Here is a 72,089-nt window from a genome sequence, read left to right on the forward strand (position 1 = left end):
ACCTAGTGGCGAGGAAGCCAGCCGTCAGATTAATATTGGTTTGTTATTGTTTTTTAACTTAGTTATCGAAATAATAATTATTTTTTTACATTCTGAACTTTCGTAAATAATGTAGAGACACGAATGATCTTGAAATAAATGTAAAAATTGTCGAATTTCAATGATTTAGCGAAGACTTATTCATGAATAAATACTTTAGAACGTGAGTATAACTGCAGCTTGTTGTTGTTGTTGTTGTTGTGGTCTTCAGTCCAGAGACTGGTTTGATGCAGCTCTCTATGCTACTCTAGCCTGTGCAAGCTTCTTCATCTCCCAGTACCTACATCCTGCTGAATCTGCTTAGTGTATTCATTTCTTGATCTCCCTCTACAAATTTTTACCCACCATGCTGCAGTCCAATACTAAATTGGTGATCCCTTCATGCCTCAGAACATGTCCTACCAATTGCTCCCTTCTTCTAGTCAAGTTGTGCCACATATTTCTCTTCTCCCCAATTCTATTCAATACCTCCTCATTAGTTATGTGATCTACCCATTTAATCTTCAGCATTTCAAAAGCTTCTATTCTCTTCTTTTCCAAACTATTTACCATCCATGTTTCACTTCCATACATAGCTACACTCCATACAAATGCTACGGTGCAGGTTCGAATCCTGCCTCGGGCATGGATGTGTATTATGTCCTTAGGTTAGTTAGGTTTAAGTTGTTCCAAGTTCTAACGGACTGATGACCTAGGGGACTGATGACCTCAGATGTTAAGTCCCATAGTGCTCAGAGCCATTTGAACCCTCCACATCCTGTTTATTTCATTTCTAAGAGACCTCTATTTCTGTATTCCTGATTTCCCTTACATTTTTTGTACTTCGTTCTTTCATCGTTCATCGGAATTAGTTCTTCTCTTACCTATGATTTCTCCGTTGTTACTTCCTTCGTACGTATTTTTTTTTCCAATTTCCAGCTTCTGTGTTAACCCTTTGTACGGATGTACATTCCTTTTCAACTGAACTGCCTACTGAGCTATTCATTTTTGCAGTATAAATAGCCTCAGCGAACTTCAAGAGTATCACTTCATCCCTTAGTAATTCCGTATCCCACATTTTTGCTCATTGTTTCTTCCTGATTAGTCTCTTAATCTTCTACCTGCTCTTCATCATTATCAAATTGTGAACTGAGTCTGTATCTGCTCCTAGATACGCTTTAAAATACAATATTTGATTCCGGGATCTCCGTCTGGACATGATGTAATCTCCCTGGAGTCTGTATCTCTCATCCCGTTCCAAGTATACCTGCTCTTCTTGTGATACTTGAACAGAGTATTCGCTGTTAATAACTAAAACTTATTGCAGAACTCTCTCATCCTATCAAGCCCATATTTTTCTGTAACCCCTTTTTCTATTCCTTCCCCTATAACAACATTCCCATTTCCCTTGAGTGTTAGAGCTTCATCTCCCTTTACGTAATTTATCCTTTCAATATCCTCATACATTTTCTCTATCTCTGTATCTTCTGCTTACGACATCGGCATGTATACCTGAACTATCGTTGTCGGTGTTGGTTTGCTGATGAGAACCATCTGCCACTGAACTGTTTACTGTAACTCACTCTTTACCTTACCTTCCCATTCATAACGAATCCTACTCCCATTATACCATTTTCTGCTGCTGTTAATGTTAACGTTCACTCATCTGTTCAGAAATACTTGTCTTCTATCCATTTCACTTCACAGACATCCACAATATCTAGACTAAGTCTTAGCATTTCTCTTTTCACATTTTCTGCCTTCTGAAATTCCATGCCCAGACTTGTAGAATGTTACACTTCCGTTGTCTTTTTCTCACGGTCATTTTCCCTTGGCACTTTCCTTCCAGAGATCTGAATGGAGGACTAGTTCGGAAAGTTTTGCCAATGGAGAGATCATCGTCACACAAGTTCAGTTTCAGGCTTCTTATGTCTTTAATTCAGTGGTTTCCGTTGCACTTAAAGATCATCACTGAATTCTTCTCGCAATGTCTCTTATACAGAAGACAGTCAGCTCTCTGATCAAACACACTGAGCTACTGTAGCGGCACTGATTAGTAGATTAGTAGCCAAAGACTTTACTCCTGGATCACAGCTGCTTATGTATGTTCATATCTCGACTTGGTACAAATGATAGGTGTGGCACCTTATATTAATTTAAATGAGCTGATAATCAAAGTATAATACTACAAAATTAGTACACAAACAAATGAAATTCGTTAGCAATTTTCTGAAAAAAGTTTTACATTTGATAGAATATTTAACAACTCCTGAACAGTGCTTTGGATAGGTAACCTTCCATTCATTCATTGGCCCACAGAATGACCTCACTGAAGGCTAGCTAACTGTACAATATGTGCTTTTGAACGCCTTCCTAGTACCTCTGTAAAAGTATAGAAGACTGGGACGATGGCGTCTACAGTAATCAGAATAGCATCATGCACAATGATGTGGAGAGGACCTGTCACATACCCAAACACATTGAGGAAAAGTTGGCCTCAGTTTAGTTATTTATTAACAAAAAGTACAGTATTATCTTCCCCAATCATCAGCAGCCAAGAACGTCAGTGGAGTGCTCGTCAGGCCAGGATTTGTGACATGGGTTCACCTCTCACTGTCGATCCAGCAGTGGCAGCTCACACAGCAGTTGCTGTGTCATGAACAGTCGTTGACCAGCAGCACTGAAAACACAGCCAGTACTGCCCGTTGGCCTGCAGGTCTGTTACCTGATGTGCAACATCTCTCATGGACATCAGTGACAATGCCCTGAAAAGGCACCCACTATCTCCGCATGATGTAGCTGTAGCCATGAAGAATTACGCACTAGTCTCTCTCTGCAAAAGACACTAGAATCTGCTCACAGTTGTCAGTCATGAGCCAGCAGTTCTCCTCCTGAACAATGGTAGTTGATTAGCTCACCAATGATCATCAGAAAGGCGTGGAGTGGTCTGGTGTTGGAAGGCACCGAAGTTTTACAATTTGCAATGAGGGAGACGAGGCAGCAGCAGCTCTCAGCATCACAGTCCACCAGACCTAGTTGGTATTTGCGTCACGATCGTAGGCATCTCTGTAGACTGTGGATGGAGTGTAACAGGTTCCACGTTGAAACTGGCTTTCTGCAACACTGAGAATCCAACTGCAGAAGACAAGGTATGACGCTGACGCTAAAAAGACGAGCCTATCCTTGACTCAAGGTGGTGTACTTTGGACAAAATTTATCATTCCTGCGGTTCCTGTAGAAGAGAGAAAGATATATTACCACTCTTGTTGATTGGTCCTAGCTGATGTAACCTGAAAAAGAGAAAGACACACTCTGGTAAGGGATTAGTAAAACTTAATCCCTCAGCCGGTCAGGCCAACGCGTGGTTGGCCTGTGATGAGGTTGTCGGCCCAGCCCACGGATGAGCCGGTTGCGGGAGCGTCCCGCTTTCTCCTAGAACTTCCTGGCGATGGCGCGAAACCTGCCTCGGAGAGGCAGGATCCCGGTGTCCTCTTGGAGTTGGCTCGTCGAGAAGCGCCTCGGAAGATGCATAGCAGTCTTCAGGGCGCAGTTCTGTATCAGCTGCAGAGTCCCAATGTGAACATCTGCGGCTTTCCTCCAGACCACGGCCGCATACTCTAACAGTGGGCGAACAAATGTTAGGTATAGCGTGATGCCGTGTTGCGGTGGCAATGACGACTGCGGGCTTAGCAACGGATACAGGGCGTGAAGGGGTCCTATTGCTCCCCCTTTCACATCACGGATGTGATGCTTCCAGGTGAGCCTGCGGTCTAGGGTGACCTGTAGGTATTTCGCCGTCCCACTTCATGGGATAGGTTCTCTTAGGATTTCTACTGGCGTAAGACCTGGCGGCAGAAGTCCTCTGATGAAGACAACTGCCTGGCTCTTCGTGGCGTTGAATTTCAGCCACCACTTTGTTGCCCATGAGCCCAAGGCGTCGCAAACGCGTTGGAGGCGGCTGTATCATCAGCGTACAACACCAGTTCGACTCCTGCCACTTTTGGAGAAGACAATGTATCTGCGCCTGTCGTACTATGCTGATGACTTTATCCTTGAGCAAGGATAATAGAATATCCCCTAGTTTTCTGAGGTCATCAGCACTCTGCACTGTACCGTGATGACACAGTTCTTCTTTACAGGCCTTCGTTTTGTTTACTTCTGCACTGTCAGTGTGCTTTAAAGTCATTATTCTGTCAGACTTAAGTGTTGTTGCTATATTGTGCATGGTCACCAAAAGTACATTATGCTCTTATCTCAGTGATGCCATTGTGCTGTCTTGGCATGTTGGTCTCCCAGCTCTGGTGGTGTGTAACAGTTGACTCGATGGTGCGCCCGAACTACATACAATATCGGCTTCCTGGGTTAGTATTCCAATTGAGGTAACGAACACTTGCCTGTATTGGCTTCTGCTTTGGCTCTGGCGCTGGACTTTTTAATTGCCGTACAGTAACAGTTACTGACCCACTACAACGTTCGAAACAATGCAGTAGTAGTTCAAAAGGAGTTGTTTTAACCCTTCGTTGTATTGCCAAAACACGTAGAAGCTCTAACAGATCTACTAAAAGAAATTGCCTACAGCACACTTCCCCATCCTCTTCCAGAGTATTTCTGTGCAGCATGGAATTCTTACCAGATAGAACTGATGGAGGACATCAAAAACTTTCAAAGAAGGGAAAACGTTTTGTACTAATATGAAAGGGGGAGAGAGAGTTGCAGATATAAAAAGGGAGTTGGGATGGCAACTTCATCCTCCGAATGCCAAAAGATGTTGTTGACGCCCCACTACACTACTGGCCATAAAAATTGCTACACCATGAAGATGAGGTTTCCAACCGATTTCTCATACACAAACAGCAGTTGACCGACGTTGCCTGGTGAAACGTTGTTGTGATAGCTCGTGTAAGGAGGAGAAATACGTAACATCACGTTTCCGACTTTGATAAAGGTCGGATTGTAGCCTATCCCGATTGCGGTTTATCGTATTGCGACATTGCTGCTCGCGTTTGTCGAGATCCAATGACTGTTAGCAGAATATAAAATCGGTGGGTTCAAGAGTGTAATACGGAACGCCGTGCTGGATGCCAACGGCCTCGTATCACTAGCAGTTGAGATGACAGGCATCTTCTCCGCATGGCTGTAACGGGTCGTGCAGCCACGTCTCAATCCCTGAGTCAACAGATGGGGACGTTTGCAAGACAACAACCATCTGCACGAACAGTTCGACGACGTTTGCAGCAGCATGGACTGTCAGCTGGGAGACCATGGCTGCGGTTACCCTTGACGCTGCATCACAGACAGGATCGCCTGCAGGATGCTGTACACAACGACGAACTTGGCTGCACGAATGGCAAAACGTCATGTTTTCGGATGAATCCAGGTTCTGTTTACAGCATCATGATGGTCCCATCCGTTTTTGCCGACATCGCGTTGAACGCACATTGGAACCGTGCATTCGTCATCGCCATAGTGCCGTATAACCCGGCGTGATGGTATGGGGTGCCATTGGTTACACGTCTCGGTCACCTCTAGTTCGCACTGACGGCACTTTGAACAGTGGGCGTTACATTTCAGATGTGTTACGACCTGTGGCTCTACCCTTCATTAGAACCCTGCGAAACCCTACATTTCAGCAGGATAATGCACGACCGCATGTTGCAGGTCTTGTACGGACCTTTCTGGATACAGAAAATGTTCGACTGCTGCCCTGGCCAGCACATTCTCCAGATCTCTCACCAACTGAAAACGTCTGGTCAATGGTGGCTCGTCACAGTACGCCAGTCACTACTCTTGATGAACTGTGGTATCGTGTTGAACCTGCATGGTCAGCTGTACCTTTACACGCCATCCAAGCTCTGCTTGACTCAATGTCCAGGCGTATCAAGGCCGTTATTACGGCCAGAGGTGGTTGTTCTGGGTACTGATTTGTCAGGATCTATGCACCCAAATTGCGTGGAAATGTAATCACATGTCAGTATAATATATTTGTTCAATGAATAGCCGTTTACGTCTGCATTTCTTCTTGGTATAGCAATTTTAATGAACAGTAGTGTATGTTGGAAAAAATGGCCATCTTGAGGAAATAAAAGAAATCAGAGCTCATACTGAAAGATTTAAGCGTTCGTCTTTCTCATGTGCTATTACAGAACGGAATAGTAGGAAAATAGTCCGAATGTGGTTTTATAGACTCTCTGCCAAACAGTTTAGTGTGAACAGCATAGTAATCATGTAGATGTAAACCTATATTAATAGGAAAAATGTGGGCTTTCACAAGATAAGAAACTTCTAACGATACTGTGAAAGCATGATTTAGCCCCCACAAATATTTTCTGCCCGGTAGTAGTTTCGCGGTGGTGCCTCCCGCCTGCCCATATGTAACAGTATAACTCATGTTTCGTGAGAAAGGTGCGAGAAGAGGAGCTCCAGAAACCGCAGCCGGCGCCGTCGGTAAAGGCTCCGCCCGCGTCCGATCGCCAGCTAACAACGCTGATAGGATTTGCGGTGGCGGCCGGCGCGTAAGAGGCTTTGCTCCTGCGAGGCAGCGCGCGCCCGCGCAATAGCGGCACGAGAGGCGGTCAGCTCACGCACACGCGAGACCGAAGACGGCTGCATCGGAGCAGAAAGGGGGGGGGGGTGAAGGAAGGCGACTAGCACGCAGCAGGTGCACCCGTCCTGTCCACAACGAATCACGATCACATTAGTTCTCAACGGAGCTGCGCTGCGCTACGTAATATCAATAAAAGGCGAGAAGTAAAGAGGAGTAGCAGAAATAATGTAAATTTCCTCCTTCTTGTGTAAATTCGGATTACGTGCCAACATGTATCCTGAAAAGGCGCCCTGGACAAATGCTCTCTTCAGCACAAAGCTTAGAACCCAGAAATAACATTATAAGGCTAACTGACTACATTTTTTCAAATGAATAAAACAAGAGAAGGATAGGAACAGATTGATCAACATCATAATAATGGAGATAAGTGGACATTTTTCTTAACACTTACAGCTCGGTGCCCGTACGCCTCACGGGCGACGGCGCCCGTATACCGTAAAGGGCGAGCCTTTATTTGGCTCCGTACGCGCGTTTAGCGGGTCTCCGAAGCAGTTTCGTCAACTAATGTGGAGGTAGTTCATTCTTCTTCCGGAAGAGGCCAAAACTTATCGGCTATCTTATTCTGGAGGCGGTTGTGAGCACTGCAAAGACGAAGTTACCTGCAGTTCATTCACAGGTGTTTACGATCGTAAAAATATCGCGCAGCGAGTTGACAGAGGCAGAGATCATAGATATTCTTTATGGAGATGCAGGATCTGAAATTGACGATTCTGACAGAGGACTCGTACTCTCCAGACCAAAGTACAAGTGATGGTTCAGGTATGTATGTGTCTCAATTGTTTATAAAGTGAAGAGCTCATTACCGCATTTTGTATTGTGAGTAATGTTCATTACTTCACTTGCATTCAGTACCTCTTGGTACCAATCTTAGCATTATTTTTTTCTATGCAGACAGTGGTACAGACCATCAGTCACCATCTGTGGTACCTGGTCGTGCGTGCCTCACTGAGCACAAAGAGCAAGATTGGTCGGAACCAGACGACCAGCCAGTACTGCCGGATTTCCAGGAAGTAGTCGGCGTAGCATCGCATTTTTCAGATGCCACTGAGGAGCTTCGATATTTTAGTTATTTCTTTGATGACGACCTTATTCGGCTCATCAAAAGTGAAACGAATCTGTACGCTGGTAACGTTATTACGGCAATGAAACGCAAAGGTAGCCTGAAAATAAACTCTGTTTGGCATAAGTGGTCTGCAGCAAAATTGCAAGAGATTTACTGGTCTCTCAGTATTATTTTGCATATGAGTGTCGTCAAATTGCCGAAAATCAGTGATTATTGGTCAACAGACCCGTTTCCGCACACAGGATTTGCGAGAAAATTGTTGAGTCGCGATCGATTTTGCGATACATTGTCGATGTTACACTTGAATCACAATGTTACGTTCATTAGCAGAGGCCAAAAAAAAGCACGACCCACTTCACAAAGTGAGGCCTTTGTTTGATTTCTTTGTGAATAAAAGCAAAAGTAGTTTTCGTCCAGGCATGAATCTGACAACAGATGAGACAATGTGTCCCTTTCGTTGTAGAAGTAGATTCAGAGTATACATGAGAAACAAAACACAATAAATATTGAATAAAATTGTATGCTCCCTGTGATTCATCAACTGGTTATATGCTAAACTGTGCGGTGTATACAGGTTCTGCAGGCAGTGTTGACAATAGTATCCAGAGCCTTGTAAAAAGGTCGTGTTCACAGTACTTTGGCAAATGACATTGGATTTATATGGATAGGTACTAAACCAATCCATCTCTTCTGGACATGTTGTGGGAAAATAAAGCTCTTGGAGTGGGAATTGTAATAAAAAACGGGAAAGGTTTGCGACGACTATTCAGAACACTAAAACTAAAGAGGAAGAAACACCATCTCTTGGCAGTGAAATGGAAGTCAAAACGAGATGTTTTTTGTTTTTCCACAAAGCATAATTCTACCGGCACTAGTTTTCTAGTGAGGGCCAAAGGCGGAATAGCAGAAATTGTAAAGCCAGACGTTATTATTGATTACAATAAGAATAAAGCTGGGGTTGGCAGAGCAGATCAGCTCTCCAGCTATTATCCGTTTGCCTGAAAAACTTTGAAGTGGTGGTAAAAGCCGTTTTTCCACTTGTTTATCGTGTCAACTGTCAACAGTTTTATTTTACATAAAGAGAACACTAGGAAGAATGTATCCCAAGTAGACTTTATTCACAAAATGGGGAAGAAATTGGCTAAGAAGGGCGGCAATATTTTTCAGCAACAAGCCACGTCATCCTCACAAATTGAGAGGACATTTGCAGGGCACCTTCCAGAGAAGGTCCCACCCACTGTAAACAAGGTGAATACTACTAGGTATTGCAAAATATGTTCAGACTGGGGGAAGAAAAACACGGGTAAGCGCACCAGGAAGGAATGTAGGTGGTGGTGCAAGGACTGTGGCGTTGGCCTTTGTGTCTCACAGTGTTTCCAGGATTTTCACACAAAGGCTAACTACATCTGAAATATTAAAATACTCTAGTTTACAGGTACCTGCAGTTAGACAGTCCAGTGATATTCTGTTTTAAATTTAGATACAGAAATAATGGCACTACTCAAGAGAGAGATCATGTAAAACTTTTTTATCTACGATATTTTTGTGTCTTCTTTTTTTAATTATAACGCCCATTTGTATTTTACAATATAACATTCATGTAACGCTCTTACTTTTTCCTTTTAAATGATGCAAGAACCATATTCCTATCATTTTTCTGTTCTTTGCAATCTAATTTCAAACATCAATTAAATATGCCAGTTCACAGCCAAGTGCCGGGTGTAAAGAGGGAAGTGTTGAAAGTGTTAATTCTACTGTAATCGTACTTACTAGTGACAAGCTCACGGTCTGGTTTCAAAAACATGTAAACAACACAGCTTGCAGCGAAGTTACTTGCAATGAGAATGCCTGGCTCAAGCTTGTTAACTTATCATATTTATAAACCTCAAATATAAGGACACAAAATCATGAACCGAGACCTTCCTCCCCATCTTAGCTGATAATTTATTGTAATTGTGGCTCTCTGCCGAAATCAGAAAATCTACAATAATGCATACCATAGAGCGATGCAAATTTCATAGTGCATATTCACGTAATGATATTATAACTGCTATACATGAACAATGAATGGAGAATAAACAACTTCAGATTCGATTTGAGAGAGTACTTTTTTATTGGAGTCATCAGTCTTCTTCCTGATTTTATGCGGCCCGCCACGAATTCCTCTCTGTACCAACCTCTTCATCACAGAGTAGCACGTGCAGCCTACGTCCTCAATTATTTGCTGGATGTATTCCAAGCTCAGTCTTCCTCTACAGTTTTTGCCCTCTACAGCTCCCTCTAGTACCACGGAAGATATTTCCTCATGTCTTAACAGATGTCCTATCGTCCTGTCTCTTCTCCTTGTCAGTGTTTTCCACAAATTCTTTTCCTCTCTGATTTTGCGCAGAACTTCCTGATTCCATGCCTTAGCAGTCCACCTAATTTTCAACATTCGGCTGTAGCACCACATCTCAAATGCTTCGATACTCTTCTGTTCCGGTTTTTCCACATTCCATGTTTCACTACCATACAATGCTATACTCCAGACGAACGATCTCAGAAAATGTCTCCCTCAAATTAAGGCGTGTGTTTGATTCTAGTAGACTTCTCTTAACCAGAAATGCCCTTTTTGCCAGTGCTAGTCTGCTATTTTCCTCCTTGCACTGCCCGTCATTGTTTATTTTGCTACATACGTAGTAGAATTCCTTAACTTTATCTACTTCGTAACCCTCAATCCTGATGTTAAGTTTCTCGCTGTTTTCATTTCTACTACTTCTCATTACCTTCGTCTTTCTTCGATTTACTCGCAGCCGAGCGGTCTAGGGCACTGCCGTCATGGACTGTGCGGCTGGTCCCGGGGGAGGTTCGAGTCCTCCCTCGGGCATGGGTGTGTGTGTTTGTCCTTAGGATAATTTAGGTTCAGTAACGTGTAAGCTTAAGGACTGATGACCTTCGCGGTTAAGTCCCATAAGATTTCACACACATTTGAACATTTTTTTGTACTTCCTCTCAATCCATACTCTGTACTCATTAGAGTGTTCATTTCATTCAGCAGATCATGTAATTCCTCTTCACTTTCACTCAGGATAGCAATGTCATCGCCGACCGGAGTGGCCGAGCGGTTCTAGGCGCTACAGTCTGGAACCGCGCGACAGCTGTGGTCGCAGGTTCGAATCCTTCCTTGGGCATGGATGTGTGTGATGCCCTTAGATTAGTTAGGTTTCAGTAGTTCTCTAAGTTCTAGAGGACTGATGACCTCAGAAATTAAGTCCCATAGTGCTCAGAGCCATTTGAACCATTTTTTGAGCAATGTCATCAGCGAATCGTATCATTGATATCCTTTAACCTTAAATCTTAATTCCACTCCTGAATCTTCCTTTTATTTCCATCATTGCTTCCTCGATGAACAGATTGAACAGTAGGGGGGGGGGGGGGGGGAAAGACTACATACCTTTTTAATCCGATCAACTCGTTCTTGGTAGTGAACTTTTATTATTCCCTCTTGCCTCTTTTACATGTCGTATATTACCTGTCTCTCCCTGTAGCCTACCCCTATTTTTCTTAGAATTTCGAACATTTTGTACTATTTTATATTGTCGCGGGCTTTTTCCAGGTCGACAAATCCTATATACATGTCTTGATTTTTCTTTAGTCTTCCATTATCAACCGTAACGTCACAAATGCCTCTCTCGTGCCTTTACCTTTTCTAAAGCTAAACTTTTCGTCATCTAGCACATCCTCAGTTTTCTTTGCCATTCTTCTGTATATTCTTCGGAATTGTGTGGATGACATTTTTCCGAAAATCAGATGATATGTCGCCAGACTCATACACTCTACACACCAACGCGAATAGTCTTTTTATTGCCATTTCCCCCAATGAGTTTAGAAATTCTGATGGAAGGTTATCTACCCCTTCTACCTTATTTGATATTAAGTCCTCCAAAGTTCTTTTAAATTCTGATTCTAATATTGGATCCCCTACCTCTTCTAAATCGAATCCTGTTTCTTCTTCTATCACATCATACAAATCTTCTCCCTCATAGAGGCTTTCAGTGCATTCTTTCCACCTATCCGCTCTCTCCTCTGCATTTAGCAGTGGAATTCCCGTTTGCACTCTTAATGTTACCACCCTTGTTTTTAATGTCACCAAAGATTGTTTTGACTTTCCTGTATGCTGAGTCTGTCTTTCTGAGAATCGTTTCGTTTTCAATCTCTTCACATTTTTCGTAGAGCCATTCCATCTTAGCTTCCTTGCACTTTATTTCGTTGCCGCGCGGAGGGGCCTCGCGGTTTGAAGCACCATGTCACGGATTGCGTGGCCACTCCCGCCGGATGTTCCAGTCCTCTCACGGGCATGGGTGTGTCTGTTCTTCTCGTCATAAGCTAGTTTAAGTAGTGTGTAAGTCTACGGACCGATGACCTCAGCAATTTGGTCTGTTAGAAATTCACACACATTTGAACATTTCTACTTATGTCGTTCCTCAGCGACTTGTATTTCTGTATTCCTGAGTTTCCTGGAAAGTTTTCGTACTTCCTTCTTTCATCGATCAATTGAATTATTTTTCCTGTTACCCATGGTTTCTTCCCAGTTACCTTCTTTGTACCTATGTTTTTCTTTCCAAATTCTGTGATGGCCCTTTTTGCCTATGTCCATTCCCCTTCAACCGTACTGCCTACTGAGATATTCCTTATTGCTGTACCTATAGCCTTAGAGAACTTCAAGCGTATCCCGTCATTCCTTAGTACTTCTGTATCCCACTTCTTTGCGTGTTCACTCTTCCTGCCTAATATCTTAAATTTCAGCCTACTCATCGCCACTAGTAGTTGTGATCTGAGTTTGCTTCTGGGTACGCCTTACAGTCCAGTATCTTATTTCGGAGTCTCTGTCTGACCATTATGTAATCTAACTGAAATCTTCCCCTTATCACCAGGCCTTTTCCAAGTATACCTCCTCCTCTTCTGATTCTTGAATAGAGTATTCGCTATTACTAGCTGCAACTTGTTACAGAACTCAGTCTTTCTCCTCTCTCTCATTCTTTGTCCCAAGCCCATATTCCCCTGTATCCTTTTCTTCTTCTCCTTCCCCTACAACTGCATTCCAGTCTCCCATGACTATTAGATTTTCGTCTAGCGACATCGGCATGTATACCTAAAGTAGCCTTGTCGAGCAGGCCGCGGTGGCCAAGCGGTTCTAGGCTCTTCAGTCCATAACCGCGCGACTGCTGCGGTCGCAGGTTCGAACCGTACCTCAGGAATGGGTGTGTGTGATGTCCTTAGGCTAGTTAGGTTTAAGTAGTTCTAAGTTATAGGGGACTGATGACCTCAGATGTTAAGACCCATAGTGCTCAGAGCCATTTGAACAATTTGAACCATTTGCTCAGAGCAATTTGAACCTTTTTTTGTCGCTGTCGGTGTTGGTTTGCTGTCGTTTCTGAAAAGAACAACCCTATCACTGAACTGTTCACCGTAATACACACTCTGCCTTACCTTCCTATTCATAACGAATCCTTCTCCCATAGGATTCTACTGCTGTTGATATTACCCTACACTCATATGACCAGAAATCCTTGGTCTTCCTTCCATTTCGCTTCACTGATCCTTACTACATCTAGGCTGAGCCTTTGTATTTCCCTTTTCATATTTTCTATTTTCTATAACACTTTCAAGCTTCTGACATTCCGCCTCCCCCAGCCGATTCATAGAACATTATCCTTTCATTGATTATTCAATCCGAATGGGGACTATTCCGTAGTCTTTTGCCAGAGGATAGATCATCAGGAAACTTCTTCAAATACAGGCCACATGTCCTGTGGGGACACGTTACATGTCTTTAATGCGGTGGTTTCCATAACCTTCTGCATCCTCGTGACGTTATTCACTGCTCATTCTTCCGCCAAAGGGCAGTTTCCCACCCCTAGGAGAAAAGAGTGCCCACCCTTAACCTCTACCACTCCTCCGCCCTCTTTGACTAGGCTGTTGGTAGGATGAGGGTGACTTCTTACGTCGGATGTCTTCGACCGCCTGTGCTAATTTATAATCAAAATTTAAGCAGTGGTGGGATTCGAATCCGTGACTGACGATGTTCTGATTACTGTTCAAACACGCTACTCCTAGACGACGGGTGAGTATATATTAAATTAATATAGAGCTTAATCATGACCACAATGAAGCGCACAATTGTTCGTACGTGAAACACTTGTTACAATAGTTTAGCACAATGGAAACATTTATACAAGAAGAATTCCGTATACATCATAAATTGTTGAAAACAGCATACTAAAAGAGAATGTGATGAATTCAATGGCTTTATTACTCGGATGGATTTATCTAAGCTCGATTTCGATACGTTACCATCTCACCAAACAAACGTATCCTTCGAGCGTCATTAAAGAGCTGGAAATGTTGCAAGTAATACCCGATGCACGCAAGAACCTCGACAAACTTTTATTGCATGAGACCTGAGAATGAAAAGCGGTAAGTGACTTCAGTTCTACTTAATACGTTAGTTATTAATAGCTGCATCTCCCCATACCGTAACTAGAACTCGCTTTGTTCCGTTTGAAGAGCCAGTTCCCATTGGGTGCTATTACAGCTCGCCATTGTTTCATCTCATACATTCCTAGAGAATTCGTCAGAGAGAATGATACTATCATAAATAAATTACACAATACAAAATCATGTTTGCAGAGTGTCTGTGATTTAGCGAACGTGGAAGAAAAATCGGTTTTGAAAGCTACAATGATGACAAACAAATTTCCATGAGAATGGCGTTAAACTTATCAACAAACGTGTGGATCACGATGCACACGAAATGAAGTAGTTTCGCTGCCTTGGAACCAAAATAACTAAGCAAGGAGAATATAAGAAGCAGATTAGCAAAGCCAACTGAAAGAAGGCTGCCAATACCAAACAATGTTCAGAGAATGTTCTGTACAGGACGCCGAATGAGCTGTGGAAAGGATTTAAAGGCGATTGGAAGTCAAAATACTTTTTGTAGGTAACAGTTTGTGCAGGGTCCCTACAGACAAGATATACTATAATTCTATTCGCAAGGACTGCAAGAGAGGGGGAGGAGGGAAGGTTAAAAGTACATCGATGTTAGAAAAAGAACAGTGATATTTCAGGGTCTAATGCTGAATAATTAGTAGAGAGAAAGGAAGATGACAATTACGGGATAGCCTAAGCCATCTGCCCTGGCGTAGGGCTAAAACACAAGAGAGCCACAGGCAGACGGCTTACAGCACAAGAGAGCGTCTCTCTGCAGGTAACACGGAAAGCAGTCACATGACAGCCCCAATTAATGCTGGGCTATGATACTTCTTAATGTGGTTCACTACTGCCCTTGAACTCTGATCCATCAGTTTAGTATTCGTGTAGCTGCACGTGTACTGGCCAGAACAACTGAGTGTTGAAAGTGAGATATTAGGGTGAAAGGGAAATTTGTAAATTTGTGGCAAGTTCCTATGGGACCAAAGTGCTGAGGTCATCGGTCCCTAGGCTTTAACATTAGTTATTCTAACTCAAACTAACTTACGCCACGGACAACACAGACACCCATGCCCGAGGGAGGACTCGAACCTCCGACGGGGGGAACCTCGCGAACCGTGTCAGGGCGCCTAAGACCACGCGGCTACCCCGCGTGAAACGAGAAGGTAATAAAATACTTTAAGTTGGATGGGGTGTAAAGTATCTTGCACAAAAAGCACTGTAGAGAACTGAATCAGAGAGTGTAAGAAAACTAGAAAAAAAGAACTGAGTGTTTGAAATATGGTGTTTAGAAAGATTTTTGAAAATTTGGACTGCGTTACTATAATTGCTGTGGTAGTGATTCTAGTGTGGTTGTGACTGCGGGTTCCAGGAGCTGCAGAAACCAGTCCACCGTGTCCTGTTTAGTAGTGCTGAAATACAGTTGACCGCTATCTCTACCTCACAAAGGAAGTCGTGGCCTCAACTAACAAGTAGTTACCGATACTGGAGCAGCTGCAACTAACATTACTGTTAGTGATGCCCTTAAACTCATGCTTTTGATGGTACGAAACCCACATTAAATGAGTTCATAAGCAATTTAGACATTGCTCTGAAACTTGCGCCTGAAGCAGATTAGCCAATGTTGTTATAGTTCGTAAAAGCCCGTATTCAGGGTCCTGCACTCAGTAAACTGCTCATGTGTGAATTATCTTCCACATGGAAAGAAGTAAGAAATATATTGTTGGAAAATTACGCATGTGAGTTCACAAACTACTACTCGTGTGAAAGGAAGAATTAATTGCAGATTGGGCTAGCAAAGTAGATTCACTTCAACATCAATTTCGTGACGCTGTCCATTTTGCGGTGTGCAATGCCAGCATCACAACTGGCGCGATCTTCGTCATTAGTAAGAAAATTAAACAAAGCAGTATTCATTCAGGCCTATGATGAGGACATGCATACAACGGAGACTACTGAGGTAGCTTCAATGAAAGAACTGGCAACTACATTCAACATTAAAGCAACAAACCGCTATTTTCCCCTTGCAGCCTCAACAGTGGCTAATAAAGGTCACGCTATCACAGGAGATGGAGTGCTGATTACTGCTTGATTCTTCAGCGCGATATTGCAAGTTGTCAGCTTATAAGCAAATCTGCAACCGAGAGATTCAGTCCAAACATTTGTAACATGAGGACTTATGCTCCATAGAAGTATGTATCTACACTACTACCCATTAAAACTGCTACACCACGAAGATGGCGCAAAATCTAACCGACACGAAGAAGATGCTGTGATACGCAAATGATCAGCGTTTCAGAGCATTCACACAAGGTTGGCGCCGGTGGAGACACCTACAACGTGCTGACACGAGGAAAGTTTCCAACCGATTTCTCATACACAAACAGCAGTTGACCGGCGTTGCCTGGTGAAACGTTGTTGTGATACCTCGTGTAAGGAGGAGAAATGCGTACCATCATGTTTCCGACTGATAAAAGTCGGATTGTAGCCTATCGCGATTGTGGTTTAACGCATCATGACATTGCTCCCTGCGTGGGTCGAGATCCAATGACTGTTAGCAGAATATGGAGTCGGTGGGTTCAGAAGGGTAATACGGAACGCCGTGCTGGATCCCAACGGCCTCGTATCACTGGCAGTCAAGATGACAGGCAGCTTACCCGCATAGCTGTAACGGATCGTGCAGCCACGTCTCGATCCCTGAGTCAACAGATGGGGACGTCTGCAAGACAACAACCATATACGACGTTTGCAGCAGCTTGGACTATCAGCTCGCAGACCATGGCTGGGGTTACCCTTGACGCTGCAACACAGACAGGAGCGCCTGCTATGGTATACTCAACGACGAACCTGGGTGCACGAATGGCAAAACGTCATGTTTTTGGATGAATCTAGGTTCTGTTTACAGCATCATGATGGTCGCATCCGTGTTCTGCGACATCGCGGTGAACGCACTTTGGAAGCGTGTGTTCGTCATCGCCATACTGGCGTATCACCCGGCGTGATGGTATGGGATGTCATTGGTTATACGTCTCGGTCACCTCTTGTTCGTATTGACGGCACTTTGAACAGTGGGCGTTACATTTCAGATGTATTACGATCTGCGACTCTATCCTATCATTCGATCCCTGCGAAACCCTACATTTCAGCAGGATAATGCACGACAGCATGTTGCAGGTCCTGTACGGACCTTTCTGGATACAGAAAATGTTCGACTGCTGCCCTGGCCAGCACATTCTCCAGATCTCTCACCAACTGAAAAGTCTGGTCAATGGTGGCCAAGCACCTGGCACGTCACAATACGATAGTCACTACTCTTGATGAACTGTGGTATCGTGTTGAAGCTGCATGGGCAGCTGTACCTGTACACGCCATCCAAGCTCTGTTTGACTCAATGCCCAGGCGTTTTAAGGCCGTTATTACGGCCAGAGGTGGTTGTTCTGGGTACTGATTTCTCTGGATCTATGCACCTAAATTGCGTGAAAATGTAATCACATGTCAGTTCTAGTATAATATATTTTTCCAATGAATACCCGTTTATCATCTGCATTTCTTCTTGATGTAGCAATTTTAATGCCCAGTAGTGTATTTTATATAAGTATTATACGTCATTTTATTTAGTATTCCGTGCAGTAAGAGGAGAAGTAAATGCTGTAGTGAAACTACCAGTTGTGTTTCGTTTGCCACACCACAGTGTAACACGGGCGCGGATCAAAGGAGGGGAGGGAGAAGGCGTGAGGGTCACGCCATCGTCCCAACAAACGTTTTAGCAAAGGCTTCTCATATTATTATCTGTATCAATTGAGGAATTTCTCAGCTAACTTTAGGAGAACAAAGTGTTTAGAAAAAAAAAGGAATAAAAAAATGGAAAGGAATTCTAGAAGTTACAGGCTACATTTATCATACGCCCTGCCCGTATGTGGAGAGAATTTTAGCCAGGTGCAGGCGTTCATTTGCAGGCTCATCGACACTACTGCCGACAACAGATCCGTCACGGTTCGACAGTCCACAGGCAGAACCTGTGGAGGTCTACATCTACGCTGAGCTGACAAACGCCTTGGGCTAGCGGTATGTACGTATACGGATGTCGGTAGTACACAAGTTATAAAAGGGCAGTGCATTAATGGAGCAATTATGTGCTCTCCGGAAATTCACGTGAAAAGTTTCCCATGTGACTATGGTCGCACGACGGAAATTAACAGACTTTAAGGCGAAATGGTAGTTAGAGTTAGATGCATGGGACATTGCATTTCGAAAATTGATAGGAAATTCAGTATTCCGAGATCCACAGTGTCAAGAGAGCGCCAAAAATACCGAATTTCCGGCATTACTTCTCGCCACGGACAACGCAGTGACCAACAGCCTTCACTTAACCACCAGGATTAGTGCTAGAAGACAAGCAACTGAGTCAAATAACGGCAAAAATCACTGTGGGAGGTACGATGAACATGTCCGTTAGGACAGTGAGACGAAATTTGGCGTTAATGGGTTATGGCAGCCAACGACAGACGCTAGTGCATTTTCTAACAGCATGACATCACCTGCAGGTTCTCTCCTGGGCTTGTACCCACATCGGCTGAACCCTAGGCCCCTAGAAAACCGCGGCCTAACCAGATTAGTTCCGATTTCGGTTCATAAGAGCCGATGGTTGGGTTGAAGTGTGGTGCAGCCCCAACGAAACCATGGACCCAAGCTATCAACAAGGCGGCTCCATAATGTTGTGGGCTGTTTAAATGGCTCTAAGCACTATGGGACTTAACATATGAGGTCAACAGTCCCCTAGACATAGAACTACTTAAACCTAACTAACATAAGGACACGCATACATGCCCGAGGCATGATTCGAACCTGCGGCCGTAGCAGCAGCGCTATTCTGGACTGAAGCACCTAGAACCGCTCGGCCACAATGGCCGGCTCTGTAGGCTGTGTTTAAACTTAATTTACTCAGTAGATCATTAATTGTAAATGGTTATGTTCGGCTACTTGGAGACCATTTGCAGCTATTCATGGAGTTCACTTTCTCAAGCAACGATGGAATTATTTAGGATACCAATGCGACATGTCAGAGGCCAACGATTGATTGCGATTGGTTTAAAGAACATTGTAGACAATTCGAGGGAATTATTTGGCAACCCAGCTCGCCGGACCTAAATCCCATCTAAAATTCATGAGATGCAATCAAGAGGTAAGTTCGTACACAAAATCCTTCACAGACAACTCTGTCGCAATTACGGACAGCTGTAGAGGCAGATTGTCTCAATATTTCTTGAGGGTACTTCCAACGTCTTGTTTAGTCTACACCACGTCGAGTTGCTGCCCTAAGCCGGACAAAGAAAGGTCTGCCACAATATTAGGAGCTATCCCATAATTTTCGTCATCTCGGTCTATATCCATAGGAAAGCGAGGAAAAAAACGGGAAGGTCTGTAGGGAGAAAAAAATAACGGAAACACTGATTTCCCGAGCATTAGCAGAAATGTCAGAAATGACTGATCCAAATAGTGGCTCGCACAGCCATAGTCTGCAGAACTGTGCTCACAATCGGAGCCCTAACCTAAATACTTTTAATGGTGCAATCCACACTTCGATTTCGCAAAGTGTAAATTCTTATGTCTCAAATTTTTGGATGAATCCACTTCAAATGTTGCGTTTCTCTCAGTTATAATTTCTTGGAAGTTCTGCTGGAGTAGGTGTCCATTTCATTTTTATTAATGAAAACGGGATATTTTAAAACGTTAAAGGAACTGGCTCAATTGCTGAAAAAAACGCGACACTTTGTACAGGCAAATTTTAATAGACTTTGAAGTTTATCCTTGCATCATGCACTCAGATGATTCCAAATGACTTAACAGTTCTTCTGCTTCACTGGCTCCGTATTTTTTCACATTTGTTTTTAATTAAGAATTTCATTTACACTCCTGGAAATTGAAATAAGAACACCGTCAATTCATTGTCCCAGGAAGGGGAAACTTTATTGACACATTCCTGGGGTCAGATACATCACATGATCACACTGACAGAACCACAGGCACATAGACACAGGCAACAGAGCATGCACAATGTCGGCACTAGTACAGTGTATATCCACCTTTCGCAGCAATGCAGGCTGCTATTCTCCCATGGAGACGACCGTAGAGATGCTGGATGTAGTCCTGTGGAACGGCTTGCCATGCCATTTCCACCTGGTGCCTCAGTTGGACCAGCGTTCGTGCTGGACGTGCAGACCGCGTGAGACGACGCTTCATCCAGTCCCAAACATGCTCAATGGGGGACAGATCCGGAGGTCTTGCTGGCCAGGGTAGTTGACTTACACCTTCTAGAGCACGTGGGTGGCACGGGATACATGCGGACATGCATTGTCCTGTTGGAACAGCAAGTTCCCTTGCCGGTCTAGGAATGGTAGAACGATGGGTTCGATGACGGTTTGGATGTACCGTGCACTATTCAGTGTCCCCTCGACGATCACCAGAGGTGTATGGCCAGTGTAGGAGATTGCTCCCCACACCATGATGCCGGGTGTTGGCCCTGTGTGCCTCGGTCGTATGCAGTTCTGATTGTGGCGCTCACCTGCACGGCGCCAAACACGCATACGACCATCATTGGCACCAAGGCAGAAGCGACTCTCATCGCTGAAGACGACACGTCTCCATTCGTCCCTCCATTCACGCCTGTCGCGACACCACCGGAGGCGGGCTGCACGATGTTGGCGCGTGAGCGGAAGACGGCCTAACGGTGTGCGGGACCGTAGCCCAGCTTCATGGAGACGGTTGCGAATGGTCCTCGCCGATACCCCAGGAGCAACAGTGTCCCTAATTTGCTGGGAAGTGGCGGTGCGCTCCCCTACGGCACTGCGTAGGATCCTACGGTCTTGGCGTGCATCCTTGCGTCGCTGCGGTCCGGTCCCAGGTCGACGGGCACGTGCACCTTCCGCCGACCACTGGCGACAACATCGATGTACTGTGGAGACCTCACGCCCCACGTGTTGAGCAATTCGGCGGTACGTCCACCCGGCCTCCCGCATGCCCACTATACGCCCTCGCTCAAAGTCCGTCAGCTGCACATACGGTTCACGTCCACACTGTCGTGGCATGCTACCAGTGTTAAAGACTGCGATGGAGCTCCGTATGCCACGGCAAACTGGCTGACACTGACGGCGGCGGTGCACAAATGCTGCGCAGCTAGCGCCATTCGACGGCCAACACCGCGGTTCCTGGTGTGTCCGCTGTGCCGTTCGTGTGATCATTGCTTATACAGCCCTCTCGCAGTGTCCGGAGCAAGTATGGCGAGTCTGACACACCGGTGTCAATGTGTTCTTTTTTCCATTTCCAGGAGTGTAGTTTTGAACACTCATGCGATGTTCTTAGTCTTAACCTGATTCACGTTATCGGAGCTTCCACCATATTGAATAGCGAAGTTTGATTTGCACAACGTACGTTCTACAGTTTCTTCACTGTCAGTGGTTAAAAATGCTAACTCATTGCTTATATTGTCGTTCAAATTACACTTTCACTTTGGGATGATGAAGCCGTTTCTATGAATCGGTACTACCAACAGTGTAGAAAGAACAGTAAATAAAGATTCCAGAACAAATTGTACAAGTGGCGTGTCCTCCTATATGTACCTCTGCAATGTGCATTAAATTGGAAATAAAACATCCGGGAATGTAAAATAGTTAAACCAAGCGTAATCACAAAAATGGGAGACATTTGAGAGTCCCGAAGAAGCGTTTTGGGACAGCGGGCCATTTTGGAAAAAAAACAGACTGTTCTGCAAAAATCCGGACGAGTGGAAACCCTACCTAAAGGTATGTACTAAGCACTGATGTAAAACATTATTATTATTCTGGATTAAACGTTTTACTCACTTCATTGCTAGGAGAGGACTTCAAAATGGAGGCCGCACATTACTATGGCACCCTAAGTAACATTTATTGAACGCTCCAACACACTTCAAAGTGAAACAGACACGTAGCACTATTTTTCAACACAGTCACCAAGTCTCCACTATTAACGGTATGAACGTTATACCATTCGTTCAATTGGAATATCTCGCTCTCCACCCAGATGTTCTGTCTGTTTAATCCTGCTTCAACGTGAAATACACACATCAAAAAAAGTTTTGCAACACCCGGTTCCCAGAACTCCTCAACATAGACGTTGACTGTGGATAGTGTATCACAGACACAGTCCCTTTGACTTCAGAGATGTCACCAAACCCGCCCAAAGATCCAAGCAACTATGCATGAGCAGCACCTATTAGACGGAGTGGGTCCGACAGCCGATCAGTTCCACTTATTACACCAGGCGGACAAAACAGCGGTTCGATCGCGTTCGCGGTGTTACTTTGTTCCAGGAAGGGCTCTCAACAAGGGAGGTATACAGGCGTCTCGGAGTGAACCAAAGTGATATTGTATGGATACGGAAGAGACACAGAGAGACAGGAACTGCCGATGACATGCCTAGCTCAGGCCGCCCAATGGCTACTACTGCAGTCTATGACCGCTACCTACGGATTATGGGTCAGAGGAAACCCGATAGCAACGCCACCATGTTGAATAATGCTTTTCGTGCAGCCACAGGACGTCGTGTAACGATTAAAACAGGCGGCATGATGCTCAACTTCACTCCCGAAGCCCGTGGCGAGGTCTATCTTAGCAATCACGACACCATGCAGCGCGGTACAGATGGGTCCAACAACATACCGAATGGATCGCTCAGGATTGGCATCACGTTCTCTTCACCGATGAGTGTCGCATATTCCTTCAACCAGACAATCGTCCGAGACATGTTTGGAAGCAATCCGGTCAGACTGAACCCCTCTGACGCACTGTCCAGCGAGTGCAACAAGGTAGAGGTTCCTTGCTGTTTTGAGGTGGAATTATGTAGGGCCGACGTACGCCGCTGGTGGTCATGGAAGGTGAAGGCGCTGTAACGCCTGTAAGATACATCAATGCCATCCTCTGAGCGATAGTGCAACCATATCGGCAGCATATTGGCGACGCATTCGTGGAGGGCAATTCGCGCCCCCATCGTGCACTTGTTGTGAATGACTTCCTTCAGGATAACGACATTGCTCTATTAGAGTGGCCAGCATGTTCTCCAGACATGAACCCTATCGAACATACCTGGGATAGATTGAAAAGGGCTGTTTTTGGACGATGTGACCCGCCAACCACTCTGAGGTATCTATGCTGAATCGCCGTTGAGGAGTGGAGCAATCTTGATCAACAGTGCCTTGATGAACTTGTGGATAGTCTGCATCAATGCGAGAGGACATGCTTCTGGGTATCAGAGGTATCGGTGTGTACAGCAGTCTGGACCTCCACCTCTGAATATCTCGCTCTATGGTGGTAAAACAACGTGTGATTTTCATGAGGGGTAAAAAGGGAGGAATTGATGTTTACCTTGATCTCTATTCCAATTTTCTGTACAGGTTCCGGAAGTCTCGGAATCGAGGTGACACAAAACTCTCTTTGGTGTATACTTTGGGGTCAAATATGTGGGGTCTATGAAGCCTGTCTTCTCGGATCGCTAGACAACGTTCAAAGCGTATTGTGAGCTTTATTACGAAATGAACAAGAAAATACTTCACTTTGGTATTAACACATATGTGTCGCAAGCTAAGAGCGGCATGCAGATAAGAAATCTCTTCAGTATATACAATTCCTGAGTCGCTGTTCTCAAAGTGCCTAATCTGGATACTGCTGTAGAAGTAGTAGAACTGGGCCACGACCAGTCGGGTGCGGCGCTTATGTTCTCTTCACATAGAAGCCATTGCTGTCGCGTTGTCGTGTTAGAGAGGTGTTGTGTGTTTATTGTGTACTGAACTGGTGACCTAGCAACAACGGAAAGGCTTCGTCCTGCAGTAGCCCTCAGTGGTTCACAATCCTACAACAGGCCATAGCAGTCTACCCACCTCATCCCTTCCCCCCACTGAACCCAGTGTACCTTCCCCGCCCCCCCCTCCCCCAGAAATGTCTCATACCAGACGAATGTAACACCAATGTCTGCGTGAGTAATTATGGCGTACGCGTACGTGGAGCAATCGCCGACATAGTATAACTGAGGCGGAATAAGGGAAAGGATTCGTGCCGGGGACTGGCACGCCTTCTCGCTCGGGAAGCAGCGCGTTAGACGGAGCGGCTAGCTGGGCGGGCTAGAGAGAGGTTGGTCAGCGTGCAATTGGCTGACGTCCTCATCCCTTCCCCCCACTGAACCCAGTGTACCTTCCCCGCCCCCCCCTCCCCCAGAAATGTCTCATACCAGACGAATGTAACACCAATGTCTGCGTGAGTAATTATGGCGTATGCGTACGTGGAGCAATCGCCGACATAGTATAACTGAGGCGGAATAAGGGAAAGGATTCGTGCCGGGAACTGGCACGCCTTCTCGCTCGGGAAGCAGCGCGTTAGACGGAGCGGCTAGCTGGGCGGGCTAGAGAGAGGTTGGTCAGCGTGCAATTGGCTGACGTCCTCATCCCTTCCCCCCACTGAACCCAGTGTACCTTCCCCGCCCCATCCTCCCCCAGAAATGTCTCATACCAGACGAATGTAACACCAATGTCTGCGTGAGTAATTATGGCGTACGCGTACGTGGAGCAATCGCCGACATAGTATAACTGAGGCGGAATAAGGGAAAGGATTCGTGCCGGGGACTGGCACGCCTTCTCGCTCGGGAAGCAGCGCGTTAGACGGAGCGGCTAGGTGGGCGGGCTAGAGAGAGGTTGGTCAGCGTGCAATTGGCTGACGTCCTCATCCCTTCCCCCCACTGAACCCAGTGTACCTTCCCCGCCCCCCCCTCCCCCAGAAATGTCTCATACCAGACGAATGTAACACCAATGTCTGCGTGAGTAATTATGGCGTACGCGTACGTGGAGCAATCGCCGACATAGTATAACTGAGGCGGAATAAGGGAAAGGATTCGTGCCGGGGACTGGCACGCCTTCTCGCTCGGGAAGCAGCGCGTTAGACGGAGCGGCTAGCTGGGCGGGCTAGAGAGAGGTTGGTCAGCGTGCAATTGGCTGACGTCCTCATCCCTTCCCCCCACTGAACCCAGTGTACATTCCCCGCCCCCCCCCCCCCCCTCCCCCAGAAATGTCTCATACCAGACGAATGTAACACCAATGTCTGCGTGAGTAATTATGGCGTACGCGTACGTGGAGCAATCGCCGACATAGTATAACTGAGGCAGAATAAGGGAAAGAATTCGTGCCGGGGACTGGCACGCCTTCTCGCTCGGGAAGCAGCGCGTTAGACGGAGCGGCTAGGTGGGCGGGCTAGAGAGAGGTTGGTCAGCGTGCAATTGGCTGACGTCCTCTTCACAGCCCTCTCTGCTCTGTCGTTCCCGACTGACGTGCCGGCGTCTGATCTTACGCCAGAACACTTTCAGCTTACAGAAAAAATAGAAATCGAATGGAGCACGTTCTCGACTGTATGGCAGATCACAATCACACGTCTGTGCGCCTTGATCAAATTATTGACACTATTTGACTATGGATGGATGCGGCTTTGTGTTTGGTCCATATACCGCCAGAATTTCAAGTTGAATCTGCCTGCAGTTTACATGTTTTTCCCACAAGAATCGTACTGCCCCATGTACTTGAAGTTTGGAGTTTTACAGTTTCCACGTTGTTTCAGTCTCCCTTTATAATGCAGCTGTTATCCGTACCACAGCAGAAATGTGTCTGTAGTCGACCTGAAACTCCCTTCCGATAATGCACCACTCTTGTTGTACAATGATCTTAGCGTGGGACAACATGTGTGAGATACTTTCGGAAGTCCCTACGTTCTATTATTATCATCATTATTGAAGGTATATGTGACACATTAAAGTTTCAGGGGGAGGGGGTGGGGATGGTGAGGCAATACCAAAATGTGAAAACGCCACCTCCCCCAGAACCGGAGTCAGTATCCGCGTATATGTTACGCACACATAAATCATGTTGTACATACCATCAAAAGCGATGGATAATAGAGACGAATGTTTTCATGCTATGCATCATCATGCTTCACTTGGCCTCAAAGCAGTGTTGGCTACCTGAATACCTACAAAGTTGCCTTTTTATCAGTTTAATTAATAATACGTGTATTAAAACTTTTCGTGCAGATGATACTGCGGAACAGGAGGGAGCATATAAAAGGTGTTTACTTACAAATATGAGACTGTTCTGGAGCATAGCTTAATAACGCCAAGTGGAATTTAGTAGCACGAATTGCAGGCCACGACGGGCAGACAAGCAGTAGCAGTAGCTACTCCATTCAGTTCCAGCCCGTCTGGAGGCCTCTCCAGCAAGTGCATTCCAGAGCTCCGCGGCGCTCTGCGCAGCGCTACGCATTGCACGCGCTCTTCCGTGGATTCCATGCGAATCGCTGGCAGCTCAAGGCAGCTGCGCTGCGAACCTCCAGCTATGCGCGGTTCTGTCCCTAAAGCAACCAGACCAAACCTACAAACCTACATCTCGAATACCGAAGAGGATACTGAGCATGTTTCCATTGCACGGGACAAATATACCAAGGGCGTTCAAGAAGTAACGCTACACATTGTTTTTCTCAATCAACTTCGATTGAATGCGTAATTTGTTGAGGGACATGATGGGATATTCCCCCTTCAATCCTTACAGTTTCCTGAAGGTCTGATGTGTGTCAGCGCTATATGGAGTCTTCAGAATGGCGTCTGTTAGCGGAGGTGCGTTCCAAGCATAGAGCTGTCAATGTACTTCTTTTGACAGAAAACCACAATATTGTAAATAATCATAGGTGATCTTGCAGAGAACAAAAGCATGATGAGTCGTTGAGCGAGCCGTCTGTCATCATCGCAACAAGGTCGGGCAAACCTGCCTCATCCATCCTACAGCCCGGATCTCGTCCCTTCCGACTTTGTTTGGCCCAATGAGGGATGCACTCGACGAGACGCAATATCTGGATGATGGGGAGGTTCTTGATGCAGCGAGACGTTGGCTCCGACGTCGACCAATAGAGTGGTGCCATGCGGGCATAAAGGACGTCCTGGTAAGGTGGGTAATGACATTGCATTGAACGGAGATTATGTTGGAAAACAGTGTTTTGTAGTCAAACGAGTAGTAAATTATATGGTGTATTGGAATCCTGCATAAAACCAACCTGATTTCAGAAGAAGAATAAAAAGTTTCGATACTTATTGGACGCGCTTCATAGTAGAGAGCAGGAATAGAAGACTTGACTTTTTGGGAGGGTTCTGGTAAAGGGCAGTTCACCTACAAAGAATGTCGGAAAGTATGGATGCTAAGAGAACTTACATCTCATGAAAACCTGCCGTGTAAATTTCGAGAAGTGCTATTAACGGAAGACAGAAACAACGTTGTTGCGTCCATCGTATATCTCGCGCCGTGAGAATAACAAATAAGAGAGATTAGGGCGCATATTGATCCATACAGAATTTATCTCTGCTCCACATATGAATGTAATGGCTAGCATCAGTAATTAGTAAAAAGTAGAAAACACCCACAATGCACCGTCTAGTGGCTCGCGGAATATACACTCATGCTCATAAATTAAGGATAAACAACGCTCTGGTGGGCGGTTTGCGGGTTTAAATCACCTCGGGGTGTGATCATGCGGTGCATTTGACCTGCGGTCGTCCCACGGTGGCGCTAGCAGCAGTCCACATACCCAGAGGCGTGTTGGTGTGTGTAAGAGTACGGTGCAGCGAGTAAGTGTGCAGACGTTTTCAGACGTGCTAATGGTGACTGTGTGTTGAAAGTGGCTCAAGGAACGTGTACTGATGACGTTATGAGAGGTAGAATACTAGGGCTACTGGAGGCTGGTCAAACATAGCAGGTCGTAGCACGAATTCTCCGTGTGCCACAAAGTGCGATCTCAAGATTATGGCAACGATTCGAGCTGACGGAAAACGTGTCCAGGCGCTACAGTACTGGACGTCCACAGTGTACAACACCACAAGAAGACAGATATCTCACTATCAGTGCCCGCAGACGGCCACGGAATACCGCAGGTAGCCTTGCTCGGGACCTAACCGCAGCCACTGTTGTCTCCAGACACACAGTCGACAGACGACTGAACAGACATCGTTTATTCACCCGGAGACGTGCAAGCTACATTCCACTGACCTCTCGTCACAGGAGAGCCCGTAAAGCCTAGTGCCAAGAACACAGTACATGGTCATTGGAACAGTGGTCCCAGGTTATGTTCACGGACCTCCCCTTCTAGTCCAGCGACCAGCCGATACAGCATTGATATGGTTGCGGTCATCCACACTGAAATGGGGCGGTGCGCCTTCATGTTATATCCACATCCTCTCACGAACAGCCATTGTGCGTTCTCCAACAACTCAGGTAGAAACCTTTGCACGAAACTCAAGTACAGGCGGCCATTCAGACGGCCAGGTAGAAGATATGGCCCAATGAGATTGTGGCCTTCAATGCTGGCTCAGATACTGACAGCAAAACGTACTTGATTTTGTGACTCTACTCCAGCGTGAGGGTTTTTCCTCATCTCAGACAACACTATTCCTGCTGTTCGAAATACCATCACGACCAAATGAGGCCTCGTTAGTAAACAGCGCGATCTAGAAGAAACCTGGTCAATCAAGCCATTGTTGGAGCAACCACTGACACAATGCGACCCTTGGTGTAAAGTCTGTCAAAAGCATTGCATGGACTCGTTGCGGGTGATACGGGTGTAATTGTTGTTCGTCGAGTACTCGCCACACGGTAATGTGGGCAGCGCCCATTCCACATGAAATTCCAAGTATTTGTAGTGGGATCCGCTGCAACACGTTGCACCACCTCCTCTTCAAAATCAGGTATGCGAGTGGTACTCATGTTGCCAGGTCGCTCGTTTCTTCTTTCCAGTGAACTAGTCTCCCGCATTCGACGACTGAGAGAAATAAACACTCGTCCTGAAGGATGGTGCCTGTTAGGAAATCGTTCCCTGTACAGCCTTTCAGCAGTGAGAGCATTGCAACGTATGGGGATAAACAAGGTGCATGTCAGTGAGTTCTGCGAAACTGTAATGATACCACTCCATCGTATTGTACTGTTCGTCTCTGAATAGCACTGAGCGAAGAAGGAGGCTGTTGTCGATTCGTAGCACTTTCTGTCGTGGAACAATGTAAATACGATACAACGGAGCACCTTATAGACAAGTAAAGCAAAAAAACCTGCTTCATAACTTCCTTGTAATCAGTCTCGTCTTCCTTGTTTCCTTGCAGGAAATAAAGAATGTACTTGTTAATAAACAGCACTTTGCTCGTAGACTTATACGCGTGTTAATTGTAAAGAAGTTGGAAAACAGTAATGCTAGACAAAGTGGTAAACAAGTTTACTTCCATTCCTCCTTAAGGTGGCTTCTCCTACCCCAAGTTTCCTACCTCAAATTGTTCAGTGGAGCATTCTCTATGTCCTGTTACATTTTTACACGCTCTCACGTTAACACCTTGTACGAAATTTGCAGGTAGAAATATGAAATATTTATTCGCCACAGAAAAGCACAAAGTGCCACAACTCTTTATAATCTTCATGTATAGCGTGGAATATGTAAAACAAAACTGTATAAACATAAATATGTGTACATCACATGCAACTCAAGATGCCTCCCAAACAATAAAAGCGAAAGGCGTATAGCATGAAATATTCGATTTATTCAGCTGTATATAGACGAATCCAAAGTAATAATTATCAACATAATATTGGATGTAACTGAGGACGATAGGACAACAAAAGTTAAAGTTGTTGCCTTCAAAGACATGTGTCTTAGTCACCTTTCATAAAACTATTATTTGTAATGATTAACTTGGCTTTACCTAGTTCGACAGATTGCAACGTGTGAATGTTTGTTTAACTTAGAGGGCATGTGGGCCTTATTGACACAGGTAGCTTTCTTGGTACTTGTTGTAGAAGCGTATGAACGTCGATAGAATTTTAACTTTTAGAGCTGGCTTGTGACGTGACTGTGCTGGAGACAGTTTGACCTGCTCTTTCTAAAAGTACATCTTCCTATTGGTCACTCATGCCAACGTACGGATTGTGGAATTTTCCACCGAACTCTCGTTCTAAATTTTGTTCGGATAGCTAGTGGGAGGCTGAGTGAGGAGCACTGACGTTTTTTATTTTATTTTCCGTGCGACTGGCGAATCCTCTAACGCTGCATGGTCGTTTCTTGTGACGACTGGATGGCGGCCACTCCACTCTATGAGGTTGCACAAGCGCCCAGCAACTGGGATGTTTTAGAAACTAGTTGGTGATAGCACTTCAGGAAGGGCAACTACAGGCTTTATTGGCAGAACAGCAAACACAATCAGGTCTGAATGTAGTAAAAACTGTAGTGAATGTTCCCTCTGTGTAGCGTTCAGTCCCGTGTCTCATAACCCCCATCTCTGGGAAAAAAATCAGAGGGCATTATTGTGTTTATAGACGATGTGTTAGCGACTGCAGAATGAAGTAACAGGACAGATGAACCAGATGGCCCAGTTACGTATCACGAGTGAGGCTAAAACAAATCTCGCATCACAAAGTTTTGACGTCATGGTTCAGGATTCCATCCTATTATCCGCTACTATGCGCAGTCTGTATCTTGGAGTTTACAGTCTCCTCTTGTCCACGGGGTCCAGAATCACAACCGATATGTGTGCCCCAGTATCCACTGGAAAACTGTATTCCTTCTTATTCACCCAAGCTGTCAAACGAAGTCAGTCTCTGCATACGTTTTTACAGTACTGCAGGTTACTGGAAACGTTTCCCATCGTGTTTGCACCGCTTGCGAGGTGAACAATCCGGAACCGTATACCGAAAGCGCTGGCAGTTATCTCAGTGTCTTTGGCGACTTAGCGCCTTCAAATACTCGTGCTGGCCACAACGGTAACATTCCCTACCAGTCGTAATTACCTTTCTCTCACTACACGATTCTGTGACTATCTGTGTCTTGTAAACGTGCGGCAAAGTGCTGCGGCTAAATCATGAGAGTTTTCCGTTCACACCTGCCATGAAAAATCTGGGGAAATTCCTCTCAGGAAAACGTGTACTTCCTATCCTCTGGCTCTTTGAGCATGACCCTGTCCGTATCTAACTTCTGTGTCACCTTGTACATCGTTGCCTTTACCTTACGTAGTCGGTCAGAAAACGATTCAACGGTTTCATTTGATTTCTGTGTTAAGCTGTTGAGTTTGTACCTAAGAAATCGTGCATTATTTTGTTTTTTATACCATTGCCGTAAACCCTTTGCCAATTCTTCAAATGTGGATACCTTGTTAAGAACTTTGTGATGCGGGATATGTTTTAGCCACACTCGTGATACGTAACTTGGTCATCCACAAACATATTCCATCTGATCTACTACTTCATTCTCCAGTGACTAACACACCTTTTATAAACACAATAATGCCCTTTGATGTTATTCTAGAGAAGGGGGTTATGAGATACGCGGCTGAAGACTACACAGATGAGGAGGCAACATTCATTACAGTATTTAGTACATTCAGACCTGATTGTGGTGCTGTTCTACCAATAAAGCTTGTAACCGCTGACTTAGCTATTCTTGGAGTGCTTCCTGTAGTTCACTATCCTCTCACAATTTGGAAACTTGCTCAATAATAGCAGTTACCACATCACTTCAACGCGATGACTGTGTGTCCTCCATCTTTGTGAAATTCACTTTTCGATTATTTTTCCCCTCTAGGAAACTAGTATTACTTCCAAACACTGACTCATCAGTAACTGCATTTGCGAATCAGAATAATTGCACCCAATCCTTATGCCCTACTATTGTCCAACGACACTCTGAGCATTCGTTTACTGTGTGGCCATATCTTCCACATGTAGCGCATCTCGCAGGTATAAATATATCACATGGAGTACTAGGACTCATTAAATTATAGATTCTGCAGATTGTCGGAAAAAGGAACTCTTGACAACTATTCAACTTAAATTGAAATAAATCAGTTGGCTGCTTAGCCTATAGAAAGTAACTTTGCAGTCTTCAGGTCAGTCCTGGACTTAGCAACAAATAGAATTGCTTTGAGAACAATTAACAACGGTAATATTTCTGACTCACCATATGTTACTACTGTGGACGCTGTTGTACCGGATCTGAAGTGGTTCCGAAATTGTCACACTTCAAATGTTGGCTAGAGTTCTTCTGACATCCAATTGGTGGGGGTCGTCCAGTTCCGGTATGGAAACCTCTACTGTTTGTCAGGATGAAGGTCAGGGAAGCTGTGCAGCGTCATCAATAATACGGGATTAAGTATTGTTTCGTTTCCGTTGTACGACAGTTTCAGTTCAGATGTGTACCTCGTCAACGTTTGCTTAGGGCATGAGAAACGTCTCAGAGTTCCCTGTCCTGGTATGCAACAGGGTAGACACGATGATGTGTAATACGTCAAACGATCCCCAAACGTTACTTATTGTCCGCTTTGCTGCGAGACCGAGTCCAATACCTGTGCATCACCGATAGAGGAAACATGGTGCAGTACACGTTTGCCGAATACACAGACATGCTCCTTGTGTATGGCGAAGCTCTAGGTAACGGAGGAGCTGCTAGTCGGCTGTATCACAAACGTTTTCCACATCATTACACTCCGTCGCACAAACTATTTGCCCAAGTTACACAACGGCTACGAGAAACGGGTACCTTCACCGTGAGGAGGTACTCCACGGCAACGTTGCACTCCCGAATTTGAAGAAGGTGTACTGCGTCACATTGAAGATAGCCCGTCAGCGAGTTCGCGAACAATTGCGCGTGCAATGGCTGTTAGGCACAGTACCATCTTGGACCTCCTGCATGAGCAACAATTACATGCGTACCACTTACAATGGGTACACGCCATGGGTCCAGCAGACTTTCGCAACGCGTCGCCTTCTGCATATGATTCCTGCACCATTGCGTCGACGCGCCACTGTTTCCACGTCGAGTTCTCTTCACAAATGAATGTAGATTCACAAGGGATTGTGTTCTGAATGCTCGAAATAGCCATGTCTGGGCGGACGAAAACCCTCATACCACGCATGTTCAGGGATTTCAAGATATGTTTGCGCTTAACGTGTGGCCAGGTATTCTGGACGGTTATGTGATTGGACCATACCTCCTTCCCTCAAAACTCACGGGTCCCGCATATGTAGTCTTCCTACCACACGTACTGGACCCGTTCTTGGAAGCTGTGCCATTGAATGTCCGTCAGGGAAAGTGGTTTCATCATGATGGAGCACCACCTCACTTTTCACTGGATATCCGGAGACATCTCACCAGACGGTATGGTGAAAGATGGGTAGGCCGTGGTAATTCAACCACGTGGCCGCCACAATAACCGGATCTAACCTCTATGGACTACTCCTTATGGAGTCGTATGAAGAGCCTAATTTATGAGACACCTCTAGAGACAGAGGAGGATCTGCTGGCACTAATTCTGGCCGCTGCACAGGACATTGAAGAGACACCAGGTGGGATGGAGAGTGTACCAGAACATGCTTCGGAGGTACAAAGTGTGTAGCAACGTTGATGGTCGCCACATCGAACCGCTGTTGTAATGCATCGGTACGTTGGGGCTGGTGCCGTAGATGCTAGGTTCTTCTTGTTGTCGACTAATGTAAACGATAATGCATTGGAATGCAAATACGCAAGTAATAACGGAACGAATCAGTATTCTTTTCAAATGGATTGCAACAATTGTACTGGGTCACGCCTAAGTTCATTCCTCACGTGGGTGTGGATGAGATAATCATGTGCATTGGAACTATGGTGGAACGGAAACGATACGTTTCCGGACATGGGTTCCTATTCAAAATGTTATGTACTCACTACCCTCTACATGTCCTAGAAGTTCGTAACGGGAGTTTCCGACCACCCTGTGCAATAATCAGATAATCATGTGTAATCGACATGAACGCCATCGATCCTACAGATCAACTGACTCTGGCCTACCGAGGTGGGGTAGTTATGGTATTGAGGAGAGACTCTACTTTTTCACGCCATTCGTCATGACCAAATCAGTTCTGCTCTCTACGAGGTGTCAGCGTTCTTCAGTTGTTATGTTACATTTGCTTAAGAAACTTTTTTCAGTGTCCTAACTACATTTACTTAAGCATTTTTTTAGTGTCTTAACTGCTTTGTTAAACCCCTGAGGGGTATTTTTGCGTCCTCGTCAGCACTTTTCACCTAATACTACGGGAGTAGCGGTGGCGGGTTGGTAGTACTGACAAGATTTTTCTTGATTGAAAAACTTCTAAAGTTTTGAATACAATGTATGTTCCCAGGTACATGACAATGTCGTACCTTGGAACATTTTTTCACATTTAGGAAAACCTTACTTTCCTGTAGTAATTTTTGTAATTTCAGAAAAATAATACAGCACACGTAAAGTGAATGCTGTCATTTCAAAATGGAATAAGAAAATATATTAAACCATCAAAATAATAACAGAAGTTCTTTACAGAAGAATGGAAAAGCTAGTAGACGCTAACCTCGGAGTTTCAATTGCGGAGAAATATAGGAACACGTGAGGCAGCACTGACCTTGATAAGAAAAGGCAGCCCTACCTTTATAGCACTGGTAGACTTAGAGAAAGCTTTTGACAATGTTGACTGGAATATTCTGTTTCAAAATATTGGTACGAAAGGCTATTTACAATTTCTTCGGAAACCATATGGCAGTTATGAGAGCGAATGACATGAAAAGGAAACAGTGGTTGAAAAGGAAGTAAGACAGGGTTTTAGCCTATCCTCGAAGTTATTCAATCCGTATAATGAGCAAGAAGTAAAGGAAACAAAAGAAAAATATGGAATAGGAATTAATGTCCAGGGAGAAGAAATAAAAATTTTGGGGTTTGCCCATGACATTGCAGTTCTGAACGGAATGGACAGTGTCTTGAAACGAGGATATAAGACGAACCGCAATAAAACCAAGGCAAGGAGAATGGAACGCAGTCAAATTAAATCAGCTGATGCTGAGAGAATTAGACTGGGAAACGAGACACTTAAAGTAGAAGACAGGTTTTATTATTTGGGCAGCAAAATAACCGATGATGTACAAATGAGAGAGGATATAAGATGTAGACTGACAATTGCAAGAAAAGTGTTTCTACAGAAAAGAAACTTGTTAACACTGAATATAGACTCAAGCGTTAGAAAGTCTTTTGTGAAGGTATCTGGCTGGAGTGCAACCATGTATGAAAGCGAAACATGGACGATAAACAGTTTAGACAAGGAGAGAATAGAAATGTGCTACTACAGAAGGTAGCTGAACATTAAATGGGTATATCCCTTAACTAATGACGAGGTACTGAAGAGAACTGGAAGGAAAAGAAATTTGTTGCATAACCTGATTAAAAGAAGGGATCGGTTGGTAGGACACTTTCTGAGACGTAAAGGGAAGCTAGTAAGGGAGGGAAGAGTGGCGGAGGGGGGGGGGGGGGGGGGGGGGAAGTCGTGACCAAGAGATTAATGCAGTAAGCAGGTTCAGAAAGATATAGGTTGCACGAGTTACTAGGAAATGAAGAGGCTTGCAGAGGACAGAGTAGCATGGAGAGCTGCATCATACCAGTCTTCGGACTGAATGCCACAACAACAACAACATTAAACTTTTAAAACAGCGCTGATTAAACGCGGAGGTCTGAGAGGTGTCGCAAGATTCAACACCATCTGTTTCTTTGCAGATAACTGCGTAGTCTATTGCTAATATTGCTGTCTACAAGGTCATAAATATACACCGTAAATGGCAAGGACCCCGACATTCTTCCGTATTGCACACTTGTTGTTATTTCTAGATACGTGGAGGACTCTTCATCCAAGATAACATGCTGCGTTCTCCTATCAAGAAATCCTCGATTCAATCACAAATTTTGATTGGTGACCCATACGACTATCCTTCTGTTGATAAGGTTGGTGTCGTACTGAGAAAAATGCTTCTCGCAATTCAAGAAATACTGCAACTACTTGAGTGCTTTGATACGTAGCTTTCAGGCTACACGTGAAAAATGTGTGCCTCATATTTCAAATCGTCGATGTTGCTTGGCATGGATCCCGGTTTGTACGAACTCTCTTCGAGATAACTCATTACGTCTGAGCTCAGAGTACGTTCTGAGGTGCTACAAAAAATCTGTGTCAAGGGCATTGGATAATAATTCTGTGTTGCACTTCTGCTAGCTTTCTCGTAGTTGGGTGTGACATGTCCTTCCTTCCTAGTACTGGACATGGCTTTTTGTTCGAGAGATTTAAGGTATGTTGTGGTTAAAAGACGAGCTCACTCATCCGAAAATTTGGTATAGAATCTGACTCTGGAGTTTTGTGCACTTTTAATGATTTCTGCTGTTTGTCAACACCACTGATATTAGTATCCACTTCCATCATGAGAATCAAGATGGGGCGTTACTCTTGGGTTTTCCTTTGTAAACATTTGAAAACGCAGTTCGTTATTTTCGATTGTGCTTTACTATCATCAGTTCTGTCTCGTCATGAATGGGCACTAACCTTGGTACCGCTAACGGTAGTTACATATAATGAGAATTTCTTTGAGTTTTTGAGAGATCTTTCGATAATATTCTGCTACGCTAACCATTGAAGGACTCACGTACTGCCCTCTTCACAGCCAAACGCGTTTCATTCAGCCTCTATCTATGGCTCTGTGCCTAGTTTTACACCTATTATGCAGTCGTCCCTGTTTCATAAGAACATTCCTTACAGAGGCCGTACCACATGGTGCGTCTTTCACATCATAAACTTGTACGAGGTACATATCTGAAAGCTTATGGTCAACTATTCTCTGAAACTTAAGCCACTGTTCTTCAAACTGATCCTGTCTGGAGCTCAATGTTTCAATTCCTCATTGATATTAATCTAGTTTGCTGAACATGGTGATCCGGCCTAAATTCAAACCTGCTCTGTTCTCTCATTGCCTGTTGAAGAGTCGAATACCAGAAAGTTGCTGCTCCATTAATGCGTTTCCCTTTTCCATTTTCACACTTTCAAGATTTTAAAACCTCCTTTACCGCTTTCGTAATAGTTCTAGAGTACCAGTAACGTTTATTTATTGCTTTCGAAACGTGTAATTTATAGGTCAACTTTCAAGTTATAATGTATTGACTAGGATTGATTGTTATTCCCTTGCCGACCGGTGTGGCCGTGCGGTTCTAGGCGCTTCAGTCTAAAACCGCATGCCCGCTACGGTAGCAGGTTCGAATCCAGCCTCGGGCATGGACGTGTGTGATGTCCTTAGGTTAGTTAGGTTTAAATAGTTCTAGGGGACTGATGACCACAGCTGTTACGTCCCATAGTGCTCAGAGCCATTTGAACCATTTTTGTATTCCCTCGTCTGTAGATGTCTGAAGGCGAGAATGCTGACATCTACCAAGGAGAATGCAAAGCTGTGCACTGACATCGCATGACAGCGTAACAAAGGTTTCTAGCTAATTAAGTGCATTTTTGGGGGGTAGGCGTCTGAAAAAGCAAAACGAGCGATTGAGAACAAGCAAGCAAACTAGAGACTAGGGAGTAGGTGGAGGGTGCCGGTGTTTACGACGATACACAGAAACTCTGCCTGCCGGAGGCGGGTGTACCGGGTGGGGGGGGGGGGGGGGGGGAGGGGGGAGGCAGCGGCAGGATAATTAAGAGTGGCTACGGCCTCCTCTGTTTTGTGCTGCGCGCAGCGCCTCGCCTGCCTTCGTTTCCTTTTTTGCGCAGCGCGACGCACGGCTCCGACGGTCCGGAAGCGGAGGTCGCAGTAAGAGATAGCATTCAGCAAAGTTATCTCTGGCCGGCTCCGGGCGTGATGGAGAGCGCTGGGCTAATCTCGTTAGAGGGCGTAGGCGGACAGCGGATAGCGGCCAGCTCCATTTCCAAAAGTTGCTGTGCCACATTACGGAACTGTGAGGACTACAACGATAGACGGGTATTGTCCTTCTGCTAGGCATGTGTGCAGTTTAGCGTGAATCCACTTCACAATCGACATAGATGGCTCAACCACTCGGGAAGAAAATTAACATTATTCTCAAATAGAAGATGGGCAGTGATCTGTGCAATATAACTGCAAATATCTGATATAACTACTATGTCGGCCAGATACTACTCTAATCGACTCCGCCGCCAGAATAATCCATTGTAGCACATGTCCGCTATATTGTTATATCTTCTACCAACGGCCTGATTGACAATGTGTCGCGAAGCGACTTATTATCATTGACGCGAGCTGTGCTACTTTTGCCTCCATGCGGTGGAGCCACGTGTGTGCAAAAGCCAGGAGGTACGCTGGGACAGACAAGAGTCTACGCACAGGAAGGACCTGACGAGATAGTAAACCGTATCGAGGAGTTGGCAGTTTGGTCTTCAGAAGTTATTGTGCTACAAGAAATGTATTCTCAGTTGTGAACATGAATCATCTTCGGCTGTATATTAGAATGCCGACTGTTATGCCGGAGTCAAGGTAGTCCCTGAGGGCTAGCAACCCATATTACACCGCAGAGGACGGGTTTGTCTATGTCCAAGGTGTACTAAAAGCTAACACGGGCTATGTAAATACAAGATAATGGAAACAGACATTCCGAGCACTTCTTCCTGCAACGGGAGCTCGAGCCACGGCGTGCACGAAGTATCACTACGCCAAAACCTGATTGTCTGGAGGCAGCTATTTAGGGGCTAGAATGAGCCCTGAAGTTCAGTTCCCTCCGGATGCGGACCCTGTGGATTTCGACGACTGGAGATTACGTCTTCGTCTCTGAATTGTACTTTTACCAGTGTGTGTGTGTTACCAAAAACTTTTGTGGAAAATTAGAACTTTTTGTTTGCCTCAGTTAGGAGACTATTACTGTTACTATTTCTTTTGTTGTTTAGTCATCAGTCTTGTAAACGTACATAAATTAACGTTGTGTTAGTGAAAAATTGCGAATTGTCAGTCACTATACAAGTGGCGACGAGTTGGTGCCTGCGTATGTCTTCCTCATGGCGGAAGTTGTACTTCAGGTGATGGTTCAAAGTGTGCACGACTTACTACAAGGTTTTCAACAGTTTTGCAAGAAATCTCAGGATACACAGGAACGTTTATTTACGGAATTCTTGCAAAACCGCCCGGTTACGCCATCCCCGCCATTTACCGCTTTCAACGAGGATTCTGACGACTGGGAAACGTACGAGAAGCGGTTCCAGCAGCATTTTCAAATCCACCAACTTGTCCAAGAGGCTTCTCATCGTACCTACTTTTATTCCTGGAACCAGTCCAAAGTGTATGTTCTCTTGACGAAACTCCAGTCACAGTCTCCCATTTCTTTCTCCCAGATTTGTGAGGTTCTCGCAGTTTAGTACCGACGACGCTTCCACATGTTGGCTACCCGTGTCGAATTTTACCAGTGTCGCAAGGAGGCCGACCAATCCTATCGACAGTGGACAGCGGAACTGCAAAGTCTCAGCCAGAAATGTCACTTCAACACATGAGTCTCCAAAGAATACTACGCAGACCAGATGGTCCGCGACCACCTCATCCAGGCGGCCCCTGGCGAGGCTTTCCGGCGCGATGCCCTCAGACTCGACAATCCAAATCTAGACCAGATCATTGATCCAGCATTCAAGCGCGAAGTCTCTACCGTGACTGACAACTGTTTGTAATCCTAGGAGGAACTGGTCGCCCTCCACGACCACGACGCCTCGGAGCCAGTCGCACCATTGACGGATGTCGAAGATGTTGCCACCGACCATTCCGATGACCGGCGCTGACTGTCCTGTTCTGCACAGCGTCGATCTGTCTAGGAATTCGCGCCTTCAGAGGGCACCGCGGATCCAACCCAGACAGTCGCTGCACGGAGGTCCCCGCGCCCTCGCCAGCGCCTCCAGCTCCTCCGACTGCCATCGCGCCTGGGATCCTTTAAGAGCCATGCACGGGAAGATTGCCCTGACAAGTGGGCATATTGTCCATTGTGTACCCGTAACAGATGTGTCAGTTTGGTCTGCCAATCTTGGCAGCCCCCTCCTCATCCGGCCAATGACAGTTGGGCACCTATACCTATGGATATCAACCAGGTGCAGTCTTCGGGATCTTCCAAGCTGATGATCGACTTTCAGGTCAACAGTCGTCTGCTGCAAATGCAAGTGGATACCAGAGCAGTGGTCTCACTGATCAACTATTCCTCTTATGTGAAGATTGGGGAACCCCCCTGGCACCCACACCTTGGCGCCTCCTTACTTAAAATAAGCAAGTGATCGCCCACTTGGGTCAGTTCACGGCTTCTGACCTGTATAAATCTGTTCGCTGGGAAGCTACCTTTCTTGTGGTCAGCAATGCAGCCACAGCGGATCTCTTTGGGTTGGATGCCTTCTGGCCCTTTGGCTTCGCCATCGACAACAATGTTCATCTGGTGTCTTCCCAGGTTCTGTTTCCACCAGTCGATATCTTGTGCGTGGAAGTCCAGGACCTCTCCCCCCCCCCCCCCCACCCTCCAGCATCCTCTTCAACAAGAAATGGACCATCTCACCATGGAGGGAGTCGTCACTCTGGTCCGTTACAGTTTGTGGGCGACACCCTTGGTCGTCCTCAAGAGACCAGATGGGAGTCTTCGAGTTTGTGGCGACTTCAACGCTACACTTAACCCTCAGCTACAGTTTGAAGACTATCCCCTCCCCCGTCCCGAGAACCAGTTCTCCAAGCTCACAGGTTAACAATTTTTTTCGAAGATCGATATTGCCGAGGCCTACCTCCAAATACCTTTTGATGAGCTTTCTACTCACTTGGCCATCGTCAACACAGCATTTGGGCTGTTCCGGTTGTACCGCCTCATATATGGCATTGCTAGTACCCCAGCCATCTTTCAGTATTACTTGGAACAGCTCTTTCAGGATGTGCCAGGTTGCATAAACTACCTAGACGACATCGTCGTCAACGGCCGTACTACGGATGAACATCTCAGTCATGTGCGGCAATTGTTCCTGCGACTGTAGACAGCGAGCCTAAAATGCAACCCTGTTAAATGCTCCTTTTTTCAACCTGCTATTTCCTACCTGGGTCGCATCATTTCCCGCTATGGCATATCGCCTACCTCCTTCCACATCGCCGCTGTAACAGCCCTTCTTCATCCGCGCGACGTCCACCAATTGCCGTCTTTCCCGGATAAAACTGCACACTATGGAAAGTTCATTCCCTCCATCACCTATGCCGAAAGAACGTGGCTTTTCATTGGTTCCTGGCTTGTGAATCAGCTTTCCAAACATTAAAGCAGAGTTTTCACTCTGGGGCGTGTCTCATGTTATGTGTACTCCCGTCCAGGAAGGAAATGATTATTGACAGTCGTGGACCTGGTATTGGCGAATAAATACGAAAGATCAGTGGCCGTGTTGTTGAGAAGTACGAAATCAAATGTTCGAATGTGTGTGAAATCTTATGGGACTTAAATGTCAAGGCCATCAGTCCCTAAGCTTACACACTACTTAACCTAAATTATCCTAAGGCCAAACACAGACACCCATGCCCGAGGGAGGACTCGAACCTCCGCCGGGACCAGCCGCAAAGTCCATGACTGCAGCGCTTAAGACCACTCGGCTAATCCCGCGAGGCTAAGAAGTACGAATCGGTGTTCCTTCGGACATGCAGACATGCAAGCATGTCCGAAAGAACATTGCATCGTACTTCTTCATAATACAGTCAATGCTCTTTAGTGTTATTATATTGGATGCAAAGTGGCCAGCGCAGTGGCGTGACTGTTTTACGAGGATACCCGTAGCGAGTAGTTGATTTTTATCTGTTCTGGAATACTGATTAATACCTAAAGTTGGTGATGTTCCAATACAACTTCTCAACGAAGCTTTGGTGCATCTATATGAGAGTACTCGAATTTCAGTAGGCAATATTTCGTGGATAGATGTACTCTACTCAACGAAATAGAAAGCGCAACTCGCACGTTCTCATTGTGAACTCCTTAATTGTAGACTATGTTTCAGGTGCGCCCCTCAACATACCTTGGGGACTGGGAACTGCCAGTGTGTTCCTTGAGATCGTTTCTAGACTCCTGGGCAAGTGAACTAGATTGGAACGCAGCCGGCGCCACTCTGACTTGGTTATAGTCATCACGGACTTCACTATGTTGCTATGTGATTAGTGCTGATGGAGCTTGTAGCTGCTTTGGGTGTGGTGCGTGAATATGACACGGCCTATTCGTAAAAAGTCTGTTGGCCAAGGATTTCATCTGTGCTTCCTGTATTAAACTTACGTAAGATTCTGAACCACAGCAGGAGTGGCCAAGAATTGTTATATTAGTTTTTAGTCTTTAATTTACACAGCTACTTCTTGATATTGAATACTTATATATGTACATGTTATATGGGATATAACGTCTTATATGTTTCAAAGTTAAGTGGAGCTGCACATCTAGTTATTTCAAGTAGTGTTATTTTACGTTGTTTTTCTCCTCAGTGCCCGTTAAACCTTAAACTCTGAGCTAGGAAGGTGTTTTTCAAGCCGTGTTTTCCTGTAGACGCTAGTCACCTTATGACTATTAAGTTGTTCACGAGCGTGCTGTAAAACTCCAAGACTGGAGTATGTTGTTAAGATACGAACTATTTTAATTATGTACGCCGTAGCAATTGTGTTGTGACACATGTGAAGGCGTAATGGATCTTGATCAAATCCTAATGTGATTTACTTTGCAGATCATCAGAGTAATCATTGTATATAAAATTTCGTGAGTTGTTACGAACGACCCAAAGTATTGGCTGAATGTAACCGTATTAGAAACGTTCTTTCAAAAGCGTTAAACAAGCATTTCATTGTAAACTGTCTAATGATCAATTGTTGTCCAAGACAATTGTTTAAATTTTGACTGTCTTACCATTATCGTATTTTAACTGACAAAGGTTACCAACAGTAATGTGCTTAAGGATAAGTCTTGAGATCGCAGCTTAGGATCGCTGTTAACCTAGTGAAGAGGTATCATACTGACGATCTGTGACAGACATTCTGGGTTGGAGCGATTTTGAGCCCCTTGACTGAGTGTGTAAACGAAACCGTCACCCGTTTCTCCACTAGACAGATTGCTGATGAGGGGTTGCGAAATTTTACTTGCAACAAGAACAGCTCTAACCTGGCTAGAGAACGAGTCAAAATGAGCTTTGGATGACAGATACAGGTACGTCATAGCTTCCTGTTTCAACTCTGCTAGGATGTATCAACTGTAGTGACGAGTGACCCGTGACGTAGCAGTGTCTCAGCAACCTATGACTACATAGGATCTGGAGAACGCACTGGCCAAGGTATGAGTTGAGCCCCTCTGTATCGTGGTAGGTCAGGACAGCACGGCCAACAAGTTTGTCTTTTACTATGTTCTTAGCTGGCTGGAGTGGCCTTGCGGTTCTAGGCGCTCCAGTCTCGAACCGATTGACCGCTACGGTCGCAGGTTCGAATCCTGCCTCCGGCATGGATGTGTGTGATGTCCTTCGGTTAGTTAGGTTTAATTAGTTCTAAGTTCCAGGCGACTGTTGACCTCAGAAGTTAAGTCGGATAGTGCTCAGAGCCTTTTGAACCATTTTTTTGTTCTTGGAGGACGCTGAAGAGAAAGCAGAGCCATTGGGTTTAACAAACCAGAAAATTATCGCCTGATCTCCAAGTTTGACGTTGTGGTCCAGGAGGTGCACCTTTCAGCAGTGATCGAAACGTTCTTGTTTATGGGTTCGACCCCAATCATTTTGAATAGTCCCAATATAACGAATGCCCTTGGATACAGCCTTATCAAAGAGGCAGGAGGAGTGAACAGAGGTTCAAGCCATAGTTTTGCCATTGGGGCGAGAAACTGGCCCTAAAAGGTTGATTAATCAGCACTGATCAATGGCATGAGAACACAGAAGTTAACAGAAACTTCTGATTTAAGGACAAATAAGGTGTGTCCACAGGACCTGTGGCTTGTAACTGAAAAAGTGTGATGATCTCTCCACTAGCAAAAGATTCTGGATTTGCCACCATTCCGATTTCTGGCAGGGGATTGTCAAAGAGAAGGTGGTAATGAGGAAGAGACTGAATATACAACAAAAGGATAACACTTTCCGAGTCAGAGCATGCAGAGTCAGAAATCTCAATATTACAGAGACCGCAGAACGGTTGTCCTCCCTCTCGCCCGGCCGCCCGCAACAGCACTGTTCTGGCGCTCAGTGTGTCGCCAGAGGGCGAACCTAGCGGTGTGTGAACCGCAGAAGCGATACTCCAAGCTATCTTGGGGTGCCACGACACACAGAAATTCAGCCTGCAGTACAGGGCCAAATAGATCGACTTCGAGCAGCGCCACTGGCAGCGGCAGATAAGTCATGGGGTGGCTGCAGGGACTTGATCATGGCCTGACCATGCTTGTTTGTGTCATTACTGCTGGCCGAGGAGCGACCATGGGACGCAGGCAGCATCGAGAAGTGGGATAAATATCGTCTTTTGCCAACGTCGGAGGCCACTGTCATGACTTCAGGAAAGTCATGAGGCTGAGTTGTAGCCTGATGCCGTGCCGTCTGGATCTGTCAAGTATCGGCTCAGCAGATCAAGTGGTTCACCACAGTTATCTGCCTTAGATGCCATAGGTGTGCCGGAGCAAGGCAGTTCTTGATGGCCAGCGAGCAAGGAAGAGAGACGGGAACGTCAAACACCATGGAACGGGCTCTACTGACGGAGTGGACGGTGTCTTCCAATGTCCAGAGCGTGATGAAGTCGTCTGGGACATAATGTGGTGTTTTAAAACACGGTGAAACCATTAATAATTCTGCACGACAGGATTGTACTACGTAATAGAGTGATATTTCATAATGAAATAACGAGCAACCAGTTGCATAAACTGCAACTGCAACTAGTTGCTTACTATGTCATTATATACGACTGCAGTTACTGAAGATGGATAAAATATTGAACTTAACATCAAGTGTTATTTTACTGCCTTGTAATTATTTGTACTTACATAGAGATTGTGACAATTATTGTACACCGCGTGTCTCTCCTATGAGTCGTCAGGTGTTTTTTCTCTCGTTTTTCGGGAGATATTTGCAATGCGTCGCTGCAGTCAGCCCAGGCAAATATTGCTCCATCACGTCTTTAATGCCACGTGCAGTGTGGACGGAAAGCCTCACTGTGTTCCCTATTACAACAAAATGGTTTTTAAAGAGGAATTTTTCGTAGATAGAGCGGTCAGAAATTAGTCTACTGCGATATTTCTTTTATCGATACGTATTAAGAGGGGACAGGAAAACGTGAAGAATAACCAGTACTGCAGCAGCTAAGCCATCGACCGGACGTATACTGACTGCATGTAATAGCGCTGCTCAGTGGCTGTTTGGGTACTGGCTATTCTGCCCCTGTTAACACATAATACAAAAAAAATATCGCACTAGGTTAGAGTCACACCCCTCTATCAAATGAGCACGTAAAATTCCGCTTTAAAAATGATTTTCTTTGTAACCGGAAACAAACCGAAGCTTTTTGCCGACATTGGGATTCGCACGAAAGACATTATGAGTGGTTGTTTGGACTAATTCGAGCTACATATTATAGACATGAAATAACAGATGCCTGTCGGCCAAGAAAATACGTCTGTCGACTCTTAGGAGTTACACGTTGTATACGCATAAATTTCTTCTGTGTTGTGCTGCTATCTTTGTTTAATAGGCAGCTTGGTACAGTTGTGTTGCCTGTTAGCGTTGACAGGGTAGTTGGCAGAGCTTGATTGTAGTAGTATACAGATTCCTTGGGAGTTGCTAGTCTTGGTTTTACAGTATGATTTTCAATGCCCGCTTGTAATGGTCGAGCAATACATATTATTGTTTAGAAATATTTTTATCTGTTGAGAAGTTATTATTATTTTGCTGTTGTACTCGTTTGTAGTAAAACGTACACCTGGGTGTAATATTATTTCTCATTTTAACTGCAGAAGAGATTTTTGTTGAAGTTCTTATGTGTTTCTACTTCCACATCATAATGTATCTAAATAAATATGTTGTTTGGAAGTAATGCCACGCCCGTATAACCCGCATCTCAAAATTCCCTTCACCCAATGCCTGCGTTACACTAGAGTAAAATAGAAAGAAGATAAAGATATTTGGTCAGACCAATGTAGGCTAATATCAACAGCAGCAGTCAATGGTGTAACAGAAAAATTCTTCATGAATAGGAAGGTACGGCACAGAATGATGTACTTTGGATAGTTCAGTTCAGTTAGGTTCACTTCAGTCGACAACAAAGAAAACAATAGGTCAAAAATATACACCAACGTCGCAATTATAAGATGAAACAATAGAGAAAGTCCTTCTATTGTATTTCCCGGATTAGGTATTCCTGCGCATTCCGGTTTCACAGTTGTCTACAGCATGTCCTTGCACGTCCATGATCTCTTCTTCTTCTCAACACATAATCCAACTTTACCTTGGGAAGTCTAGTATTTTCAGTTCTTTGTAAGTGATCGGTCTAATTCTATCATTTAATGCTGAGTCCAAATTTAATTCTCTCCTAATATCTTCAAACAGCCTTTAACATTCTTAGAATTCTCGTTTTTGTTGATGGTATTTTACTCAGATGCTTTTGAGGCGGCACCCAGGCTTCGTCGCAATAAGGCAATGCGAATAAAGCCAATAACATTACAAAATTCATTTTATTTCCCAACTTCGTTTTTAGAAGTTATGTGAATGGTCCCACATACAGCTTGAAATTTGCTTTTTTTTTTTTTGCTTCGTGACCTTGTCATTATAAAATATTATGTCACAGCCAAGATATTTAAAACTGGCTTCCATATCAAATTCCAAAACTGCTTCCATGGACTGATTTTAATCAAATTGCAACAAATTAAAGTATGATCAGATTAATGCACTCAACTAAGCTACTCTTTATTATTACTCACAGGTACGAGGTTCACATACATTTCATGGCCAGCATAAAATAATAAGATATTAAATAGTCTTAACATGGAGCCATTACAATTTTTACGTTGAAAATTAGTGATGGAAGCGAACAGACCAAAAGGAGGTACCGGATAGAGGCGATTCACGGACGAGATGCTAAAATGGAGCTATACTCAACTTAGGGCTGCTATTAAGCTACCAGAAAACCACAACGCTCCACTGGAAAGATGGAATTGCCAGACACTAACAACGTAACCACAGACACTGATAAAGGTCCTTAAATTTCCCTCTTCCACCGTGATACCCCGATCGGAGTTTGCAATTATTTGAAACATAAACACATCAGCGGCAGACAATATTCTGGCACATCCGATAGACAAACATATCTGCCCAACTGGTTTAAATAAACCTTTAATTGTACACAGCACCAATGAACCCAAGTCTGACTAACCTAGATGAGCACTTGCCCAGTAACGGCTCTTAAAATTTGGTTAGCCAATTCTCTAGAACAAAGAAATAAAATAATAACATAAGAACAAGAAAGAAGAAAATTATTTCAGCCCGCTGTTGAACGTCACGCACAGACTTACGTACTATTTGACATGACCTCTAGCTACGCATTAAGCACGGCATCATGTCTATTTCTCCTGCATAGCTAGCAGTCTCTTAAATACCATCAACATATCAGGCACCCAGACCAAGTACAGTGACAAATAACTGAAACAACCAAGATAGTTTTCAGCGCACTCGGGTATGCAATTAACGTGAACAGAACCCACCAAGAAACAATTCGACGACTCCAGTCCGTTCACTTTGTGTAAAATGTAACAGACGCGAAGGAAATCTGTCCTTCAAGTCTCCAGAAAATCCCAATCATCGTCAGCAGCGGATCTGCATTCAAACGGCGAAACACACCGCAGCAGCTGCCCACGCTCCTTCGTCGTACCCACTCGGTCACTCGCCAGCGCCACACGTCACTGTCCCTCACACAGCTGATACCCGAACGCAAGCCCCAGCAGAGCTCGCGCGCCGCAGTTAAATAGCCATTCGCTAAAGATGCGAAGAAAACAAGCAGGCATCGAAAATCGCGATCGGAATGACAATCGATGGAGACTGGCACCAGCAGCGCACCAGCTCAGTAATACTTACTCTAAAATACTGATTTCTAGCACAATCGTTGATGCGACTGCATCCTTTCGTCCAAAAGCTATAATTTTCGTTTCATGAACTGAGATTTTAGAATTATAAGAATTACATAGATTATTTAAAAGATACATGTGTTTATGTAACTATGTCTCATGTAGGTGAATCATTATTTTCTTGTCAACAAATAGACATTTTTTGAATAGACAATGTTTGGTAATTTAATTTTCAATCTCTTTAAAATGTTGTCAATATACCAGGTGTAATGGTTATAAGTGCAGATATTTCTGTCGGTGACTGAGGGCAGTATACCGAGCAGCATTACATCAATATTTACGTTATTTGCAGACTAACAGTTACAGCTATTACAAGTCTATTAGTACCTCTCAGCACATGTGCCAAGATCAAGCCACTAGTGCTTATTTTCGCCTTGCCAGCAGGTCAGGTGTTGAAGTGTAGACACATGGACGCAAAATGGTTAATCTGGACTGACATATGTAGATTACTTACAATTATCGGTGCAGTAAGAGTGTGCAGAAAACATCAGGTCATAAAGCTTATGATGTGTTTGTGCAAAGACTGTTTGATGCAGAGAAAAAACAATCAACACATCCTTCTGTGTACATATTAAGGTACCAGATATAAAATATATCTGCACTTGTACCCATTAGGCCCTGTAGTAAGGGCGTTAGGGATAAAAGTTCAGATTTTTCTATCGATGACATAGGATAGTATGCTGAACAACTTACTTCATTTGCACACTAATAATTATAGTCATTATAAGTCGGATATTTTTAGAGTGGTTAGTACCTCCAAGTACAGTAGGCGAGAGCAAGCCATTAATTTTTATTTTCCCCTGGGCAGTAGGTCAGGTACTGAAGTATGGATACGTTGATGCAAAACGTCAGGTGTACTGCACATCGTGGTGTAGCTACAACTGTGCAGAAAATATCAGGTAGTAAATTATGTGATGGTTTTACGAGAATAATATTAGAGGCAGAGAGAAAACAACTAACAAACTGTTGTGGGACAATATTAATGTGCCAGTTATCAAAATATCTGTACCTACGCCTGTAACATAGTATACAAGCTGTACCCATGTCTAAATCTAATGTATGTCAGAGTCAGTTTACTTCATTAATTCCTACGCCTAGGACAAAATTTGAATTGCCACACAGACTCTTTATCATCAAAATTACGTGTGGTCGATAGCCCTCATTTTCTAGTATTTGCCATAATTTTATTCGATTTACCCTGTCAAAAGCCTCATCAAAATCCGTAAAAGCGAGATGCGTTTCCAAATTCTTTTCTCTTCTTTTTTCTATTATTCATTTAATGTTGATGACATTATCCGTAAACGATCATCCCTTACTAAATCTACATTGTTCTTCTCTTGGCAGACAATCTGCAATAGTTCTTAATTTGTTATTTTATAGATTTTGTGTCCTGTATTCATGAGATTAATTCCTTTATAACCTTCACTGTTTTTGCCATCTCCTCTTCTGAATAGGTTTTCAACTAGAGCAACTAACCAGGAGACAGGTGTATGGCAATTTTCTCACCATTTATCGAATATACACTCCTGGAAATTGAAATAAGAACACCGTGAATTCATTGTCCCAGGAAGGGGAAACTTTATTGACGCATTCCTGGGGTCAGATACATCACATGATCACACTGACAGAACCACAGGCACATAGACACAGGCAACAGAGCATGCACAATGTCGGCACTAGTACAGTGTATATCCACCTTTCGCAGCAATGCAGGCTGCTATTCTCCCATGGAGACGATCATAGAGATGCTGGATGTAGTCCTGTGGAACGGCTTGCCATGCCATTTCCACCTGGCGCCTCAGTTGGACCAGCGTTCGTGCTGGACGTGCAGACCGCGTGAGACGACGCTTCATCCAGTCCCAAACATGCTCAATGTCGGACAGATCCGGAGATCTTGCTGGCCAGGGTAGTTGACTTACACCTTCTAGAGCACGTTGGGTGGCACGAGATACATGCGGACGTGCATTGTCCTGTTGGAACAGCAAGTTCCCTTGCCGGTCTAGGAATGGTAGAACGATGGGTTCGATGGCGGTTTGGATGTACCGTGCACTATTCACTGTCCCCTCGACGATCACCAGAGGTGTACGGCCAGTGTAGGAGATCGCTCCCCACACCATGATGCCGGGTGTTGGCCCTGTGTGCCTCGGTCGTATGCAGTCCTGATTGTGGCGCTCACCTGCACGGCGCCAAACACGCATACGACCATCATTGGCACCAAGGCAGAAGCGACTCTCATCGCTGAAGACGACACGTCTCCATTCGTCCCTCCATTCACGCCTGTCGCGACACCACTTGGAGGCGGGCTGCACGATGTTGGGGCGTGAGCGGAAGACGGCCTAACGGTGTGCTGGACCCTAATTTGCTGGGAAGTGGCGGTGCGGTCCCCTATGGCACTGCGTAGGATCCTACGGTCTTGGCGTGCATCCGTGCGTCGCTGCGGTCCGGTCCCAGGTCGACGGGCACGTGCACCTTCCGCCGACCACTGGCGACAACATCGATGTACTGTGGAGACCTCACGCCCCACGTGTTGAGCAATTCGGCGGTACGTCCACCCGGCCTCCCGCATGCCCACTATACGCCCTCGCTCAAAGTCCGTCAACTGCACATACGGTTCACGTCCACGCTGTCGCGGCATGCTACCAGTGTTAAAGACTGCGATGGAGCTCCGTATGCCACGGCAAACTGGCTGACACTGACGGCGGCGGTGCACTAATGCTGCGCAGCTAGCGCCATTCGACGGTCAACACCGCGGTTCCTGGTGTGTCCGCTGTGCCGTGCGTGTGATCATTGCTTGTACAGCGCTCTCGCAGTGTCCGGAGCAAGTATGGTGGGTCTGACACACCGGTGTCAATGTGTTCTTTTTTCCATTTCCAGGAGTGTATGTAAAACTCTTAATCCGCAGAGTGTATCACTATTTTAATAAGTTCTATACTCACTGTGTTGTAGTGTTACAAGGTCTAGTCTTGGAACTTTATTTTCATGGAAGATATTTCTATTTCATTCATATCCTCATTATACTATAATTGCTTGTAATCCTTTATCCACGAATGTTCACCTATTAGCTTTAATCCAGTAGTATGTGCTTAATAAGTATATGTCCAATTAACTACCTCCAATGTAAATTATGCTCTACCTCCCTTATAAGCTTATACCATGCTTCGTTGTGGCCATTGAAGGCTATTTTCTTGGAGATTGGCCTCTTATCTTTAGTTGTTTCATGAGATATATATGTTTTATTTTATAACTGGATCTAGTATGTTTCCCATTTTTGTCATACACTTTTTATTTCCTTTATTTACAACGTCATCAGTGTTGTTTATGATTGACTGTAAATCTATTTTAATCAAGAGTTGTTAAACTCTCTTCTTGTAGGATACACCTTATTCGGTTCTACATTTTTTTATCTGCATTGTGGATAATTCGTTCTCCATGTTGCGATTACTCCAATTTTTGAAATTATGAGGTAGTGGTCCCAATATACTGCATTGAGGTGACACAAGTCCTGGGATACCTCCCCTGCCTCTACAGCCGTTCATAACTGCGGCAGTGTTTCCGGTACTGGATTTTGTGCACAAATGTAACGTCCCACAGGTCTAGTTCGCCTAGCTCCAACTACCATTCCGGTTCAGAGTCTGTTAAACGCCAACAAGCGGCCGTAATCGTGTCGGAAACCTTTTCACATCACCTCAGTACAAATGAAAGACAGCTCCGCCAACGCGTTGCCCTTTTATACCTCTTGTACGCGATACTACCTCCATCTCTACAAATGCTGTCATATAAGTTTTGTCACCTCACTGAATGTCACTGCCTCTACTTACTGTGACATGCTATACCATGGAACTTATTATTAACTGTTGCATAATATGTTAACGATCTGTAGCCTCGACTGCATGTGAACTTACAAATACCTTATGGGGGTGGTGCTGCACAGCTGTATTGAATGTTAACAGCTGCGTTATGCAGTAGACACCTCACAGACGGTTTTGTGAGCTATACTCATGCACTGAACACTCGGGTTAAATGAGCATAACGTTACGTATGTATACAGCCAATATCAATGATGGAACAATATTTACCTTACGACTGTTACTCCAGTTACACAAATGCGTACCTGGAATGGATTTTGCACCCGATGATCCTAGAGCGAAATCGATCATCTCTAACAAAATACACCGTTACAGCTGTGTATTGCACAATGCAGCTCTTGATATGAATATATATCTTGCGAAAGTAAGCGTTTGTTTATTTCAATTGATTGAAAGTCGTAAGTGAACCAAGTTCCTCTCCATTTTGATTTAATGTTACTACTACGAACATTTACACAATATTTGGAACTGTTGTTTTGTCTACTTGAGCATTTAAATCTACACTGATAATTACTTGATCACTCTTGATACTTTTATCTACTACAGGTAATATACTTTTTGAAAGTAGTAGAGAAAGTGTATGAAAACACTGAAGGTGTCATTCAGTAACGGAAAGTTGCAGCAATGGAAGGAACAGAAGATAGGTACATGATAAAATGGGCTCGATAGAAAGAATGCAGAGGAGAAACACTAATTGAGTAATGCACTGAATTTCAGTTAGAAATAGAGAATACATTATTCAAAAATGGCAAGAGGAGGAGGTATTGTGCCAAGGTTGACGCTATGGACGACTTCCTGTGGTTTGCCACCGGCTAGAATGGAATGACTCTCTGGTGGGGGAAGCATTTGTCTTTGTCTGCTGGTACAGAGGGTGAGAAGGAGGACTGTGTGTCAGTGGAGCCACGTGCGTTGACGATGCTGGCCATCTGCCGGTAGAAGATTGGCCACAAGTCGAGAGCAGGCATGTTTGTATAAGGTCGCCCACACGCACAGCAGTTATAGTGGACCTGATGAGCTTAGAGGACTTGGCAATCTTATAGATGTAAGCCGCAGACACACGGAGTTATTCTCTGTCCGTCGTGTGTATATAGTGTGTATACTTAAGAGATACCGTGATGTCGTGTTCCCTAAGAATTATGAAACAACTACGCACAGACAGTGCGTCGCTAGACATTTTTAATAACTGATATGAGGGTTAACCACAACGTCTAGGGAACTTAAACAGTTCTGCCTCGAGAGCTGAGAGGAAAGACTGTTAGTTTACCGCCTCACCGCAGCTTTAGTTTCGACACATCCACGCGTTCCGTACACCCCGGGTGTTTGGAAATGCATGGTTGACTCGTTGAAGTAGTTCGTGTAACATCTGATCATGTTCATACTGCCTATTTTTATTCTGATAACTGTGTCTTTTTCGTAAAGTTTTTGGATCCTCTGCAAGTACATAGGGTGCTTTTGCGTCATGATTCTCAAACTCCCATTAAGCATCGTGATGGATCCCTGAGTACGGTGGTTCTTGCTAACTCGTAAACAGGTAGTATCAATGTCCGAGTGTTCACCCTGCCGCCGGAAGCCGACGACTGTTTAGTTAAAGAGGCATTGCTCCCTTATGGCGAAGTGAACGCCGGTCCACTCAACAGCGATGAATCCGTTTAGTGGAGATGGTAATCAAACGTAACATTCCTTCCTATCTACAGGCCAGTGGGTACCGCATTCATGTAACGTATAGTGGACAAGTGCGGACGTGTTTTCTCTGCAATGAAGATCTAATTGCGGAACAACAGAGGGGCACGCAATTTACTGTTCCCGAGTTTCCGGTTTTACCATAGCACCATGGTGCTGAAATTGTTTCTGCCAAGCCGGCGGTGTCTGCAGCCCAACGTAAGAGACGTTGAACGCTGGGTGATGAGGAGTCGCATATGTCTAATCTTCACCCATCCCTTCCTGAAGTACTTTTCGTCGGCTGATGATCTTGTAGTGCTGAGTCATGCATTCCTGAAACGGTCGCTGGTGTGAAATCAGTTGCTCAGGAGTCTAGAGTTAATCCTAGTATTCCTCCCGCGGTTGTGGTAACTCCACTGGAACCGCCCAAGGGTTGGGAAGTCATTGAGATTTCTGATGGTCCAATGTTTCAGAAGCATCAAATTGAGGCAATCCCAAAACTACCCTTGATGTAACCCACTCAGGTTACGTCGGAAAGACAATCTGATGTTATTCCTGTGGAGACGATTGATGACCACGAAATTCTACTTGTTGACTAAGATGTTGCGATGCCTGACCTCTTTCTTGCGCGTCGATCTGAACTGCAAGGATCCCATCCTGCGGAATAGGTTTCTGCGGCTCCTTGTTAGTAAATGTTCAAGAACCGCTTACGTCCCCCCCCCCCCCCCCCCCCCAGTGCAGATGCTGCATTGCCGCGTAGACCTTGGAAAGGAAGCGTCCAAACTGAGCCCGCAGTGGCTCGAAAAATGATGAGACATAAACATTCCACAGACGGGGTGCAATTTCTCCCCCCTCCCTCCCTTTCTGATTCGTCTCTGGACTCGTCAGTGCATCTTATCACACACTGATGACGTAACTCAGTTGGTCTGCAGATCGAATTTGGTTTCTTGTTGTTCAAGCATGTAGGCTTATTCGATTACTTTTTTGAATGTTAATAGGATGTAATCGGACATGCTGCTCGCTTCGTAGCGTCATTTTATCTACGATTCCCGCGCTGCTGTCGTATTCCTACAAGACGTCCAATTTACTCGCTTCTCTCTCCCTGGTTTTCATTGTGTTTAATGTGGCTCCCGAATGTTCCACAAAGATTGCCTAGTTTTTTAGGGAAGGTGTTCCCATTGATAGTATTGAAATTCTTGATAATGACTGAGAAATAGGATGTACTTTTCTTCACCTGACCTTAATTCTCCTTTAGCGTCCGTTACAGCAATCACTTTGAACCGTTCCCAATTTTACAGCAAAGTCTATAGAGTATTTTGATAGATGGTGATTTTAACTGTGTGCTACGTCCTGTAGCTCGGTCTTCTAATTTTAATTTCTGTCGGGAATTGCAACATTTATTTCGTTCGTTCAAACTGTAAGACGTTTGCGTCTATAAATAACGGCTCTTGTCAAATTTATGTCTTTTACTGCTAATTCAAGCCGTAGGCTTGACGGATTTTACTTATCTGATTGGAAGCGTGTAGGAGTTTGCTTTCCTAGGCCATCCCCGCCACTGACCACGGTGGAGTGACTTTCTTTAAATCACACGCGACAATCGATGAAAGTGTTTCGATCGTCTTGGATGCTGAAAGTGGTACACTTGGAGGATCCCTCTCTCGATGAAGTGATCCGGGAAGTGTGGTACCTTTCAACTGCGCGATATGCCCCATTTTCGAATGGTGGGTTGAAATGGCAAAGCGGAAATCTGACAATCGTTGATACGATTCCGCGCTGATAGAGCGCGAGATTTCGAAGGAGGCAAGAAATTTACTACTCTCTCTAACATCAACTTTTTGAAAGTGCTCATCAGGCTCCGCTGCGGATTGCAGATGTCAGGCATGTAAAGATGCAACTGTACAGTTGAAGCAGCGTCAAGTGGAAGGGTTAAGAATGCGATCCAAACGACGATCCGTGGTAGTGGATGAATTGACTTCTCTGTATTATCAGATTGGACATTAGACTCGTTGTCAACGTTGTGTATCAAGTCTCTCAAGACCGAGGACGGGAACGTTATGATGGCACAAAAGGATATATTGCATGGTCTACATCAGTTCTTTGTTGGGCTGTATGAGGTACCCGTTCCCGTCGATATGTCATCCCGATTTGTTTGTTCCGTCTCTGGATCGTAGACTTTCAGCTACCCTAGATGATTGTCAATGTGACGGTGTCTCAGACCAGACTGCCAGATCGCCTTCTCGTTGCATGGTCTGCCTAAGAAGTTGTATGCGCGGTTTTGGCCTTTGTTGGGTCTTATTTTGATACTGCCTTTGAACGAAGTGTTAAGAGGGAGGTTTCTGCCCGTCTCGTTTAAAGTTGTTAATTTGTGTTAGTTCCTAAAACTTCTTATCAGGCAGCAGTTGATAAATTGCCTCCGATTACCTTATTAAATTTTGGTTATAAGTCTGTGGCGAAGGAGATGAACAGCCAGCTGTCTGCGTTGCTGGGGAAACTTGTTGCTAACCATCAAAATTGTGTTCCTGATCGTGCTCCTTTGACCCCAGTAGCTGAATGTCGTGATGTCATCGGTGGCCGCTGTTACTTCTGTTCCTAGTGCTCTGGCATTTTTAGATTTTGACAAGGCGTTCAACTATGTCACTCACCGTTTCAAGTACTGGATGCCGTTGGCTTGACAACTGACGCTTTGCACGGGTATCCGAGCTTCGGTGGCTGTCAATGGCCAATTGACACCCGGACTAGCTTTCTCAGGTGTTTTCCTAAATGAAGTCTACTTTCGATGTCGTTGTTTGTTCTGTCACTTGAGTTCCTCTTTTTAAAACTCGTCGCTCAGTCACAAGTATGGACACGCATATACGCGGACGGTGTGATAGTGTTACCCCGTTCTCCCGCTGAAATTCCAATTCTGAAGGCTAGGTTGGATAACTTTTGCCTTGTATCTGGTGCCCACGTCAACGAAGGTAAATGTCGACTGATGAAATTACGAAGGTTTTATAATAGGTCGAAGGTGATCGATAGGGGTCATCCTTAGGAGTCATAATTGATTGTTCTCCTTTCAGATGGCTAGATTTAATAGGAAATCGGTTACGGATAAGATACAAAGTACAATCGTGGAACATGAACGACATTCTCTTAAGCTGCTTCAGAAAGTTAGGAATCTGAATACCTACGTCTACGTCGTTCAGATCTTCTCCCTTTTCACCGTGCTTACTAGGAGATTAAAAGAGCTGTCTAGTCGTTTTTTATGGGAGTATCACATTTTTGAATTACGATACGAGGTGGTTGGGCCTGCGCGTTCGTTCTCTCGGCAGTTTGTGACTTTCCGATATTCAAAGGAAAGAGCCTGTGTTATTGTTCGATGCACCGTGCTGACTATCTCTCACGCAATACACACAATCCCGTCTCGGTCATTTTTCTGTCTGCGGACGGGCAGTCTTCATCCGTCTGTCGATGATGGTCGTGCGAATTTCAGGTTAAACCATGTCTGTGAATTTTATATTGCTGTCAGTTATTTATGGGCTGATGTTCTACAGAGAGTGTCTCACAACCACATTTTTGTTAAAGCGCGGGAGAGGGATTGGCTATACGTCGCCGATTGAACGGGCATCACCTTAAAGTTCTGAAAAACAGTATTGTTTCATCTTAGTCCTCCTGTCCTACCAATGGTGGTGGCATCCTCATGGTATCAAGTGGCATACAGCGTGTTACCCACCAATGAGCACCTGATTCGCATTGGTCTTTGTGTCACGGTTCACTGTAGTTGCTGCCCGGACGTTGACATGCTGCAACATAGCTGTACCTGTCGTGGTTACGAAGCAAACTGGCACAGACAGAAGGAACAATTAGAGGATGTAGCTTTATCCGTTGAGACTGCCTTTTCAGTTGATGTCCTGTTGCATCTACACTCTTTCTACTTTGTCCAACTCCTTCGCTGAGTGGTCAGGGCATCTGACTACCATGTAGTGGGCCGGGGTTCGATTTCAGGCTGAGTCGGAGATCTCCTCGGGGACTGGGTGTTGTATTGTCCTCAACATGATTTCATCGTCATCGACATGCAAGTCGCATATTGTGGCGTCAACTGAAAAGACTTTCAACTCGGCGGTCAACCTTCCCCATATGGAGCTGCCAGCCATCATTGCCATACTACCATCAGCACATTCATTATCCTAATTTCAGAGGGCAAAGGCAAATACAATTGCATGGTTGTTGGGCCACTATTTTCATTGCACTGGAGGAGGCGATAGGGACCCACTCGCCTTCCACAGACATATGGACAGCGCATATCGGCAGTGTTTGTACCGTCCATGGTATATATTGAACCTTGTATTTTGCCGTCAAGGGATCGCATGAGTTAATCAGTCGTTGTTGTATTCTTGTCATGGCCCCTTTTCAGGTGTATTATTACAAATTTTATTTCATTTTTGTGGCCTTGTTGGTCTTCTTATTAATCAATAAAAAATAACCAAACAATTGTTGCAACCAACTTGAAAGATATATAATTTTTTTAATATAAAAGTGGCCCTCTCATATAGAATTAACTCCGATTTTGTCTTATTTCTTTTAGAGTAGCAAGCTTTAAGGTTTCAAAAGAAAAGCAGGGTAGCGTCAGTGACTAATAATCAAATGAGGTCCAGGTTCGAACCTCTCTACTGCTTAAATTTTGCATAAAAATCACCAGCAATGGCGACCGAAGACTTCAGGCAAAATAAATCAGCCTTGTTGACGACCTTGTCAAAGAGTGGGGGAGTAGCAGACAGAGGTTCACAATGTTCTCTTGCTCTTCAGGAGGAAAACAACGCCTAAAAAGTGGAAGAATCAGCAATGATCAACGACATGAGGGTGCAGACGAAAATGGAAACCACTGCATTAAAGACACATAATATGTATTCGCAGGACATTTGGCCTGTAATTGAGAAAGTGTCACGACGATCTCTCCATTGGCAAAAGTCTCGTCACTGGTCCCTCATTCACATCTATGGGAGGATAATGCCAAGGGGGAGATTACCATGAGAAAAATACTGAATATAACGAACAAAAGCATAACATTCTACGAATGGTGGCGTAGATTTTCAGAAGTTGTAACGTGACAGGGAATCTATAAAATCTACATGCTAGCGTCCAGTCTAGATCTAGTGGGGTTCAGTAAAGTGAAGTGGTTAGCAAACAATGATTTCTGGATGATTATAGGATAGTAACAAGAGCATCGGAAAACGGTGCAACGGGAGTATGATTCGCTCGGAATGGGAAGATGGGGCAGAGAGTTACTGTGAACAGTTCAGTGATCGGTCTGTTCTCATCAGAATAGACAGCAAACCAACACCGACAACGCTGGTTCAGGTACAATTGTCGACGTCGCATGCAGAAGATTAAGAGGTAGAGAAAATATAGGAGATAATGAACGGATAATTCAGTACTTAAAGGGAAATAAAAATACAATAATCATGGGGGATTGGAACGCAGTTTTAGGGAATGGAGTAGACGAAAGGGTTTCTGGGGAATATGTGCTTCGTAGCAGGAACGAGAGCGGAGAAAGAATAATTGAGTTCTGCAAAGATGTTAGTTACTAATAGCGAATACGTTCAAGAATCACAAGAGGAATTTGGAAAAGGCCTGGAGATACGGGAAGATTCCAGTTAGATTACATCATGGTCAGGCAGAGATTCCGAAATCAGATATTGGATTGTAAGGCGCACTCAGAAACGGATCTAGAGTCAGGTCGCAATTTAGTAATGATGAAGAGTAAGCTGAAGAGATTAGTCAGCAAGAATCAATACACAAAAAAGTGGTATACAGAAGTACTAAGGAATGAAGAGAAACGCTTGAAGTTCTCTGAGACAACAGATACTGCGATAATGAATAGCTGAGTAGGCAGTTCAGATGAAATGGGGAATCACAGAAGTGTGAAAGAAAAACATAGGTACAAAGAAGGCAGCTGCGAAGAAACCACGAATAAAAGAAGAAATACTTGAGTTGATCCATGAAAGAAGGAAGGACAAAAATGTGAAGGGAAATTCAGGAATATAGAAATACAAGTTACCCAGGAGCGAAATAAATAGCAAGTGCATGGGAGACAAGGCAAAATGGCTGCATGAAAAATGTGAGGAAATCGGAAAAAAAATCATCGTCGGCGGGACTCACTCTGCATATAGAAAATTCGAAACGACCTTCGGTGAAATTAAAAGCAAGGCCTATAATACTAAGAGCTCAATGGGTATTCCGTTGCTAAATACAGCGTAGAGAACATATAGGTAGAAAGAATACATAGAAGGATTCTGTGAGGTGATGAATTTGTATGATGACATGATAGTAGCACAAACAAGAGTCAACAGGGAAGAGATAGGGAAAAGAGTATTAGAATTTAAAAGCGCTTTGGACTATTTAAAGAACTTAGAGAACGTAGAAGGGATAGATAACATTCCATCGGTATTTCTAAAATGATTAGGGCAAGTGACAGCAAAAGAACTATTCACGACGTCGTGTAGGGCATATGGGACTGGTGATACACCATCAGCCTTTCGGGAAAACATCGTCCAGACAATCCCGAAGACAGCAAGAGCCGACTAGTGCGAGAATTATCGCACTATCAGCTTAACAACTCATGCATTCAAATTGCAGACAAGAATAATATACAGATAAATGGAAAAGAAAATTGAGGATGTATTAGATGACGATCAGTTTGTCTTTAGGAAAGGTAAAGACATCATAGAGGCATTTCTGACGTTGCGGTTGATGACGGAAACAAGACTGAGGAACAAGACATGTTCATAGGAACTGTTGGCTTGGAAGTTGCGTTCGACACTGTAGAATGGTACAAAATGTTCGAAATTCTGAGAATAATGGGAGTAAGCTATAGAGAAAGATGGGTAATATACAACATGCACAAGAACCAAGTGGCAGAATAGGAGTTCGAGAACAAGAACGAAATGCTCGGATCAAAAGGGGTGTAAGGTAGGGATGTAGTCTTTCGGCCCTGCTGTTTAATCTTATATCGAAGAAGCTATGACGGAAATAAGAGAAAGGTTCGAGAGTGGGTTTAAAATTCAGGGTGAAAGGGTATCAATAAAAAGATTTGTTGATGACATTGCTATTCTCAGCGAAAGTGAAGAAGAAGTTTATTCTTATCAGCAGCTTCAATGCTGATTGTCGTCGCACTTACTTGCTCTTTGTATCTTCGGAATTAAATAAATGACGTTTTTCCGAAAGTCTGATGGTGGTATGTCGTCAGTCTCATAGATTCCACAAACCAACTTCAATGGTCGTTTTGTTGCCATTTCCCCCAGTGGTTTTAAATATTCCAACTGTAATTTATCTATCTCTTCTGTTTTATTGTATCTTAAGCTTTCCGAAGCTCATTTAAATTATGATCCTCTCTCTCTTAGACATCGACTCTTCTTCTATCACATCATCAGACAATTCTTCCTCCTTACAGAGGCATTCATTTTACTGTTTCCACCTACCTTTTCCATCCTCTGCCTTCAATAGTGGAACTCCGATTGCACTCTTAATGTTGCTGTCATTGCTCTTAATTCCACTGAAAGATGTTTTGATTTTTCTACATACTGAAATAGTTCTTACGAAGATCATTTTATTTTCGCTTTCTTCAGACTTTCGCTGCAGCCATTTTGTTTTCGCTTTCCTGCACTTCCTACTTATTTCATTCCTGAGTGATTGATATCGTTGTTGTTCTTTGCGCGAACGTTTTAGCACTTCATTCTTTTGTCTATCACTATTAAAGTATTTCATCTGTTAACCAAGTTTCTTCGCAGTTATCTCCCTGGTATATATGTCTTTTTCCATTTCTATGATAGCTCTCTTTAGAGATGTCCATTCCTCTTCAGCTGAAGGATCCACCGGTGTATTTTCATTACAATAACCACAGCTTTAGTGAATTTCAAACCTGTATGATCATTCCTCTGTGCTTTACCATCCCACTTCCTTCCTCGCTGATTCTTCCGTACAATCATCTTAAATTTCAGTCTGCTCTTTATCATTGGTCAACGGCCTTGCCGCAGTGGATACATCGTTTTCCGTCAGATCATCGAAGTTAAGCAAAGTCGGGCGTAGACGGCACTTGGATGGGTGACCATCCTGGCCGCCACGCGCTGTTGCCATTTTTAGGGGTGCACTCAGCCTCGTGATGCCAATTGAGGAGCTACTCGACCGAATAGTAGCGGCTCCGGTCAAAGAAAACCATCATAAGGACCGGGAGAGCGGTGTGCTGGCCAAACGCCCCTCCTATCCGCATCCTCAGCTGAGGATGACACGGCGGTCGGATGGTCCCGACGGGCCACTTGTGGCCCTGAAGACGGAGTGCTTTCTTTATCATTACTAAATTGTGAACTGAATCTATATCTGGTCACGGATACGCCTCGGGATCCAGTATCTGATTTCAGATTTATTTCTGACCATGGTGTAATACAACTTGAATCTTCTCATACCTTTCAATAAATTCCGTAGTATGGCCGAGCGTTTCTAGGCGCTTCAGTCTGGAACCGCGCGATCGCTACGGTCACAGGTTCGAATCCTGCCTCGGGCACGGATGTGCGTGATGTCCTTAGGTTAGTTACGTTTAAGTAGTTTTAAGTTCTAGGGGACTGATGACCTCAGATGTTAAGTCCCATAGTGCCGAGAGCCATTTGAACCATTTGAACCAATTTCCGTAGTAAGATAAATTGTGGAGTCGAGACAGAATATTAGTTGCTCTATGACGGGATATACTACAAGAGCTGTAGCGGGCTAGGAAATGACTCCGGATAATTTTGAAACGAGGACATCCAACTGTATCTGATCCTACAGGTATTACTGTCCATTTCTGAGTTTCGATGACATGAATGCAACCGCAGAATGAGTTGTTGTACTGGTTGTAGTGCAGTAAGTTGAGTGAAATTGCAGTAGAATGCGATGAAATACCTTGCAGTGCACAGCAATAAAAATCGAACTTCGTATTTCAGATAAAGACTGCAGATTCTGAAATAAATAAAGTAATTATCCAATAGTACGCTGGATAGAGCACAACCATCACGCACCGAACTTCACGGCGGAGCAAAAAATGAGATCATGCAAATAATCATGGGTATAGGTCAGGTACGTCTAATGAATATTAAATCATAATATGCCAGAATTATAGAGATTTTCGGCAGTTAACAAAACATAACAAAATGCACGTCCTCCTTCTAAGACACCAAGAGACAGAAAGACGTGAGACAAAAGTCATGGGATACCTCCTGATATCGTAATGGACCTTCTTTTGCCCAACGTGCAGCAGTTCGATGTGGCATCGACTCAAAAAGTTATTGGATGTCCCCTTGTAAAATGAGCCGTGCTGCCTCTTTAGCCTTCTATAATTGCGAAAGTGTTGCCGGTGCAGGATTTTGCAAACGTCCCACAGAGTTTTGATCTGATTCATGTCGAGCAAACTTGGTGTCCAAATTATGTGTTCGAATTGTCCAGAATGTTCTCCGAACCCATCGCGTGCAATTGTGGCCCAGTGACATGGCCCACTGTCACCCATAAAAATTCCATCGTTGTCTAGGAACATGAACTCCATGAAGCCGACTATAACCATTTCCAGTTACTGCGCTGTTGACAGCTTGGTTCCATGGCTTCGTGGGATCTGCGTCACACTCGAACCCTACCATCAGCTCTTACCAACTGAAATCGGGACTCATCTGACCATGCCATGGTTTTCCAGACGTCTAGTGTCCAGCTGATATGGTCACAAGCCCGTGAGAGGCGCTGCAGGCTATGTCGTGCTCTTAGGAAAGGCACTCGAGCCTGTCATCTTCTGCAACAGCCTATTAACGCCGAATCTCCCAGCATTGTCCTAACGGATACGTTCGTCGTATGTCCCACATTAACTTCTGTGGTGGAAACTTCCTGGCAGATTAAAACTGTGCGCCGAACCGAGACTCGGGACCTTTGCCTTTCGCGGGCAAGTACTCCACCATCTGAGCTACCCGAGCACGACTCACGCCCCGTCCTCACAGCTCCACTTCTGCCAGTCCCTCGTTTCCTACCTTCCAAACTTCACAGAAGCTCTCCTGCGATACATCAGAGGTTCGCAGGAGAGCTTCTGTAAAGTTTGGAAGGTAGAAGACGGGGTACTGGCAGAAGTGAAGCTGTGAGGACTTTTAGGATAAGCCATAAGATAGCTTCCTGGATGCAGAATCCATACAAATTTGCCACTTAAAGTGTGTGAAATAGTATGGGAATTAACTGCTAAGGTCATCAGTCCCTAAGCTTACACACTACTTAAAATAAATTATCCTAAAGACAAACACACACACCCATGTCCGTGGGAGGACTCGAACATTCGCCAGGATCAGCCGCACAGTCCATGACTGCGGCGCCCAAGACTGCTCGGCTAATCACGCGCGGCATTTTCCACTTACAGTTCTTCTTTTGCAGAAGCGCTGACTTGGGGTGTGTTCCTAAAAGAATGTAGCCTCCTACTTGGTGAGTTTGTATTTGTCGTAACTTCCTATCATAGTGTAATGTCCATAAGTGTGCCTTTTGTGTGTGTGGAATTAATTGTTTCCTTACCTTTTACCTCCCAGGAACATTCTTCTCTGCATGCTCTCTGGATTTATTTATTAGGCCAGCCGCAGTAAATTGTATTTAATACAAGTGGAGATTGTTTGCTACTTGTTCAAGAAGTTCCAATTACGCGATCCATTTGGTTTTGTGATTTTGTGCGTACATTCTCATGAATCTGTTTAACTCTCTAAAGACACATTCGCACCGGTTTTTCCTCTGGATAAAATAATGAGACTAATATCTGTTTCTAATACCATGTTCTGAAAGGAATATTTCCCAACAGTGACAAGTAAATTTGGATGCATTATTCTATAACAGCGGGGTAACTTTGCCAGCGGTTGGAATGTAACGACTTCCTATTTACTTGTTGTTAGGAGCCACTGCTGTTAACTTTGTAGTGTGTAACTTAACATACTTCATCAATATATTGTATAAGGCAAAACATATCTAACGCCACCCCTGCAGAGGGAAGGGCGCTGGCAACGTCCACGCAGACTATGTGAAGTGTTTCTGTTAATATAATGGAATGTAAATCTGTGTGACGTGATTTGTTAGTGAGTTTCGATTTTCGTCAAACAAGACAGGTTTTTAGTAACTATTGTGTTCTCTTTCTCATGCTGGGAAAATAACAGTATAAGTCAATTTTCTATGCATACTTAGGTACTCTATAGTGACCCCAAGCATTATGCATACACCAGATTAATGTATCTTCATAAGCGGTAGGAATGCAAACACACTAAGTGTCAGAAGTACGAATTCATCTACAGAAGAAGAAGTCATTGTGTATCACATATTATTGGTGCAGTCTATGTGCTGGATTCTGTGAAATTAACGTTTTCATCTTTTGACAACGACTGTCTGCATTCTGCAACTCGGCCATATTCTTGCACACGTCTAAGTAATATACCGCTTTCTCAAAAGTTCTTCTATTATTGTACTCATATTTAAAGTCGTTAAGATAGTACCTGCAGATTTTATTTAGTTGCAATCTTTCATTTATAAATTTATATGTTACTTTCATAATTCGCAATTGTCTAATCATAGAGACCTTCGACCATTCGGTTCATGTGCATATTCTTAACGCATACTGTAGACTCAGCAGTATTTGGCCTCTAACGTGGCAACTATGTATCCAAGCCCCTAGACAACGAAACCAGCCAAAACATTTAATATTTCAACTCACAGTCGGAGGGTACGTATTTGAGGGCCACCACCTTTTCATTCATTATTTGAAAGCCCACAGATGGTACCATTCCTTCCACGTTGGTGAATATTGTGCTACACTACTATTGAGGCTATTGGTCGTTCTTGAAATGTCTTGTATGAGGTCAAGAAAATGCATGACTGACATAAAATAATGAAGATCAGTTTCCTGTACTTGCACTAGAGTACCCTATATATCCATGGCCAATTTTGCCTTCAAATTCTGAGTTCATTCTGGTTAGAAGCCAGATCGTCCCAGTATCTGGTCTAGTTTATATACTTTTCGAAATGTTTCCAGAGGATGTCCTGTTTCCTTTTGAAGAAATATCCATTAAATAATACCTCCTTCCTAAGTCTCTCCTGAACAGAGCAAGATCAATATTTTACTAGAAATGTCCACTCAGACTAAGCATAATATTGTCAATTCTCAGCCGTTGCTGTGGAGCAAAGGACGCCTTTCTCCTATATTAAGCCTGTAATATACTGTGTTCCCTGTTTGTCAGTCTAGGACCTGGGCATTATATAAGGATACCGGGTACTTATAAATGTAGAAAAAAATCGAAATTTTTAGTGACTTTATTAAATTCTGTAGTCTTTCCTGATAAGATTGATATGTACGTTATAGGGCTTCAAATGAAAAATGACCTATATATGTATGCAGCCACGCACCCTTTATTTCTGTTACAGGAACCAGTATTATTTCGAAAAGAACTGTGAACTTTGTGTTTCCAGCGATTATATGTATTATACATTGTTACGTTGGTAACAGTGGAGTTTCTAGTGTCTGTAAATAATTACCTTTGCTAGTATTTACTTTTGTTTCAAAGCAGTTTGTTCACGTGTTACTGAATGGTTGTTGCCCAAGTGCTATGTATATTTGTGGAAGTACATATCCTTTAGTGTGCAATAAATACGAACTATGCCACACGTCAAGAAATTCAATAAAAGGAAATTCCGTGGTAGCCAGTTCACAAACAAAGCAAGCCACATTGTTGGAAGTAACCTATGTATGAGTTCTTCAGGGAAGAAACTCCTACATGGAACGCCTCCTCGTGATTCAAATTTTTGTACTAACAATGCGGCTGTTTGTAGCGGATTTGTCGCTGTTGATGTGAACATCATGTCTTCTTTGATAAAAGAAGTGGCGAAATGTTATGGTGTAGGCTGTGTGGAAATAACTCAACAACAAAGTATCAGGAAGGATTTAGCATCAAAATTAGTTTTTATGTGTAGATCCTGCAGTAATCTACCTCGAAAATGACTTCGAACATTATGCATAATTCATATGATGTGAATTTGAAATTAGTGTATGCAACATGTACAATAGGAAAAGGAAAAAGTCTGCTCAAACGTTTTGTGGTTTGACGGACCTTCCTTCTCCTCTCAGTAGGTTCAGCAAGTACATAAAACTACTTTTAGGTGCCTTGACGGTTGTGTCTAAAGCATCTATGAAACATGCAGCAGAGGAAACTATAAATATTAGTGGATACAGGGACACTGCTGTCGCACTTGATCAGACATGGCAATGTCGAGGACATCGTTCCTTGTATGGTGTTCTAAATGCTATTTCTCTGGAGAATGGAAACGTTGTTGATGTTGAATGCTTACCTAAGTACTGCCACACCTGCCATGGTAACACTGAAGGACATATTGAACATCAGTATTCTAAGCATTATTATGGTTACAGTGGAGGTATGATGTGTGAAGGAGCTCTTAAAATATTCCAGAGGTCGGTGACCGTTTATAAATTTAGATATACGAAGTACCTAGGCGATGGGGACTCTAAAGCTTTCAATAAAATTAATGAGTTCATTGTTGATGGTGACACCTTGGTAATGAAACTGGAGTGTCGTGGACATGTGCAAAAGAGGATGAGGAAGCTACAAAGACAAATGAAAGGAAAGTTGCTATCTGATGGAAAATCTCTGTCTGGCCGAAGCAGATTGACAGAAACTGAAATACACCTTCTTCAGAGTTATTATGGACTGTCCATTAGAAGAACTACACCTCTGAATGATGTTGCACCAATGAGAAAAGCTGTATGGGCCACCTGCCTTCGTAAGTTATCCACAGATGACCACTCTGTCACGGATTTGCCCGAAAGGAGCGGATTCTTGGTGTAGTTTGTGGTCACCAAAAAGCAAAAGGAAGTGGTCAAATATACCATCATAAGCATTCTCTTCCTGACTCTTTTATGAATGAAATAAAACCAATTTTTAGAGACCTGAGTGACCCTGATTCGTTTAGTAACGTCTTCTTGGGGGCACTCAGAATACAAATGAAAGCTTCAACCATTGCATATGGGAAAGATTACCCAAGAAATTTTTTGTATGACTAAGTACATTAAAAGTTGCTGTACTAGATGCAGTGATATGTTTCAATAATGGAGTTATGGGAAAGTTGGAAGTCCTGAGAAATTTAGGCATAAAATGTGGCTCTGATATGGAAGATCAATTGCTTGCATGTGACAGACAAGGGGTGCATGAAGTTGAAAGATTCTCTCTTGAAGTTACCAAAGAAGAAGGAAGTGCTGAAAGAAATGCCAAGACGAAGGTTGAATATGAAGAAATGCTGCAGGATGAAGACTATGCTTCAGGAATCTTCTGAGGCAGATTAAAAGTGGACTCATATCTTCATTTGCAATTTCCCACAAGTTGTATTTTTCAGGATCCAGATACAAATATATCCTAAAGTTCATAAAGCATTGCTCTAATTTCTTTCTGTAATTTCAATAGTCCTTACTTATGTAGTGCAACTAAGCTTTATTGCAGAATCAACTAAACTATAGAAAAAATTACATTTTCATTAGGAAAAAATAATAAAAATTAAGATGTAAGATGTGATATTTTTTATCCATGTAATATATGTAATAGGTGAAATTAAATATATCTAACACCTCAGCTATCATGACATGCATAGCTGGTAAAAATTTGGTGTCATTCAAATGTGTAACATTGGATTAAATGGTACCTCACGTTGAGGAAGCATTTTGGAAAAAAAATGCATCAATTTCTTTGGAATTTTTAATAACCCTAAGAAGGCTCAAAAGTATCCAAAATACTTCTAATCTGTTTAGAAAGTGTGCCGCATTACCTGATATCAACAAAAAAAACTATAAAACATATACATTATAAACAGTGCCTGAAAGAAATAGGTAATGATTTTGACATAATATTCAGCCAGAAAAGTACCCTGTATCCTTAAAAGTCTTCATAAATACAACAGGTTGTGTATTTCAGGATGTATACTTTTTTCTCAGGAATGAAAACTTCAGACTGTCAATGTTTAAGTAGGTTTACGAACAATAGGACTGATGCCTAGTATGAAATCACACAAGTACTGCAAACATATGGTCAGGTGATGTACCACTATGATTCAGCTCATTCCTGTATGCTTGTCTACAAGACATAGGACTGCTCCACTCATAGTGGGCGATGAGCTAATCACACATTGCTTGACCTCAGCTAATTCCTGCTGCATTTCTTTAACGTGTGACATGACAGTCTCTCGCCACTGTGAGAAATCTCTATCTATTATTGTCTTTAACTGACTTCTGAATGAACAATATCACCTAGACTGTTTCTTGTGAAAAAGTTCATTTACATACTACTGAACTATGCGTGGCGGTCCAAAATCTAAACATTCATTTAAAAACTTATCTCTGCTGGAAAGCCACTCAGAATAACCTGTCTCAAAGTTTCCTAGCTGTGCATCTAATTGTAGTTTTACGTTAGCCTGCTGGTCACTAGCAAAATTTTCTACTTTAAGATTTAATTTACATACCGATTCTTCAATAACTTATGCCCTTCAGATAAACCTTTCATTTTATTAGGAAAATGTTTGTTCGTATCTTTCAGTTCAGCTACATCAGTATTTACAGTAGTATGATGGACTGACAAATTAGTCACGTCAGTTGTAAGTGTTACGAAACTCATTATATTTAGTGGCAATTTCATTCACAAACTCCACGGTTAACTCATCACATTCATTTGACATGTCCGTTAACAATTTACTGGAAATGCCAGCGGATAATTCATTTTTCTGTGCTGCCTTCTCATTATGCAAAGTGAATACTTCATTACATAAGGTGTACATTTTATTTTTAGTACACATTATTACGTAAGGTACAAATTTCGTTTTCAGTACACATTTCATTACGTAAAGTAGATACTTCATTAATTTAGGTGGAAGAATTAGTGAACATTTCAGTCGTCTTGTATAACATCAGATGCAACACTATCTGAATCAGGTACCTGACTAGTAGTTAGCGTTACACAGCATTAGTAATAGGATTAACCTTAGTATTACCACCTTCGCATTCAGCTTGCAATTCATTTTCACGTGCTGAAACTCGTGTATTGTCTACTACTACCCCATTATTCTCATTCTCATCTGCAATGGATTCCGTATGGTTCTGCAAGACCCATGGCAGATAATTTTCCTAGCTTTCCGATAACAATGTGAAATAAATGAAACATACACAATTTCAGAGACTTTACTGACCCCTTTTTTGTGTAGAGAATGAAGCGGCGAGTGAAAATTTGTACAAAGGCCGAGAATCCAACCCGGGAGCCCTGCTTACTAGGCAGGTACGCTAGTTACTAGGCCACCTTGACAAAGCGGTTCTCACATTTACTCGGATTATCCTGCCACTTCTTCCTCCTGGGTCCAAAAGCTCACTTCCGCTCCAGTCTACTTTAATTTCATCCTTAAACACGAACAGAATTGCATAGGCTCTCCAAGTTCTGAAATCACTTCAACACCGAACGTTAATGGAAGATCTAGCCTGAAACGCAGGTGCATGTACTTATACAAATGAAACGACAGAATTTCAGAGACTTCAGTGGTCTCATACAGATATGATTTTATGTATGTAGACTTAAGTGGCAAGTGAAAATTTGTGCCAAGGCTGCGAATCGAATCCCGGTCTTCTACTTACTAGACTCTCATTGTAACTTATCCGGCACATATTTCTACCCCTTTCCGTGTTCCGACGATGTGAATGCAGGGGCAGAATTTGCGGCTGGATAACAATAAGATGGCTGATGTACGATCATGTGAAATTGCTGTACAATGCGATGAAATACGTCACAGTGCACAGCAAGAAAAAATTTAAATTCACATTGAAAACACATCGGACTGGAGCTTCTAAAATAAATGAAGTAATTATTCACGTAATAGTAAATGATTTGCGAGTAGTCATCACATCTCCAAACTTATGCTTCACAGCAGAAATGAATAGCTGGAACATAGAACACAATTATCCAAATACAGGTCAAGTACATCTAATGATAATTATAACATAATACCACAAAATTATGGTCGTTTGTGGCAATAATCAAAGACTAAGAAAATGGACGTCTTGCTTTTGAGACACTAGAGGAAAGAAAGACAAATTTCAAGGATCTGATGACGCATCATATGTTTCTCACAAAAAGTTGAGTGAAAATAGCATGTCCGCATTATTATTTCTATATCATACATACATCAGAGATGTTTCATACCTGAATTGATTAAAATTAATATGTTACTGCCTCCAGGCCTTTTTCAAATATATCTCCCGCTCTTGTGGTTACTTCTAATTAAAATTTATTGCATAACTCAGCTAATCTTTCTCCCCTCTCATTCTTTCTACCAAACTCATATTCTCCCATAACACTTACTTCTGTTCCATCCACTATAACTGCATTCCAATCTTCCCTGATTATTAGATTTTCATCTCCCTATGCACAATGAATACTCATTAAATATTCTCACATTGTTTATCTCTTCATCTTCTGCTTGTGATATAAGAGTGTATAAGGCAAGGGACTCAGTCTATTCATCAGATAATCATACCTTATTTATTTATTTATTTATTTTTATTCATTGTTCAGTGGGACCAAATTAAGGAGAAGTCTCCATGGTCATGGAACGAGTCAATACACGAAATTATAACACGATAGTATAAACCGATAAAATGAAATATAAACAACATATTCAGGCAACAAGTCGTTAGTTTAAATAAAGAAAATCAACAATGTAACACTGGAATTTGCTTAGGTTTTTAGCTCTTCGAGGAGCTCCTCAACAGAACAGAAGGAGTGAGCCATGAGGAAACTCTTCAGTTTAGACATAAAAGACTTTGGGATACTGCTAAGATTTTTAAGTTCTTGTGGCAGCTTATTGAAAATGGATTCAACAGAGTACTGCCCTCCCTTCTGTACAAGAGTCAAGGAAGTTCATTCCACATGTAGATTGGATTTCTGCCCAGTATTAACTGAGTGAAAGCTGCTAAGTCTTGGGTATAGGCTAATATTGCTAACAACAAACGACATTAAGAAAATATATGCTGTGAGGGCAATTTCAGAATTCCCAGACTATTGAATCGGGCTCGACAAGAGATTCTCGAACTTACACCACATACAGCTCGAACAGCTCGTTTTTGAGCCAAAAATACCGTTTTTGAATCAGAAAAATTACCTCAAAAAATAATGCCATACGACATAAGCGTATGAAAATATGCGAAGTAGACTACTTTTTGTGTTGAATTGTCACTTATTTCATATACTGTTCTAATGATAAATAAAGCAGCAATTAGTTTCTGAACAAGATCCTGAACATGGGCTTTCCACAACAGCTTACTATCTATGCGAAAGCCTAGGAACTTGGGGAACTGTTCCGTCTCGCT

The sequence above is a fragment of the Schistocerca gregaria genome, chromosome 4, assembly GCF_023897955.1.
Source record: "Schistocerca gregaria isolate iqSchGreg1 chromosome 4, iqSchGreg1.2, whole genome shotgun sequence".
NCBI classification, from domain to species: domain Eukaryota; kingdom Metazoa; phylum Arthropoda; class Insecta; order Orthoptera; family Acrididae; genus Schistocerca; species Schistocerca gregaria.